General features: G+C 36.4%; 6 protein-coding genes and 1 pseudogene across 9 annotated transcripts in view; 5 read left to right on the top strand and 2 right to left on the bottom strand.

Annotated features, from left to right (window-relative positions):
- The window catches only part of atg12 (ATG12 autophagy related 12 homolog (S. cerevisiae)), a 6,748-nt gene extending 3,786 nt beyond the window's left edge, over positions 1-2,962 (top strand). Inside the window, exons 2-4 of the mRNA XM_016289757.1 lie at positions 705-841; positions 1,615-1,677; positions 2,738-2,962. Of these exons, the coding sequence (XP_016145243.1) occupies positions 705-841; positions 1,615-1,677; positions 2,738-2,797 (260 nt within the window). The 3' untranslated portion in view covers positions 2,798-2,962. The remainder of the gene's footprint in view (positions 1-704; positions 842-1,614; positions 1,678-2,737) is intronic.
- An 83-nt stretch (positions 2,963-3,045) lies between these two features.
- LOC107598426 (germ cell-specific gene 1-like protein) lies at positions 3,046-11,232 on the top strand. The gene is made up of 7 exons (XM_016289756.1): positions 3,046-3,581; positions 5,633-6,046; positions 7,094-7,282; positions 9,306-9,353; positions 9,509-9,661; positions 9,771-9,882; positions 10,793-11,232. The coding sequence occupies exons 2-7, from the start codon at positions 5,851-5,853 to the stop codon at positions 11,163-11,165; spliced, it is 1,071 nt and encodes a 356-aa protein (XP_016145242.1). The 5' UTR covers positions 3,046-3,581; positions 5,633-5,850; the 3' UTR covers positions 11,166-11,232.
- Positions 11,233-14,310: 3,078 nt separating this feature from the next.
- rcvrn2 (recoverin 2) lies at positions 14,311-18,866 on the bottom strand. Its single transcript, XM_016289758.1, has 3 exons — positions 18,186-18,866; positions 15,229-15,340; positions 14,311-14,967 (listed from the first exon to the last, which is right to left on the bottom strand). Exons 1-3 carry the CDS (start codon positions 18,564-18,566, stop codon positions 14,882-14,884), a joined length of 579 nt encoding a protein of 192 aa, XP_016145244.1. The 5' UTR covers positions 18,567-18,866; the 3' UTR covers positions 14,311-14,881.
- Positions 18,867-27,544: 8,678 nt separating this feature from the next.
- LOC107598458 (uncharacterized) lies at positions 27,545-29,628 on the top strand (annotated as a pseudogene).
- A 2,302-nt stretch (positions 29,629-31,930) lies between these two features.
- On the top strand, positions 31,931-37,032 carry fdps (farnesyl diphosphate synthase (farnesyl pyrophosphate synthetase, dimethylallyltranstransferase, geranyltranstransferase)). Of its 2 annotated transcripts, none has more exons than XM_016289800.1 (10): positions 31,931-32,040; positions 32,491-32,649; positions 32,847-32,987; positions 33,276-33,356; positions 33,842-33,964; positions 35,496-35,584; positions 35,679-35,751; positions 35,849-35,926; positions 36,043-36,177; positions 36,270-37,032. In XM_016289800.1, the coding sequence occupies exons 1-10, from the start codon at positions 32,017-32,019 to the stop codon at positions 36,468-36,470; spliced, it is 1,104 nt and encodes a 367-aa protein (XP_016145286.1). In that variant the 5' UTR covers positions 31,931-32,016; the 3' UTR covers positions 36,471-37,032. The 2 variants fall into 2 exon arrangements, with proteins under 2 accessions (XP_016145286.1, XP_016145287.1); XM_016289801.1 differs by having other exon boundaries at positions 32,497-32,649.
- A 1,090-nt stretch (positions 37,033-38,122) lies between these two features.
- LOC107598429 (uncharacterized) lies at positions 38,123-52,649 on the top strand. 3 transcript variants are annotated; one of them, XM_016289759.1, is made up of 12 exons: positions 38,123-38,296; positions 39,486-42,611; positions 44,708-45,703; positions 46,476-46,595; positions 46,695-46,771; positions 46,948-46,965; positions 47,210-47,384; positions 47,755-47,860; positions 47,973-48,019; positions 48,732-49,485; positions 49,579-49,743; positions 50,684-52,649. In XM_016289759.1, the coding sequence occupies exons 2-12, from the start codon at positions 39,578-39,580 to the stop codon at positions 50,847-50,849; spliced, it is 5,658 nt and encodes a 1,885-aa protein (XP_016145245.1). In that variant the 5' UTR covers positions 38,123-38,296; positions 39,486-39,577; the 3' UTR covers positions 50,850-52,649. The 3 variants fall into 3 exon arrangements, with proteins under 3 accessions (XP_016145245.1, XP_016145246.1, XP_016145247.1); XM_016289760.1 differs by lacking the exon at positions 46,948-46,965; XM_016289761.1 differs by lacking the exon at positions 44,708-45,703.
- Positions 52,650-57,628: 4,979 nt separating this feature from the next.
- The window catches only part of trim109 (tripartite motif containing 109), a 12,056-nt gene continuing 7,860 nt past the window's right edge, over positions 57,629-61,824 (bottom strand). Inside the window, exon 6 of the mRNA XM_016289783.1 lies at positions 57,629-58,428. Coding sequence (XP_016145269.1) covers positions 57,923-58,428 — 506 coding nt within the window. The 3' untranslated portion in view covers positions 57,629-57,922. The remainder of the gene's footprint in view (positions 58,429-61,824) is intronic.

The raw sequence follows: 61,824 nt of genomic DNA on the forward strand, positions 1-61,824 counted from the left end.
TTCAAACAGATGCCATTAATACAGGTAACCAGTGGAGGACAGAGGAGCCTCTTAAAGAAGAAGTTACAGGTCTGTGAGAGCCAGAAATCTTGCTTGTTTGTAGGTGACCAAATACTTATTTTACCAAGGAATTTACCAATTAATTCTTTAAAAATCCTACAATGGGATTTTCTGGATTTTTTTTTCTCATTTTGTCTCTCATAGTTGAGGTATACCTATGATGAAAATTACAGGCCTCTCATCTTTTTAAGTGGGAGAACTTGCACAATTGGTGGCTGACTAAATACTTTTTTGCCCCACTGTATATATATATATATATATATATATATGTATGTATGTATGTATGTATTTTTCTTTTTTGTTTTTTGTTTGCTAATTGTATCTGTAATGAATTTCAACTTCTTAAAGGGATAGTTCACCCAAAAAAAGAAGATTCTGTCGTCATTGTCACCCTCATGTCATTCCAAAGTTTCTTTCTTCTGCTGATCACAAAAGAAGATCTTTTGAAGAATGTGGGTAACCAAACAGTTGACAGTAGCCAGTGACTTCCATAGTATGGAAGAAAGAATCTCATACAGGTTTGGAATGAGGGTGAGTAAATGATGACAGATTTTTATATTTGAATGAACTATCCCTTTAATAAATATGGTATACAGATTTTCCAAATATGTTGTACATGATGTTTTTCTCATTATATATTTCAGTTGATGTGCTGTTGAAGGCGGTCGGTGATACGCCCATCATGAAGACCAAAAAATGGTCTGTGGAAAGCGGGAGGACAGTACAGTCACTCGCTCAGTTTATCTCACGCTTTCTCAAACTCGATCCTAGTGAACAACTGGTATGTTATTCACCTCCGTCATGGCACCTCATTACATTAAAGAGCATTAAAGTGCAATGTTAGACCGGGTGTGTTTTGTGTTCTATCAGGATTCAGCGTAACATACATATTTATGTAAAAATACAACAACATACTTATTCTGACCTGTGCTTATTAAAATATATAAACGAAAAGGTGATCATTCTACATTTTGTTATATTTTAAATGATTAAAAACTTCTTGCTGACAGATAGGTAAAACGTAGTGGCTTGAAGGATGGTGGGAAAGATTTAAAAATACAATTAATTAGATTTGGAGAGTCTTTTAATGTCATCTAATGATTCTTGTTCCAAATATGCCTTACAAGATTTTTTGGCATGAACTATTGTTATACTGAATGACATTTTAGTGGGTGTCTTCCATAAATCATGGTAAAAATGTATGATAGTTATTATTTTTGGCTCAGAAAAATAAAATGAAACAGGACACATTCTAACGTATGAAAATAAATCACCTTTTCGTCATTGACCCATATTTTTTAAATAATTGTTACATAAAATATATTTTAATTTTTCAATAATTATAACGTAAATATAACATATTTATATACATAAATATAATGTATGTAATGTTTTCATAAATATGTGTATTTGTGAACCCAATCAAAATAATATCACTCATGAAATCAAACAGAAAAAAAAAAAGAATTATGAGAGCTAAACTATTGTTGTTGTTTTTTCTTTTTGCTTTTCTGTACGGAATTCTTTATCTTTATCTTTCTGCTCTTCCATCAGTTCATTTATGTCAATCAGTCATTTGCTCCATCACCAGACCAGGAAGTGGGTGCGCTTTTTGAGGTATGTTTTTTGTGTTTGTGTGTGTCTCTGCCCCTTCTGGCTTTGTAAGAAAATCGCAAGTAGACTGAAATCATTCAGATTGCCATTTTGACAGTAGTGCAGCCACTGACAAATGCTGCTTAGCAAGTATTCCTCTTACAGTGTTTAAAGGGGTCCTATTATGCGTTTTCACTTTTTCAACTTTAGTTAGTCTGTAATGTTGCTGTTTGAGCATATAAAAGATCTGTGAAGTTACAAAGCTCAAAGTCCAATTCAAAAGGAGATATTTTATTGAACAGAAATCACTTTTCAAAAACTACAACGAACGACTCGTTTGGACTACAACGCATATTTTCTGGGATTTGTGACATCACAAATATCGACGAATGGGACGAGACCTGGTTGAGCTGCACTAGAGAAGGCACCGAGTGTTATCACTATGTCGGAGACACGCTAGCTTTCCCAAGGCAGACAAACGTAGAGTGGTTACAATCATCCGGGTTTAAATCGCGCTCAAATTGATTTGATATTAACGCAATATTTACACTGAAGCTCGCAAGCGGCTATGGTAAGAGGCGTGACATTTCCCAACCAGGCGCCGAGTGCTGCCAATCACAACACACACTGGCCCAGCTAACCAATCACAGCACATTTCGTATTTCAGAAGGCGGGCCTTCAATTGATACAGGAACTATTCGAGCCGTTCATGCCAGACTGGGGAGAGAGGTGTTGTAATAATGTATAACTTGTGAAAAACAATGTGTTTTTCAAACAACCTAGTATGAGAGCATGTTCTAGTACACCACCAAAACAAAATCAAGACTTTGTAAAAGAGCATAATAGGACCCCTTTAAAGATCTACCTGCTCATATTTTGACTATTTAGGAAACTCAAAGCTGGTCAAATCTAACAATCCTCTTTACAAGAGACCATTTCTGTTCTAACTTTAGCAGTGTAATTTATTATGTGTTTAATAGGTAATGCCATAATAAAACCATTTTAGTTGCCTTCATTTCTATGAAAAAACAGTGTGTTTTGCTGATTAGCTCAGTAAACCTTGTTGTTCTACTCTGTTTTACAGTGTTTTGGAAGTGATGGTAAACTAGTTCTCCATTACTGCAAGTCCCAGGCCTGGGGATGATCGTGCAACTTTTTTTCTCTCTCCCTTTCTCCCGTTTCATTTATACACCTGCACACATACAGTATCAAAAACATCACTCACACATCATGATTGTTTTTATAACTTATTGATTTTTCATGTGCCACTTTTTGTAAATAATAAAATGTAAATAATATTGTAAAACAATGCAATATCTCATGGGACTTTTTTTTTTTTTTTTTTAAAGTGGAGCGAAGATGGAAGGAATCAGTGGAAGTCATAAGAACCCCAAATACCTTTAGCAACAAATTTTGATGGATGTTTTTCATATTTAAGCTCATGTTGAAGTGATTTACAGGGACAAGGACAATATGTGATTCTCAGAAGTACAGAGTGATTACTTTTCACAGGAGGGGTGGGTAATGTCCCAGGACAGAGCAGGTCACATGTAAGGGGTGGTAGAGACGTACAGGGGTGTGAAGAATAGGTGGGACAGAGAGAGCAATGTGAAAGAAGACAGGATAGAAAGATGGAGATGGCACTAACAGATGGACTGAAGAGGGATTATGGATGCTCTTGGTAGAGTGTGACACCAATTTACAAGGAAAGGCAGGAAAAGGAGGAGATTTGGGCAGGATTGTACCAAAAAAGAGGAAAAGCAGAAATAATCGCGAAAGGATAAGGAGAGAAACTGCATGCTGAATCAAAGAGACAAGGACCTTCTGTATTTAACAACTGCACAGAAGGTGGAAAAGATCAAAATTAATGTATCGAATAGGGAGACATTATTACGATGGACATGATGTAAGAAGATTAATGTGCACAGGTAAAAATAAGCTTTTTTTAAATGCAGAATAATTGTTGATTTTCTTGTAAAACCACTCAATTTCATTCTCAATTCTGCATATATAATAATGTAACATGTAAAAGGTATTGCTTTCATATCATGATGCAGTTTAAATAAGAAACCTTTTAAACCTTTTGGTACTATTAACAAATAAATGATTGATTCAAGCATTTGTTCTGATTAGCAGACATTTTATCTTTCACATCGCTTACAAAAACATTAAAATAATTGTAAAATTTAGTGGAGATGTGCAGTTGTTGCCTTAAAAAGCTATTTCCAGTTGATCTAACCATTGACAATGAGTTTTGTTAATGTAACCTGCAGTAATGTAGTCAGGTTTATTCAGATATGTATATATATATATATATGTGTGTGTATATTTAATTGAATGTTCCATATTTTATGTAAAGGATAAATATCCTTAAAAGAGTAAAAAAAAAAAAAACACACACACATGCACACCTACAAAGCCCAAACAGATTAAAACAGATTATTAGAGGATTACAAGTAAAGTTAGACTTAATGCAAGAGCTTAACTAATAATTTCATCACGTAACTTCAAACGTAATCCTTCGTTTTCCCTCTTTCCTTTTCTCATTTTTAATCCCATTCAGGGCTGTACTGGATGATGCGTTAGGGAAAATAAAAAATAGTTCCACATCATTTATTCAGCATTACGTAAACGTGCTTGATTATACAGTTCTGCTCATAAGTTTACATACCCCTTGCAGAATATGCAAGATATGAATCATTTTAACAAAATAAGAGGGATCATAAAAATTGCATGTTATTTGTTTTTATTTTAGTACTGTCCTGAATAAGCATTTTAACATAACAGATGTTTGTCCTGAGCAGTTTGAAAAACTTGGTTTTCTAGCATCTTCAACATATCTGAACTTGTTTCAACAGTGACTGTACGCTTTTGAGATTTTTTCACTATGTACAGTAAATGAGGTTGTAAACATTTTGAATTGGATAATTGGGGCCGAGCTTATTTTATATTCTGGGAAACATATATCTCATGTAGCTTTTGAAGGGAAGTACCAAATATGTACCAAATACTAAATATATAGTGCTAAAAATATATTCTTTAAACAAAACAAGAAAAATGTACACATCATCCTATTCAAAGGATTACATCCCCAGCTTGTAATGCACCGTGTTTCCATCTTGAGCATCAGTGAACGTTTTCACCTTTTGTAATAGGTGTGTATAATTTCCTCAACTGTCCTCAGTGTGAAAAGATGGATCTCAATATCAGTCACTGTTGGAAAGGGTTAAAACATGCTAGAAAATTAAAGAATGTGCAGGACCTGAAGGATTTTTCTAAAGAACTGTGGGCATTTTAACTGCTCCAGACAAACAAGGGACTTGTGAACAACCATCACATAACAAACAAACAGTCATTGATCATTCAGCTAACAACACACATTATTAAGATAAATAAAATAAAAAAATAATAATCCCTCTTATTTTTGTTAAAATTCTTAACATTTTGAATATTCAGCAAGGAGTATGTAAACTTATGAGCAGAACTGATTATGACTGATATGAGAAGAAGCAATAGTAAATAATCGTAAGGGTCCTTAGTTTAATCTGATTTACAGTAAAGAAAGTTTTGGGAATTTATTGACCTATGCCTATGGTTTTCAAAGCTTCATAAATCAAAAATATAAACAACTCAAATAATTTCTAATAAAGCAATTGAATGAGATTAACGTGATTATTTGTGTTACAGCAATTGGTGATAGAAAAAAAATTATGACTCCATATAAAATATATAAAACAAATTAAAATTTCAAATATTAAAATAATCCATATAATGATATACTTATGCCAGGAAGCAACACACAAATGTCTGTCTGTTTAATGTAATATGCCTTTTAGAACTCTTAAAGGACATTTCCGTTTTCTTTAAGTTTTCTTTAATTTAATTTAATTTAATTTTTGTTTGGATAATAATCATCTGCCCAGAACAAGGTGTAGTGTATAAGCTTGTGACATATGTTGTTCTTTCCTCTCTTACTAAGGTTCTTCCCTGATCTGACCCTCTCCTTTAATAAATCCACATCTTCATTTATCCTACCATCTGTCACAGGGATCTCTTACTCATTTCTGCTTTATATAATTTTCTCAATTTCATTCTCATCCCCAAAGATTTCTTGTGCTTGGTTACTGATCCCTGTTTGCCCTTTAGAAAACCAGCTCTGGGTAGCTTTATAAAACCAGCTCCTTCCCTTTGGGTAGCATGTTGGACCACATGTCCAGGCGTTCTCGCTCCCTGGTCTCTCTTTTCCTGACCTCCCTTGCCCTCGCTTTATCTGTGCTGGCTTTCTGTACGTCTTACTGGTGTGAAGGAACGCACAAGGTTGTCAAACCTCTCTGCCTTTCACCTGTCAAGATGAAGAACTGTGGACAGAACAACAGTGAACCTTACACTACAGGTATGATATAGCCTTCTGGTTTGATATTACCTGTGATAAATCACAATCATGATGATATTCAAACCAACATCACGATTGCAAGTACGACTTTAAAGGACTAGTTCATCCAAAAATGAAAATTTGTTGAAAATGTACTTTGCCCTCAGGCCATCCAAGATGTAGATGAGTTTGTTTCCTCATCAGGACAGATCTGGAGAAATTTAGCATTACATCACTTGCTCCGCAATGGATCCAGTGCAGTGAATGGGTGCCATCAGAATGAAAATCCAAACAGCTGAGAAAAACATCACAATAATCCACACGACTCCAGTGAAGCAAAAAACTGTGCGTTTGTAATAAATAAGTATATCTTTATGCCGCTTTTAACTTAAAACCATAATATTGCTTTTTCCAGTGAAAAAGTTGCCTTATCTGAATCACAAGAGAAAAATGCACAAGATCAAGCACTGTTTACGAGTAAAATCCATCCAAAACTGTTCTAAAGAAATACTGCATGTTGGGTGTTTTTTCACTGGAGGAAATGTTAGAATAGATGATGGACTTGTGTTTTGGCTAGAAACAACAGTTTAAAGTTAAAATGTCTTAATCATGGATTTGTTTCTTACAACCATAAATATTTCCACTTCATAATACTTTAATTGATGGGGTTGTGTGGATTACTTGTGGATTATTGTGATGTTTTAACAGCTGTTTCGGCTCTCATTCTGACGGCACCCATTCACTGCAGAGGTTCCATTGGTGAGCAAGTGATGTAATGCCAAATTTCAACAAATCTGTTCTAATGAAGAAATAGACTCATCTACATCCTGGATGGCCTCAGTTTCATTTTTTTCAATTCCTTTAAGCATTGAGTAACTTAAATGTTAGAGACAATGATGCCATTTGTTTTGGCTAATGACCTGCCAACGGAAATAGTTTTAAACTAAACAAAAACACAATTAACCTACATTAGGTACTACAAATGCTACTAATGATACAAACAGTGACTGTAGCATATACTCATTCAGGTTACTCTCAGACTAATTGGTTGTCCTCTTTTCTATTCAGAAAGCCCCACCTCGGATCCTCAGAACCCATTACCAACATTATTACCAAAGCGAAGAGAGGAACTTGCCAGGATTCGACAAAGACAATTGGCTAATGCAGTGCACTACATTTGGGAGACAGGAGAAGACAAGTATACCTTTAGATATTTCCACACAGGATTTTGGGAGTCCTGTGAAAAACATGCTGATGGTAAGAAAATGCCTCATCAAGAGACATCAAAGCAATAGGTTACACTTTATTTCGATAGTCCACTTTAGACATTCTATTAACTATAAGTAACTTTATAACTACGTCAACTACATGTCAACTAATTCTCATTAATTTGCAACTACATGTCTACTAACGCTCAGAGTAGACTGTTAGGGTAGGTTTAGGGTTAGTAGAATAAGTTGACAAAGAAAGTATAAGAAGATATTAAGCAGACAGTCTACTAATACTCTACTAATTGCTAGTTGACATGTAGTTGACGTAGTTATAAAGTTACTTATAGTTAATAGAATGTTACTCATGGACTATCGAAATAAAGTGTTACCAAGCAATATAATTCGCCCCAAAATTAAAATTCTGTCATCCTGAGGTATCTACTTACCCTCATGCCACTTCCAATCAATCATGTACTTTTTATTTATGGACCACAAAAGGAGATGTTATGCTGGACTTTCATGCTGCTTATTCCCCTGTAATGAAACTGAAAGTTGTCCATTTTCATTCCACCAAATTCATTGTCAAATTTAGTGAATTGGTCACACTAAACCAGGGATTCTCAACTCTGGCCCTCAAGATCCACTTTCCTGCAGAGTTTAGCTCCAACCGTGATCAAACTCACCTGCCTATAACTTTATAGTAATCCCAAAGACCCTGACCACTGTTCAGGTGTGTTTGTTTAGAGTTGGAGCTAAACTCTGCAGGAAAATGAATCTTGAGGGCCAGAGTTGAGAACCCCTGCACTAAACAATAGCATTTGTGAATATTGACATCAGAACTGGTACACTCACCGTACTCTTTTATTTTATGGAAAAGAGCTGCATGAACATTCTGTGAAATATCTTATTTTGTACTTCATGAAAGTAAGAGTTTGAACTAACATGTCATGATAGTAAATGACACAAATGTCATTTTTGAGCAATTATTCCCATTTTCATTACATTACAGTTTTTACAATCCTTTTGGCACTAATTTTAGAACCTTGATGTCATTTTTCAAAACTCTAGACAAAACATCATCACTTGTAACAGATTTTCCAATGTTCAAAACATTGCATTGTGCATGCATATTTTTAAAGAAACCTTACACTTGCAGAATCATTGGTTCAAATAACTTAAAGGAACGTTAATTTAGATCACTGTGCATGGGGACCATAGAAACAGCGTCTCAAACAGAATGATGATGAAATAGTACATCCATAGTCAATGTAGTCCTGTTGGTTCATGTTCCACAGTAATTGACACTGGATCTCATTATCATGAAATTTTCCTGATCATAACATGGAATCTTGTTTGTCCGTTTCCACAAAGCTATACATTAAAGGGATAGTTCACCCAAAAATTTAAATTCTGTCATCATTTACTCACCCTCCACTTGTTCCAAACCTGTATTAGTTTCTTTCTTCTGTTGAACACAAAAGATATCTTGAAGAATGATGGTAACCAAACAGTTAACGGTAGCCATTGACATCCTTAGTATTTATTTTTTTCTCCATACTATGAAAGTCAATGACTACCATCAACTGACAAAATATCTTCTCTTGTGCTGAAGAACAGAAGAAAGAAATTCATACAGGTTAAGAACAAGTGGAAGGTGAGTGAATAATGTCAGAATTTTAATTTTTGAGTGAACTATGCCTTTAAGAGACATTTAGATCATTGTAATGAAATGAATAGACAGTCATCTCAGATGCAATGTGTGAATTGCTTTTTGAAATGGTGATACTTTGATGTTATGTTGTGTCATTTTTAATAGGTGAATATAGTCAAAGGAACAAATTAACTTAGGTTTATGTGTATTGTATCTACTCATTTGGAGAATGTCTTAAGAGTTTTGAAAATATGCATTTTGATCACTGGTTGTGAGTTTTGTGACTAGAATTTTGAAAAAATTATATCAAAGTTCTTGATATCAAATGATATTAAAATGCTTTTTAAAATAATCATATCATTGACTGTGTCAGACATTGGATTCCATTGGTATTCTTGTTCATTCTGCTAAATTACAGGAGAACGATGTCGTCGGTTCTTGGATCTTACTCCTGGAGAGACTCATGGTGAGAGTGCAGTGTGTGTGCATGAAATGATTTCTGCAGAATGATATAACCAATGATGTGTGTAGGTGTATCTGTGCCTGCAAGGCTTTCTGTATTTGTACAGTATGTGCTCATATAGTGAACTGTGTGCATGTGCTCCTCTCTGCCTGCTGCAGGTGTTCTGTGGTTGTCAATGATTGCTGAGTTCATGTACATCAGTTTGTTGGGCATGGGCTTTCTACTCATGTGGGTGGAAGTGCTGTGTGCTCATAAAGAAATGCATGCACTCAAAATCAACGCTTTCGCAGCCATATGTACAGTGCTCTCAGGTAAGATAGTGGTCCTTGGTTCTCTCTTGTGGCACATTTTGGTATTGCAGTCTTTGGTAATTATTGTTAATGTATAATATTTTGATTTCCCTCTACTTTTTTCTTTCAGGACTGTTAGGGATGGTGGCTCATATGATGTACACTACTGTATTTCAGCTAACTGTGATTGTGGGGCCCAAAGACTGGAGACCTCAGACGTGGGACTACGGCTGGTCATTTGCGTGAGTGCACTTACACTTACACAATATATTTTCGTCCAGTTTATGTGTAGTAAAGTTTGACTTGATTCTGATTGGATTAAAGTGGAGGTTTGTTCGTATGAACTATGTAGATGTTTACTAATATCGTAGAAATGTTAATGAATACTTCCAGGTCATTGAATCCATGGAATTAATAGGCTGTTTTTATGTATTTAAATGTGCTTAGTGCTTTCACATTCATTAAATGCATTTACCTACAGTAATTTTTCAAAAATGTTTCATTAAGTTCTGTGTGATTTTTTTGGGTGCCATATTCGACAGGTTTCTTTTCATCATTTACCAAAGCCTGAACTTTAAAATGTTAATAATGAAATCAAATTCTGTATTTAATAATCATTTAATTAGAAATATCCAAATAATAGTAGCTATAATATAATATAATATAGGATTGTAAAGATTTTTATATGTAAATACCTTTATGTCTTAGATCCTGTATACTACAGACATAAAACTATATGTGCAAACATTATGTATAAAAAATAACCCACAATTACTAATCAGGATGTGATATTGTAAGTCCTGAAAGCATACAATAATTTTGTGTGAGGAACAGACTTAAATTTAAAATCTATTATTCACTGAAAATCTTCCCCTTCGCCATAGCTCATTCAAGTTTGCAAATATAGAATGTTGAAGATATATGTAAATATATATTCAAATATGAAAGAGATGTTGTCTGAGGTTAGGCATCCATAATGCTAAATGCCAGTTTGAATATATCAAAATATTAGCAAAAAAACAAAACATATATTTCGGTGTGTTCAGAATTGAGAAATAGTTCACTGATTGTTGACAAAGTTCTCTCGACAAGTTCTCGTCTAATTTTCCTCTTTCTTTTGCATGGTTCTTTCACTCACTTCTCGACTCTAAGGCTGGCATGGGTGTCTTTCAGCTGCTGCATGTGTTCTGCAGTTATGACCCTTAATTCTTACACAAAAACAGTCATTGAGCAACGTCACCGCCAGAGGCTTCGATTAGAGGAGGCCCGTGCTACAAGCCACGCTCCGTCCTATGATGAGGTGGTCCCAGGTGGCGGGCTGTACTCCGTCAGCGGCCTATTACAGTGCCCAAATGGGATGATAGACTCTATGTGGGTATCCGATGGGAGCATGGGACTGGTGCAAGAGAGGGATGTGCCCACCCTGGTACTGTTTGGAGGATGCGGACAAGATTCGTGTGAGGACTGCGAGAGAGAGATGGATGAGATGAAGGAGGCCATGAATGGAATAGATTCTCCTTGTTAATCTTGGATGATGTGAGTTGAAGGGCTAGTTCACCCATAAATGAAAATTTTGTCATTATTTAGTCCTCATCATGTCATTCCAAACCTTTGTTACTTTCTTTAGTCTGTGGAACACAAAAGAAAATAACTTGAAGAATGTTAGTAATCAAACCGATTTGGTTACCTCAGATACCCAGTGGATGGAGAAAATGTTTTTTTTTTAAATGTTCCACAGAAGAAAAAAACTCATCCAGGTTTGGATTGACCTGTGAATGATGACAAAATTTTAATTTTGGGCGAAATATTCCTGTAGTTTTTATAACAATGGCTTTGTATGTTTTGTTTGCCTGATTAACTGACTGACGAGCAAAAACTGTCAATGCTAAATGTCTTTATAGATGATTTTTCAGGTATGTCTGTGGCTGAAATTCAGTCAGTATGAGATACTGTATGTAGACACTCAGTGGGTGTGAGAAAAGTGTCATCCTCTGTGTGTGAGTGGATTTCCAAGTGTGAGGATTTAGGAAAATTTCATTTATATTTTGAAAGGTATAAGAGAGTTTTGAGTGGATTATACTGAGATATTGTCAGATCACAAAGCCTGTATTATTTTCATGTTGTATTTTAACCAAAAGGTTTCTCTATTATATCTCATATTTTCTGCTGTATTGTATTTTTTCTTTTATTTGGTTTAGAATTGACACCCAAACCATAACGAATCATCAAAAATAAATTAATAAAAATAAAATAATAATGTAAATGTTAATGTAAATGTAAAAATTCTAAAGAATTGCTTGAAATATCAACTAAATGTGGAATTGTTGCAACCATCAAATGGTGTGATTATTTGTGCTATGGGGTTTTCTCTCACTTCTGAGAGTAGAGCAGAGTATATAGTCAATACTGTATGATATTGTAAGAATTATGCCATTTTTTGATTACTTATATTATATAGGTCTTTAACTAATACACTTATGTCAACAGTGTACCTGTTGTGTTTATGTCACATAGCAAAACAGTTTTGCTGCTACTGAGGTGGGATATGGTTAAGGTTAGGGGCAGGTTTGGTGGTATCGTTAGAAAGTGTAGAGGTAGGGTCAACGCTGTAATTATTGATGTGACTACAAAAATTAATTATAAATATAAGTACAATGTTAAAATATGCATGTACATAATAAGTGCATTGTATCAAATGATTAATTTAAATGTATGTTCATAGCAGTTAAAGACACTTACTATAAAGTGGGCTCCTTGCATTTACTGTTGTCCAATGTGCTATTCCAAGTGTCCCTTGTATCTTCATCTATTGTCTTTATTTCCTAGTGTTCCTTGTATTTCCATCTATTGTCTTTAATTTAAGTTATGACAAATATTCAATATGGCAAAACAAAGGAGAAGATGATATATTAAAGAGATTCAAAATGAGAAATGGACAGAGGGAAGTTGGAGATTTTGAAAAGTCTTCTTTGCGATGTTGGACAGGCGATTATGTCAGTAATCCTAACTTGACATTGAGGGAACGAACAGTTTTATCAAGATTTTACAGATATCTTAACAGACTTTCTCCGACAAAATATTGCTAACCTACTCATATACGGACTCACATTTACCTGTGTGCATAAAGTATATATCTGGCCCAACTTTGCCATTCATTGACACACACAAAGATAATCCAGGATTATGGATAAATATTGCCACAGGCCTGTTAAAGGGATAGATCACTCAAAAATGAACATTTGATGTTTATCTGCTTACCCCCAGGGCATCCAAGATGTAGGTGACTTTGTTTCTTCAGTAGAACACATATGATGATTTTTAACTCAAACCGTTGCAGTCTATCAGTCGTATAATGCATGGCAATGGTAACAAAATCTATGAGAGTAAAAAAAAACATGCACAGACAAATCCAAATGAAACCCTGCGGCTCGTGACAACACATTGATGTCCTAAGACACTAAACGATCGGTTTGTGCCAGAAACCGAACAGTATTTATATAATTTTTTACCTCTAATACACCACTATGTCCAACTGTCTTTGGGCGCGCACACAGCATCCGGTGCGTGAGGTGTGTACGCACTCTGGCGTAGTTTACGCAAGCGAGTGATCTCTCGCGCGTATACGTCACTCATTGTTTACACAGTGCAGTCATTGTAGGTACGACGGCTAATCAAAATGGTACTTACTTGCGCTTATCCGGATTGTTCAAACCGACTTAAAACTAAAAGATTACTTTCTCTCGCGCGAACTCATATGGGAGTGGTGACTTTCCGCGTATTCCCAACTTCTGAGCCTGCTCGCCTGAAGTTATGGTTGATTGCTCTTCGGCTGGATATCAACACATCCATTAACGTAAACTACGCCAGAGCGCGTACACATCGCACGCACCGGAGGCCGTGCGGGAGCCCAAAGACAGTTGGACATAGTGGTGTATTAGAGGTAAAAAATGATATAAATACTGTTCGATTTCTGGCACAAACCGATCGTTTCGTGTCTTAGGACATCAATGTGTTGTCACAAGCCGCAGGGTTTAATTTGGATATGTCTGTGCATGTTTTTTTTATTCTCATAGATTTTGTTATCAATGCCATGCATTATAAGACTGATAGACTGTAATGGTTGGACTTAAAAATCATCATATGTGTTCTACTGAAGAAACAAAGTCACCTACATCTTGGATGCCCTGGGGCTAAGCAGATAAACATCAAATTGAAATTTTTGGGTGAACTATCCCTTTAAAACTCTCGCCCGCTAGCAGACCGTTAGAGATTAAAGCAGCACTATGTAATTTTTGGCGCTCTAGCGGTTAATAAACAGAACTGCACACATCCCGCGGAAGAACATTCCAACCGGAGCTACTTCTCTAAGTTTATGTCAATAGCGATTCACGCAGGTATGTGTTACTCCGCAGCAGTGACAACCCGACCAGGTTACAATAGTCCAAATATAAGTACTTATTATAAGTGTACAAGACAAAAACGCGGTTTGGAAGATGAATTCACGATGTACTCGCTCATTATATACATTTTGCACATTTTGAACACAGAAAAAGTTACATAGTGCTGCTTTAAATGTGCTTGCCCATTCCAGCGGTTCACTTGAACTCTTCACCTCACCGAATCAATTACGCACAAATTCACACACAGACTCAAAAAAGTGAAACTCTTAGTAGCTTTTACAGTGTCAGTTTTATTCCACAGCAGTTGACATCAAAAACAGATTTGCATAATATAAATGGCAAACGTTATTGTACTATCAGATACATCTGAACGAAATTAGCCTATCTTTTTTGTTTTTCCACACAGCCTAGTGGCTTTATTGGCTTTCATCTGTATTTTACTGCTTTTACAAGAAAAACATGAATTATTTTGTTCTCGATTTGATTCATAAAGAAAATGTTTGCTTTCAGCTCAAGAGTATCATAATCTCATCTGCCAGAAACTCTTCTTCGGTCGACATAGCCTACATGTTCCCAGATGCGACATTTTACTAGGCTATCACTTTAATCTATCCTCATTCTGTCTATAACAACTCACTCGAAACATATTGAAGTTAATGGGCTTTCAAATATTTACAAAATGATTCATGTCGCACTAATACAAGAAACAGGACCGATCTGCAGGTTAAAGGGGTAAAAGTTAAAAACAAACAAAATGGGGAAAAAAGAAAAAGAGGGAAAGCACATGGCCAAAGGAAATGATATGACAGCAAAATACAGTGCTTTTGTTCTCATTTTGTTATTACTTTTTGGGCTCATATTGAATAAGGTGGATCGCGTCTTCATTCTCAAGAACGCCTTGAATAAACTCACCCTCAGCCAATCGCTCTGAAAGAAAAATAGAAAGAGTGACAACACTCAATGTTATTGGACAAACTCACTTATTCAGTCTTTTAACAGCAGCCTTTTGACATTACTTTACCATGGCGCCATCTTTGCTTTGCAAAGGTAGGAAATGCAACCATATATTCAAATAACACACTTAAATCTTTTATCGTTTGTCCATGGATGACAGATATTAGATAATACATATGATATATATGAACACTAAAAGGTTATATAAAAAAATATAAAAAAACATAACATTACCATTATCTTTTTTATTGAAGAACGACCACAGTTTGTCTGCTCTCTTCTCAGGAGTGTTCTCGTCTGCAGGAAGATTTTCCTGTGCATCTTTGGGGATCAGCTTAAAGATAGCCTGAGGTTCAACAAGATGGGAGAAAAGTGGACGTGAGGAGGGAGGAAAGACAAATTCTAAGAATAATTATCTGTGTAATAAACATCTCTCTTTCAATTTACATTCTGGGCTTGAAACTCTGGCCATTATGAAGCATATCCTAATGACAACTTAAATTATTGTAATTATATTTTAATATAATAAAATATGTTACTTAAATATTAATTATTTTGTTTTAATTTAAAAGCTGAAAATTAATTTCTTGCTATTTGCCATTTAATCTCTGTTATGTAATAACTCTGATAATACATTTGAATGTGTGTGTGTGTGTGTACAGGTTCATATGGTTTACAAGGACACAAGTGTGTATAATGACAGGTATTACAAAGTGAACATGGTTTATGAACCAAATGGCTTTAAACTTGGAAACCCAATGTGTGTGTGTGTGTGTAATTATTTTATATTAATAATATAGTCTAGCCACCATTTCCAATTGCCATAGCATTTTCCCCAAACACACCAAAACTAAACACCTCATCTCAATACAGGCAACCTAATGTTTTACCCAAATCCCTGTGACAGCCAGCCACATCCATTAGTTAATTGGAGTGCCAAATCTTCTGATAATGCTGGTCTGGAGGTTATCATCATAGATTAGGACCACTAACGCCAAGGGTCATCTACATAGACTTTAGTTTTTCCTTACCACAGCTGACCTGGATCTGAGTGGTCCAGTGAGCCGTGGAGATGTTTATCTCTAACAGGACACGTAAGAATAATACAGATTAGAGGCAGTGCCAAAGTTCCTGCCAAAACACACACTGCATGGCCTCAGCACAGCTCAGTCTTTAATGCTCTTTTGCATTCAGTCACTGGCATGATGACAGTGACATTTATACTTATAAACCACCAAACTAGTGATCACAAAGCCTGAGCATAAGGTCAAATGCTGATCTGACCTAGTGGTGTGTAGCTGTGTTAGGATAACCATTTTGATGCATCCACAAATGCCTTAAACTAGTAAACAATGCAATGAAAAGGAAACTGTATCCCCTGATTCTATATTGTATCTTAACTTCTCAACCTGATGTATGACTCTTTTCCTGCTCGATAAAAAACATAGAAGAAACATTTTTATTTCTTGTGTTTGTCTTGCTGGATATATAATGTGCAATTTAAGCCACGTTCCCACTGTTTACTGTGACTTATGCAACCCACTTATCCAGCATAAAAAAAAAAAAAGAAAGTATTTTACACTGTAATCCCCCCACCCACCTGTCTCTGTGCTAATGGCTGTCTGCATTTGAAAAAGCCTCTGCGTACATTTATTGTTCAAGCTAAACCATTTATCGGATGAATTATTCTAGGATTCAACCGATTGCATTAGCCATGCTCCAAGGCAATGACTCGTTAAGTCAAAGCTCATAAGACATTTGGCTTCTTTCTTTTTACCGAGGCCTTGTATTCTTTGTCTGTTCAGTTCTGCTGACTGAACAAAACTCAGAGAGAGAATAGAGGGAAAATTGGATGTCTGGTTCAGTGATTAAATGCAGAATATGTGATACGTGATCAAGAAAAAGATTAGAATGTATTAGCATGAGCACTATATAAGAGAGACTGGGGCAAGTTGTCACAAGGGCTGTATTTTAGTAACTATAAGAATTTGAGTCAAATGTCCCTACACAAATATGTGTTGGTATCAAACATCTTCTTCAAAACTGTCAGACTAATCAGACTAAATCAGACTAACTTCCTTTACAAAAAAGTATACTTCAAGTTAATTTTATTAAGTATACTTAAGTGAAGTTCAAGTATATTTTTACATATGCTTGTAATAATATTACTAGTACTAGTAGTATACTTGTAAGTGTATTATTTTGTATTATTATTTACTATTTGGGACTAAACTGGCCCACTTTTTAGTTTATAGAAGTATACTTTAAAGCATACTTTTAACATTTCCCACACCTGTTTTCTCTCACACACCTAGTCCAACATTTAACACTAAACTAATATATACTAATATACTTTTAATCACAGTAGTAAACTTTGAGTACACAACTAGTGTACAACTACAAAGTACATACAAATTAGAAAGTGAAAGTACACTTAGTTATTTTAAGGTTAAAAGTGACGTGACATGTGGCCAAGTATGGTGACCCATACTAGGAATTAGTGCTCTGCATTTATCCCATCCTAAGTGCACACACACAGCAGTGAGCACACACACACACACACACACACAGTGAACACACACCCGGAGCAGTGGGCAGCCATTTATGCTGCGGCGCCCAGGGAGCAGTTGAGGGTTCGGTGCCTTGCTCAAGGGCACCTCAGTCGTGGTATTGAAGGTGGGAGAGAGCGCTGTACATGCAACTACTTTTTTTAACGGTTTGTGAATTTGGTTTCTAAAACATTTGTAACAGCTTTTATGTTAAACCAAAATGTTTAACTGTGATTTTAGGGCCAAGTGTGTTTATCATAAATATCTGGTTGGGGTTAACTGTCAAACATGTGTTTATGTAATTTAATGATTTCTTTCTTTCTTTCTTTCTTGTCATTTGTCAATTGTTTTACTTAAATTTCGATGTCATAGGCTGTTCAATCAATGGCAGGTTCCATTGTGACTACTTGTCCTTGTGTGACAACATACAGTGCGACAGTATACCCTGCATATAGGGGCATGTTGTCACAAAAGATCAACATGCATTCAATAATATTTTTATCTTTTTATCTTTAGCAAAACTGACAACTAGCCCTGGTTTCCCTACATAAATATCAAACTCACTCATTTATGCTATGATTTTGAAGGGAAGCCACACAACAGTGCCACAAATGAAGACTTGTTCACCAACGTCTGACCAACCTGACAGATTTCTGCCACTTCTGACTTGGTGATGTAGCCGTTCTTGTCAACATCAAAGAGTGAAAAGGCCCACTCCAGCTTCTGCTCCGTCTTTCCAGTTGATGTCATATGTAGAGCAATAATGTATTCCTTGAAATCCAACGTTCCATCGTCATTCGTGTCAAAGGAGCGGAAGACATGCTGGGCATATGATGCGGCATCACTGTCTGGGAAAAAGCGTTCGTAGATCTTTTTAAACTCCTCTGGTGAGATCCGGCCAGACGGACACTGCTTCTGGAAGTTCTCGTACCACTGTGACAGTTCATCCTCTGAGAATTTGGTATTGAGTTTGAGATCCTCCAGGATCTGCTTGGACATAGCGCTGCTTTTGGCATTCCCCATTTTTGGCTGCTGGTGGAGAGCACAGGCAGGGCTTCAGGAAATGTTGTTCGTCAGGTCCTCCTTTCCCAACCAGAGATACACTATATTATGTAGCTGCTCTTGCTGAGATGTTCCCAGAGAATGTCTCTTTTGTTGGGTGCCTGTAATTAATGTCCCATTAAAATCTTGGTGCTCAGTTCTCCTTTTGAGAGATGATAGACAGACGGATTGATAGACGTTGTATTGAAGTTCTCAAATGTAAAGGGAAGAATGACCGCTGATCAATGACGTTGGATGCTGATGGGTGGGTGAGTGAGTGAGGGTGGGGCAGGTGAACTTAGGCTGTTACCTTTGAATGCAGGTTTAAGTCGTTAAAGAGGGATTTGACGTGGCTGAGCCTCTGTGCCCCAAATCAACAGCTTGGGACTGTCCCCTTTCATAAATGATTACAATAATAACCCAGAACACAGAACAGAACATTTAACAAATGAAGCATATATTTGAGCTTTACCAGGCAAATGACCAGTTGTCACTACATCTTAAGCTTGTTGATCATATCTATGCTATGTCTTATGAATTAAGCATTTAGTTTGGGTGACGTATCAAGCATTATTTTGAATTTTGTTAATTTAAATGTCATTGTGACATTACTGTACATTGTAACTATTGTAACATTGCTGTATTTAGCTATCTAACATATTTTATTTAATATTTTAGGTTTTGTTGAAATTGCAAAATGGATTTGAGATGATCAAGAAAACGTTGCACAAATCAGTATGGTTTTGCACTGCATAATATTGTTTTTCTTAGCAAAAGGTGTGTCTATGAATTTATATATCGCATGGAGTTACATAATAGTGTAATTTCCAGCTATTGTTACGAATAGCATATTTTAAAAAAAAGATCAAATTTATCAGATAAAGATGTAATTGTACTGTTTTTTCACTCAATTAATTAACTTTTTAGCTTAACTCCAGAGATCCTTGGGTGCAAATTTTTCATTTAATTTCATCAAAAATCATATTTTGTTTAGATCACACAGCTGACTGATATCACTAATTATAAGCAATAGAAACTATGCTTATCCTTAAATGAAAAGCGCAGTAATGTCAGTAACAAAAAGTCCTTAACATACAGTCATGTCCTCAACTGCTTGACAGTCTTAGTCCTCTTTAATGTGACATCAGAGCATTTTGGCACAGACAGCGGCATCCAGACAAACAAACTGACCTTTTGTGATGTTTAAATAGAGGCCTTGATGTAGAGATGTACTTATTTTTCCTCAGCTTGACACATTGTTTCTTACTAAAGTTTACAAATGGCAACATCAGATAGGTTGAATGGATGACTTAAAAAATAAGGTTTATTTGTTTTATGTTCTGTTGAATTCATCCCACAAACTGTCAACACTTTCACTGAATGTTAATCTGATGTCTGATGTCAAGTTCACTGAGGTTAATTCAAGACACCTCTGGGGTGTGTTTGATTTTATTTCAATTGCATATGGTAATTGGGATTAGTTAAGCCTGGACCTGACATCTGCCATATACCCTCTTTTCCAGGAAGCATATCCCTCTTTTAATCTTATTCCTGTACTTCTCACCTCTCTACAACTTTTCATGCCATCTGTCTTTTATTAGTTCTATTGCCCTCTCTCTTTCTCTCTCTCTCTCTGGTGCATGCTTTCTAATTTACTGTATTATGCATCTTTTTCAGTTCAGTGTCAAACTTAAGCATCATGACTTTATCCTGCTCACTGAGTGGATGTTGCCCATAATGGTATGTGTCTGGGTTTTAGGCCTCAACTTTTACACTTGCACATAAACTGTTGTGGGTAATCCAATAAATTCATCAGATCATGTTTGGTTCAGTTACTAATGGCTGTTAGTAGCAGCTTAGGTTAATTATATCATTATATGTAAATATCATTGACATATATGTCGTAATATCAATGACAGTATACTTATGTTGGGTCTACTTCTCTAACTCCGTGCACACCACTTCTCAATTAATATCACCAGCCACATTGCATTGTTACAGTGCATTTACACTGACACGGTCATGTAGAGCAGAGCGGGCATTTTCAACAAATTCCCGTGAGAGCCTAAAACACACTTGCATGGCTTGGGGATTGACAGCGGACTGGAGAATGCATTGAGAGCATCTGAGAGCACTGAAAATATATTGCATATATTTTGAATATTGCAGTTTGGACACTTTCATTTAGGTATTCCGAAGCACCATCACACTGTGTTTTCACTGCAGCGGCAAAACTCTGCTACAACATTACAATGCCTTCACTTTGGGGTGTGTTGGTAGCAAGTGTGTTTAATATTTGTTGCTTACACTTGATTTCAGTAGTCCATTTTAAACATTCCACTAACTATTTGCAACTACGTCAACTAACTTTTATTAATTTGCTGCGGCATTTGAACTAACTCTCATTAGAGTATTAGTAGGCTGTTAGGTTAGGTTTATGGTTAGGGTCAGTTGAATAAGTTGACATGTACTTGCAAAGTTACTTATAGTCAGTACAGTAGAACGTCTGTTGGGGGACCATCAAAATAATGTGTATTATTAATATAATAAATATTAAGCAATAAGCTGACAATCTATAATAACTGCTAGTTGACCTGTAGTTGCAAAATTACTTATAGTTAGTATAATGCCTATTGTGGATTATCGAAATAAAGTGTTACCTCTGTGTTTTTTCTGTATACTGCCAATGCAGTTGTCATCGAGTCCATCGAGATCACTCAGATCTACTAATTCTGCTATGTTGCAAGTGCCTAGGACAAGACTAAAAACCAGAGGTGACCGTGCTTTTTCTGTTGTTGGCCCAAAACTATGGAATAGTCTCCCGTCTCACATTAGAACTGCCCTGACCTTGTTTGTTTTTAAGTCCACTCTTAAGACCTATTTATTTTCTATGGCGTTTAATATTCCTTGATCTGTTGTTTTATGATTCTGTTCTTAGGAACTTCGCCCACGTTTACAGCTTGTGCTTTATTGTGTTGTATAGTTGCATTTATTGTTTGTATGCTTCAAAATTGGTCATTGTTTGTTTGTGTAGTGTTGTAAAGCACTTTGGTCAACTTGGGTTGTTTTTAAATTGTGCTATATAAATACAATTGTATTGTATTTTATTGTATAATCATCATACATACACATGATGATTTAAGGTATCTTGTAATGTGCATTTGTGTTTATTAACTAAACCTAAAAAAGAAAGAGATGCTTTTTTTTTTTTTTTTTTAGCTTTGTGCCGTCATGCCACATTCAAGAGTGTCAAATCATTTAGCCTCCTGTTTGAATTTATGTTAACATAAGTTAGAAAATGGACCACACAACAGTCAAAATTCAAGTTTAATATCTGGGACAGTTATTTACTAATGTGCGACATTTACAACATACAGACATTTAAACGATAATGCTAATAGGGCTCATCATCTAATAGAAAAAAATAGGTAACCTTTTACATTTCTTCTGGACCTTTTCCCTGTCCCTATAAGTGTCTTCGCATCAGGTCACACAATGAGATCTTAAGCTGCATTTGAAACTTTCCAAAACATTCACTCGATACAGGTCTGCCCTACCTGTAATCGCCCTGGATTTATTTAACTCCCTTGGAAACACCAGACATACCTCAGTCTTCCCTCTTTTAGCACAGGGATTTTCTCTGTGCTATTCCAGGAATTCCAAGAGCAGGATTAATGACAAGGATTACCTGTCAGAGCTAATTACAATGTGCCCACCTTAAGAGCAAATTGTGACATGCAGTGTACACGAATTGCTGGGACTAGCATAGAGATTTATAGTTGTTGTTGTTGTGGTGGTGGCTCTGTGAGTGTGGTTTTGGGTCAGTGGGGTAAATCTGGAAAAATTGCAAATGACAATTTATTACACAATTTGTAAAAAAATACTTTATTCCCCCTTCTGAAGATGGATAACATCAAACAGGCTGACTCGTCACTCATTTGACACAATTGTGTCACAAGATTTGGAAAGAAACCCCCTCTTATGCAAGTGTTTACTGACCTCATAGTGTTTTCAGATGTGTAATGGACATCTTATGAACAAACAGGGTTGAACAGATCAACTTGTGCTTTGAATGAGTAGAGCTTTAGAAATACCTAAACAAGAACAGGTTTCACTGATAAATAAATTAAGTGTTCAATCACTCAGAAGACACAAAGCCAAATGGCATCCAATAATTCTTGAGCGTGGAAATGATTATGAGAAATGACAACAAAATGAACCATTTCTCAATCAAAAAACGAGGCACGTAGACAGGATAGCGATTGAAATGTCAAAAGGGCAGGGGAGTGCAAAGAGGAAATTTCTTTCAAAAGAAAAAAACAAACGTTGTGCTCAGAAAACAATACCTCTTTTAAAAATCCAGCCGATTCTTAGGCAAAGGCAGCAGTGAGGGTGGGAGCAGAGGAAGGGAGGGAGTCTTAGATAAATACAAGTTAATGGGTCATAATGATGTCTCATGACAGACATCGCTTTCCTTTGGGACACAAAGGACGATGGAAACAAACAAATGATAAGGCAAATAAAAACAACAGTCCACCGGTTCTGTGGTGGGTACAGGCTGGTCTGCATGCACTGAAGCACTGTGTAAATGATTGTAGAGCACTGCGCTGCCATTCAACGTGTTCTTGCCTGAGAGAAAACGTAGAGAACATTTTTACACTGATGAATTTTAGGAAAAAGACTGGATTAAAAATAGGTTACATTAAACATTTTTATTTGCAAAAGAAGTGTTTTTTCTTCATGTTTTGGAATGAAGATTTGTTGGTCTGACTCTTTACAAGCAGGAAAATAGGTGAGAAATTTATACATTTAACTAAATATTCATTTATGCATTTATATGTTTTATATGTTTGTATGCGATTTACACATTTATATACAACACACTTTTGAGGTAATTTTGATGCCACTTAAAGGAATAGCTCACCCAAAAACTCTGTCATTTTATACTCACCCTCATGCCATTCCAAACCTGTATTTTGAAAAATGTTGCTAACCAGTTTTGGTTACCATAGAAAGTAAACATCTGTCAAAATATCTGTTTGACAGAACTTCCATTTTTGGGTGAACTACCCCATATTAATGACCACAAAATTTAACCTTTCAAGATAGTGATAGATAATATTAATTTTGACAATTAACAACATAGAAAAACAACATCATCATCAGTTTTATTGTTACAATGAGAACTTTATTTATAAACTGATGGTCTATATTTTCATACATGGATATTGGTTGACTTAACAGTAGTCGTTCTATAATTTATAACACAATTTGTTTTCATCACAGTGGCATTTGCTGTGCATAATATGCTGATGTGTATTCTGTGCTTTTGTATATTTGATAGGAGTTTAGAAATGACTGACACATCCATATGAGAAGAGACTAGAAGGACAGTTACAGAAGAAGCACAACCTGGAGGGACAACTGCTTTCTAAGTTCTTTATTTTGTTAAAATCATCAATATTTAAGGAGTTCATAAAAATCATACATCAACAGGAAGGACAGGCAATTTTGGAAAGATCTTACTTTCGTGAAGCTCATTAATGATGGCAACACCTGCTGACCTTCAAGCTGATTCTAACCCAACCCAAACCGTGAGATATGATCCAAAGTCGGAAACAGTGACGTTACCAAATGGGTTGGTTTCTGTGGCAGGTGTCACGGTGGTGACGGGGGGAGCAGAGCTGTCCTGTGGCTCCTGTATGTTGGCCTTTGGTGTTTGGGGCACTCTGGTTGGTTTGAGTGTTGTGTCAGTAGGTTTGTGGGATCATTTGGAGTACATGAAGAGTGGTCTGTCACACCTTCTGGCTCTTGGATTGGTCCTGCTGCTTTCCAGTTTGAGTCTTGTAGCCATGATCTTCGTCCTCCGTTTCTTAATGAAAAAGAGAAGAATGATGTACAGAAGAGAGAGGGCAGAAGCGAATATAGTGCTGGTTAATGAGTATGCAGAAGTTGTTTTAAAAAGGGTCACGGTGTAAAAGAATATGTCAGACTCCCTGCTGCCTCATCTTTGTTTTTCTTCATCACTCTTTGTTAAATCATGAAAGAATGTCACAGGAAATTCATTGGATTCAGTGCTACAGGAAACACTTAGCTATTTCCTTTGTGATTTCAGAATACACAAGAGACATATTTGCTTCTGCATTCGTGTCTTTATTAGACTTATATTGTATATCTAACTTTAAATGAATATTATTCCAGAGGTTTTTAGCTCTTAAGTTGATGCAGTGACTCTGAATAATTGCATATCTCTTCTTAAATATGTGTACGTATCATTGTGTAATTTTGTCTATAATCCAAGTGCAGCCAAAGTATATTTTTGTAGTTATGTATTTTTGAGTTAAACATATTTTCTTCATTGCCGTATACACAGAAAAACACATGAACACATGACGTCAGGTCCAATTACATCACAGCTGCACAGCAAATAACGATGCATTATATAAAATGGTTAAAGTTTGTGTGCTTAAGAAAACCCGCTGCATTTCTAAATATACATAAGCATTCATTTCTGTGTAACTGAATGTGTTATCTGCCTTTACAAAACAAGGTATTTGGAAATATATTGGAGAATGTAATATTTGAAAAATACTTATATAGCAATGAATACAATTTTACATGTAATAGCTTTAGTGAAACACTCAATTAATTTCTCAAGAATTGTTTTTTTTTTCAAGAGTTAATGCTGGGTTTACATAAAGCTGGACATTATCTAACTTTATTGTTTGCATAGTTACACATCTGATATATGAAAATATATGTGATAAAAGTATGTGCTAAATATGTGATCAAATAAATCAAATGTGATAATATATGTGATAAAAGTTTTGGATTTTTGGACAATTGTTTTGATGTAGTAGGTCTATATATAATGTGCAGAGAAATCTTTAAGTTATATCCTTTCATTTTTGATGTCCAGGAATTTATAGTGTTAACTCGTCCTTTAACTAAAATGCATGTTTTTGCATTCCAGATTTCTGAGAGCTAATGATGCAGGGTCTAGGCATGCTGCCCACCCCTATATCAAAACATATACAGTGGGTACGGAAAGTATTCAGACCCCCTTAAATTTTTCACTCTTTGTTATATTGCAGCCATTTGCTAAAATCATTTAAGTACATTTTTTTTCCTCATTCCCAAATATTCCTTCTGACTTTCAATTACACTCTTTTTAAAACCTAAACATCCAGTACCTGAGTAAGGGATGACCTAAAATGCAAATCCTCCTCTTTCTAAAAGTTTGTCAGGTTTATAACAACAGCTCTTTAGTACTTTAAACAAATCATTCCTTTGTCTACATTGTAAAAACAAACAAAAAAACAAATCAAATTATTATGGTGCGAGTTAACGCAAAACATAACAAACATATAAGATGTGATATGATATGAAATAACATGACAATGACATGACAGTTGGATTAGAACATTTCTAGAGTAAGATAAATTTTCATAATTGTAAACGTACCTGAAAGAGATACACATGCTTTATCTCTCTGTTTCTTTCTTGTCCAACGTAGACTATGCTTCGTCATTCATGAGGATGGGGTATTTGTGCGATGGAGTATTAGATGCCTTTATAGCTTACCACCATAGAAATCCCCTATAGTTTTAATGGGACCAACTGCTTTTGTGGCTTACTGTAAACCACGTGTTTTGCTATTATTTGGATATTCACCAGCGGAGCACTTTAATTAATTTGATGCTGTGTAATGCAACAACCACACTGGTGCAAAGGATTTGGGGAAAACTAGGGGGTTTCTCCTTGTACGGCTATAAAAGCATCTGCAGCTTCATCCATTCCATCAGACCGTTAACGGACCTGAACTTAAAGCATCTGAGATTTCGACAGGGTAAGGCAACTACTTTGGTTATTTTGCTGTTTTATAATGGATTATAATGAATATAAATTTTATAATGAAAGCAGTTAAGTTGAAGTGTAGGTAGCTTGTTATAATTAGATTCAAATGATTATAACCTTATAGTTTTTAGAGTTTAAATATTTAGCATAAAAGCGAAGAATTAGACCCACAACTAATTTGGAAATGCACATTTGCACTTTTGAAAGGAAAGGTAGGGATCTTTATGTCTATTTCTATTTTTCCTGCCTGAGCTAATAATCAGATGCTGCAGATTTAAAGTATTTACTGTCATTTGTTTTTTGAATGAGTGTTTCTGCCCTAGTGTTATTCTAAAGTTAACTGATTTATTGTTAATTAATAAATAAATGAATAAAATCATGCCAAATTATCTATACTGTTATTGTTCTGCTGGCAAAAGTTGACACCATTTCCGGACAACATTTTTCATTGCTCATATTAATTGCATATTCTGATTGCAAACTAATCTAATGTGATTATGTGATCTCTCTAGGATTACTGAAAACAGCATACTGCAGTAATTGTCTGGTTATTTCACTCTTATAATTTCCCCCTTACCATTCCTTAAAATGGTAAAAATGGACCTATCTAAAATAAAGGAGATAAAAGCCTATTAGATCTATGCACACTTCTTTAAATTTGTATTACTTTTTTATATATATAAAGTAGGACCTCTCCATAGAGCACATTGAATTGTCTCCACCATTATAACATTATCTACTCATTGATGTTTTTTAATCATAAACTATCTTTTTCTCTAGCCAAGAGCAGTCATTGAAAAATGTGCGGTTGTTTTCAGATCTAGATTACTGAAAATCACAAAAAAAGCTAAATATTTTATGTTTTCTCAAGCAAAGCAAGTTTTGAAAGACCACTGAAAACACGTATTCTTATATTTTTGGCGTAGACAAAGTAGACCTATTTTGAAAGTGCACATTATTTGGCAAAATGTTTGAGCAGACTGATAAAAGTGAACATTTCTGAAGATTTTATTGCTCAGGTTTTATAGAAATAGAAATAAATTGAGATTTGTATAATTCTTTTCAAATTTTGTCTTGGCTTTGAGCACGCAGGAACAGGAAAATCATGGATTCTGCCATTTCAAAATCTACTCAAAGCCTTACCACTGCTGAGGACATGAGGAATGAAACCAAACTTATGATGCAGCCTTATGCCAACTGGGAAGAGTATCTGACTCCAGCACCTCTGTCCATAGCCATCCTGGGAGAGCTGGTTTTCATCTCTTCCTCAACAGATTTCTCTATCAATAAAAATCCCCCTAAAGATGGTTATAAATTCATCAGATACCCTGATTCCTTTCGCGCTTGCCTCATGCAAGTGTGTAACTCGGGTTGGTGGGCGTTTAATGAGGCCCATACAAGCATGGATCAGATTCGCCTCCATACTGGCCAAGTTCCAGATTACATGAAGACAGCTGTGAAGATTCTGTTTCAAGGCAATGATGAAGTTGTCAAAGCACATCTTCCTGATCAGCTAGACAATATCAGAGTCATTGCAGATGATTGTCTTGAGTTGTCTGATGTTGCTAAAAGGCGTTTCACTGATGTCATTAATATCATCCAAGAGCTGCTAGAAGCGTGTGTGAATGCAGAGCACTTTTATGGGGAAGAGTTGGCAGCAATCAAGAAGAAATTAGAAGAGAGCAAACTGAGGGAGCAGTCAGCTAATGAGATCAAGAAAAGGACTGAGAAGGCAGTGAGTGCCATTGAGAAGGAACTGAATCAGGCTCATGAGAGCTACACGGAAGCTCTGGATTCTCTCCCTAGTGGATGGGAAATGATTGGCATGGATTTTGTGAGTGGAATAACACAGAGCATTACAGGCCTGATTAATGGAGTGGCATCTGTTATTACTCACCCAGTGAGAAACATGTGTTCTGCAACAACAAATATGGCTGATACTTTGAACTACATTAGAGATCAGGAAAGCACAAGAGATGTGATTGCTGAAATAAATGCATATAGTAAGTCTGCTGAAATTTTAGCATGTGTCCAGAATATCCAGCAGGTGATAAATGTGGATAGTGAGGATGATGATATTGACTGGAGAGATCTGTATGATCAGAAGAACAAATGTACAAAAAGTGATTGCATAAAAGGATATTTCGAAAGAATCACTGATAATTTAAAGGAAATCCCTAGCTGCCCCGCAAAGAAGCAAGCTAAGACGTTATGCAAAGATGGCATGGAAATATGCAGCCAGCTGGCAAAATATGCACCAGATGGCAAATGTGACAAAGACAAAAGTACTAAAATAATACAAGAGGTCTTGGATCTGATCAAGTCAGCTCACAGTTTTGATAGCAAAAGCAAAGATATCACAAATTCTCCAGCCATTTCTCCTACACCACCAATGATGTTTAAAGAACAAAACAAGTCAGAGAACATGAGTGCTTCTCAGAAGGCCACGGAGAATGCACGGTACAAGATAGAGCAGAGCCGAGCTCAGCTGAACAAGTCAAGAGAGACCTATGAGAAGTGTGTGGAGAACCTAGAGAAGAACCAGAAGGAACTAACTGAAATCCTGGTTACTATGAGAAATTGTGATCCGAAAGAGATCGACTTCAATACTACCACAGAGATGCTGGTCAAAGGAATGGATGCCATGGGGAGAGTGAAGGAGCAGTGGGAGAAGATGGTTCACTTCTTTCAGATGGTTTCCAACATTGTGAAAACCAGCCTGAGCAAAACTCTCAAAAACTTTGTCTCCACATCATAGAAAACACAAGCCCTCTCCTACAACGCAAAACTCTTCTTAAAAGATCTGCTCTACACTCAAGCTTCCCAAGCCTGTAACATCGCTAGTCTGGTCCATATGATCTCTGGAACATACACAGATGTTTCCAGCAAGTACCTGATGGACCGTGTCAGTTCACTGGGCAAACTTTTAACCATGGATAAAAGTAAACCAGAATTTGAGCATGAGCGAATACTGCTCCAGAACAGCTGTGACGAGGCACAGAAAGGCATTTTAATGCTTGTCCTGCAGAATAAAGAGGAGTATGACCGGAAGAGCACTGCAAGACTAGAAAGGATTGATCGAGAATTGCTTGCCATTCTACCTGCTGCTCCTCCAGAACAAATCAAGAGAATTCAAGAGGTTGTTAAAGCTGGATTCACTGAAGAAGAAGAAGCATCATACTTCTGAGAGATTTTACCAATATGTATTTTACAACCTTGCTACGTACAAAAATACTACCATAGTTAAGATTTAATCTTTGCTGTCCAGCATGTAATAGTCATGAGAGCTCAATTTAGATTATAATATTGCTAGTATCCAAAGCATAAAATGTATTATTGTTTTAATCAACAAACAAAGCATGTTCACTGAAACAAACATCAACTGAACAAGAAACATTATGGATAAAGGCAGTGTTTGCAGGATTATCTGCATTAACAGAAGACAACTGATACTGAGATTTTGAAAAACCCTGTCAATCCAAAACAGACCAAGTGTATGATTTATGGGAGTTAGAAAAAGTGTTGACTTTGTTCCTGTATTTAGATTTTAATATCATATTATAAGATCGTAATCATATTATATTTTCAGCTTGCAAATCATTCACAATTAGAAACGCACTCTGCATGATTATGCATGATCTTTATGTAAAGTGGAAGTGGCAGGAAATAAATGTTTTTTTAATTTGCTTTTAAATTTAAGTATGTAGAATATATTTTGAAAGTTTTTGCTTTCTCTCTCCTTCCTTAATATTTAGTTAATAAAGCATTTCAGTTGGCTGTGCATGATCAATTTGTCCTTGAATGCAGATAAATAAATGTCCTTGAATGAAGTTAAATAAATGTTTCCATGTATTGATGTTACAAAAAGCCTCCTTACTAAAAATAATAATAAATGCTATACTACTCTACTGTTTACTGTTGCTTTTTTTTTACCTATTACTACTCTACTGTTTACTGTTGTTTTGTTGCACCATACTGTATCTCCTACTGCTTTTACTTTTCTAAGCCAACTTTTTGGACTTTACTGTATCTCACTAATGAATCACTTGTGTTCATTATATTGTATTCATCATTTGCAAGTCAAAATGAGTCTACTGAATGAAAAATACACATTATTCTAAAAGTCATCAAGTACTTAAGTACCCTTTGGAACAAATAATATCACATTTACATTTAGACATTTAGCAGACGCTTTTATCCAAAGCGACTTACAAGTGAGGACAATGGAAGCAATCAAAATCAAACAGAGAGCAATGATATACAAGTGCTATAACTAGTCTCAGTTAGCTTAACACAGTACACGTAGCAAGTTTTTTTTTAAATCATATAATAAATAAAAAGAAAACAGATAGAATAGAAAAAGAATAGAGCAAGCTAGTGTTAGAGGCCTTTTTTGCTTTTGTTAATCAGAAGAAGTCAGAAAGTCAGAATTATAATTGTATAATAAATAAAAAGAAAACAGATAGAATGCAAAAAAGATTAGAGAAGCAAGTGTTAGTTTTTTTTTTAAAGAAAACAAGCAGTTAGTAAATAAATAGAGTGCAAGTCTAAAAGAGGCAAGTTTTTTTTAAATAATAAAGAATATAATTAGAATAGAGAGTGCTAGAGTTAGAGGGTCAAATAAAGATGGAACAGATGTGTTTTTAGCCGATTCTTGAAGATGGCTAAGGACTCAGCTGCTCGGATTGAGTTGGGCAGGTCATTCCACCAGGAGGGAACGTTTAATTTAAAAGTCCAAGAAAGTGATTTTGTGCCTCTTTGGGATGGCACACTAAAGCGACGTTCACTTGAAGAACGCAAGCTTCTAGAGGCACATAAGTCTGAAGAAATTAATTTAGGTAAATGGGTGCATAGCCAGTGGTTTTGTAGGCAAACATTAATGCCTTGAATTTTATGCGAGCAGCTACTGGTAGCCACAGATCACAGTTCTACAATAATATTAGGATAAGCCCAACTACAATTATAACTAATTTATAAAAGCCATTAAACATATTCCATAATATTTGGAATTGATAAATATTAAGATTAGGCTGTTTTTAAAGCTGGGGCTATATAGCAACAGTTTTATTATTATTATTATTATTATTATCTTGAGGTATATATATATATATATATATATATATATATATATATATATACACACACACAGCTAGCCATGCGAAGTAACTAACATTTGGGGTCTAACAGTGAATAAATAAATATTTATTGTCACTCTATCGTAGGCTATATCATGCTACGAGAGTTTACCAAACCTGATACCAAACCCTTGCATTCACTCCACCCTTTGCGTCGTGGATAGTCTCTTCTCATTGGCTGATTTCTCTGGAGCCCATCCTCGTTCGATTACTGGAACCAATGGACGTTCGTGATGTCATATGAGCTTTTGCGTACACGCCCCAACAGAGCATGCGCAAAGCACTTCGGTACTTGAAGTTTAAAATGAAGCCTTCAGACTGAAACAAATAAACGAAAAAACTACAATATGAGGTACGCCTTCACTCTTATGGGCCGTCTTGACTTTTCATACGGCAGGTGAAATAAAAGCACAGCACAGACAAATGTGTGTGATAGTAGTATGAGCAAGGACAGATTCGTAATGGTAAGTTAAAGTAAACCTTTAAAGTAAACCAATAAAAGTGTACCATGAATCGTTTAATCTCAAAAACTAATGTTAATGCTGCTTAGCTAAGCTTAAGCTTATGCGATCATGTTTACATTGTTAATGTGTGATCGTGGTAAGTAATATTCCTCCTGTTATTTCCTAAAATGGGATATAATGAATTTAGCAGTGTTCCTTAACAAGCTGTCACATACTGGAATAGCAGGCATGCTAAATCAGGCTTGTACTACTGATTAAACTCAATGCATTAGCACTGTTACGTTAAGCGGTCTGCAGATTTTTATGCATGTACAGTATGTATTTTCAATTTAGGACAATACTTTATTTCCATATTTTCCAAGGGATACACTAATCCCAATCAAAATGTCAAATGTTTGCCTGTTTCTGATTTATGTCTCTGTCATCGCACTGTATTTGTGTGCTTCTTAACTTAAGGGCGACAGCAGTAGTAACGGTGTCCTGCAGAAAGGCAAGATGTTGTTAGATGTGCAGCTCTTTGATTTGGAGTTTGAAAAGCTGGTGTCTGAACTTACAGAGCAGGACTTCACTGATCCATTTCTCACTGATGCACTCAACAGACTCAGAGAGGTAGAGCAAACCTCTCACAGCCTGTTTGGGGGGATGAAATCCACATTAAGACAAATAGTGAAGATGGCACACAGATCATTTGCAGTTTAAAACTCTAGAACCAATCTGAAACCATTCTGAAACAACACTCTATTGAATTAATTTTATTATTTGTCAGTTTGGCTTTTCTTTTGTATTCAAGTATAATTCTTTTTTAGGTGCTTCGGTACAATGCTCCTGGAGGCAAGAGAAACCGAGGCTTGTCTGTGATTGGTTCGCTACGGGAGCTGGTCTCTCCTTCTGAACTGCCACCTGATGAAGTTCACAGAGCCCTTTTGGTTGGATGGTGCATTGAACTGGTGTGTGAAATTAATACTTTTAATTGACCTTCAACGGTTACTGACAATGCAAGTAGGCTCGCTCACTTGTGTACAAGATGATTTTTGAATAAATTACTTCAAATGCAGTTTGTCATAGTTTATCATCGCACAAAAATCAGAAATAAATATGAAATAATCCACACATAAAATGAAGTCAACATATTATCTTGGATGAAGCCCATTTGCTTTTAGTAGCCTATACATTTACTCTAACTTTACATAGAGATTGACAGAGGAAATAAACCAAACGTTTTGTTTCCTCCCCAGCTTCAGGCATTTTTCTTGGTGGCTGATGACATTATGGATGCATCCCAGACAAGGAGGGGTCAACCCTGTTGGTATAAGAAGGTAATTGATTGATTAATTTATGCTTGTTTTGAGATATGTGCTGATGATGCATGATGATGAGTGTGTATTGGTAAACAAATGTGTATATTGACTGGATATGTTATAATTATAGTAGTCAATTTAGTTCCATCCATTGAAGAAGAAACTTTTTTAAAGCCAGTTATCTATTCATCCTATTACACGTTATGAAAATATATCGATTTTATAGCAATGTAACATTTTGTTCTCTTGATATTAAGCTTGGGTGAGTCTACTAATAAAAAAAATAATAATAGTTGCTGTTGTTGTTTATTATTATATTTTTACTGTTAATATTTAAGTTTGTAGAGATTCAGGGATGGACAATTATTTTAATTTAAAATAGTTGTATATGAGGAATAAGTATTATATCATTAAGTTTATCTTTATTATATTATATTAGTTTATATCAGTTGTGTGGAATGTTTAATATCTGCGTGAATCTATGTTCTTTTTCTATTTGTCAGGAAGGCATTGGTCTGGATGCCATTAATGATGCTTTTCTCCTGGAGGGGGCGATCTACCGCCTACTTCGCAGAAATTGCAGAGGACAGCACTACTATGTCCATCTGCTCGAGCTTTTTACCGAGGTAGTAACACACCCAAAAGCGTCATTACTCTGTTACAGCACAGTACCACATGTGGGCACATTTTGACGACTTATTGCTCACTGGCAGCCTGTTCATAAAAATGTACAGACTGTTAGGCAGTTTCTATTGTTTAATAGCAGTGTTTCCCCTGCCATTATATTAGGGGGGCGGCCCACACACACACGTGCGCGCACACACAAGTGAGCACACTCCCGCTAGTATCTGTAAATATTAAGCCACAAAACGACTATTTAAATATAAATTCTGCGTGTCTCTGTGTTAATAAATGGCGCAGACGTGCGGTTTTGTTTACCACTCGTACTGAAGCGCGCGTGATGCTTGCGGTGATTTTAAAGTCTGCCGTCTCACTAACGAGGACATAAATACATGAACAACATCTCCAGAACTGCTCTGAGAGTCACTTCATGAGCATTTGACCGTTTCATTTGAGTAAAACTATCCTCATATCATATACACACAGAAATGTAAAGGTATTCACGGCAACCCGTCAAAATAAAAGTTTGGTTTAACTTGAAGGCATTGTGGCAGAAATATATTACTATTGTTGAGTAGAATATACGTAATAGGCTGCTACTACTACTACTAAAATGATTAAAACCTTATTTTTAAGGAATAATCACACAATATTTCTTCAATGTTTTAATTGTAATATTAAATTACCTCTATTTTCTCCCCAAAAATAAAATTTGTTTAATTTTCATTACTTAACCCTTTAACTGTCTCCCGTCCCCTCTGTGGGACGCCTAAGTTTACTTCACTATATTACAAATAAATGTTTTTGTTAAAAACTATTTAGGAAAAGTAATAGATTAATTTTTGTCAAGAGTGCACCTCAAAAATCTACATCATAACAGGAGTTCTGACCTTTGTCAAAAGAAAAAGTCTTCTTTGTTGCCTTTTCTCTATCACACTTTAGAAATCATCAGAAATTATATATCAATTGAATACATTAAATCTCAAAATTCATCCTTTGAAACCCATTTTAAAATCAAACATTGCATTACCATGAAAATGGTACATCAATATCATGTTACAAAATGTTTTCGTTCATGAATTATAAAAATGTAAGTTTGGATCGTGCACTTTCACGTCTATGTTCAAAAATGTTAAGGGGTTAAAAGATAGATTAAATGTTTAATTATTTTATGCCTTAAATGTAAATACACAACAGAAATTCTGAGCAAAAAATCATAAGGCTATTGTAAGAATAAATTAAACTTGTTTTTATGCTTTCAAATAATTAGACATGCTAAATCAGAATTTGGTAACAATAAAACATAAGGTTGGAAAAAAATAAAACATTTCATAGGGCCCTAAACTTGCAATTTTTGTTAAACTTTTAATAAATTGATGTTAAATTGTTTAAGTTTCATAATTTTAATTAATTAGACAATTAATTAAATTGTCTAATTAACCCCCCCCCACAAAAAAAAAGCTGTAAACCTAGGGGAAACACTAAATAGATACTGATGTATGTGCACTTCTTAAACCTGAATCTTTTTTCTTCAAGACCTCTTTCCAGACAGAGCTGGGTCAAGCTCTAGATCTGATGACGGCACCTCCACACAAAATTGACCTTGATCGCTTCACCATGGAGAGGTGAGATGGTGTCTCAACTTAAACAAAATGAAACCTTTCAAAAGAAAATGCTATTTGCCCAATCGCTGACTGATTTACAGTGTATTTGCCATAGGTACAAAGCCATTGTGAAATACAAGACTGCATTCTACTCCTTTTATCTCCCTGTGGCTGCAGCTATGTACATGGTGAGTTTTGTACACAGTACGTGTCTTTTATGGTTTTTTGAATTTTTTTTATAAAATCTAAAGAATTATTTTTGCAATCATTTTTTATTGATTACAGGCAGGGATTGAAAATGAGACTGAACACAACAATGCTAAAACTATTTTACTTGAGATGGGAGAGTTCTTTCAGATACAGGTATAATAATATTATAATAAAGCAACACTTTTGAAGCCTGGTATCCTTAATGCTATCAGATCTTCTCTGGTTGTAATTTTGTACCAAAGCATTCAGAACATGTTTGTCATTGACAGGATGACTACTTGGATTGTTATGGTGACCCTGCAGTTACTGGAAAGATTGGCACAGATATCCAGGACAACAAATGCAGCTGGCTGGTGGTGACCGCACTGGGCATCATGACAGCTGAACAGAGGGCAGAACTCGAGGTGAGAAAATGTGGGACAGTTTCTAAAGGGAAATAACAGCAGAAAGCAACACAAACGTGGTAGAGTTAACAGATTTTCCCTCTTTCTCTCAGGCATGTTATGGACGTAGTGATGCTGAAAGTGTTGAACGGGTCAAAGCTTTGTATGATAGTCTGGAAATGCCTATTCGATACCATCAGCATGAGGAGGAGAGCTATCGCCGCCTTCAAAAACTCATCCAGCTTCATGCCAAGAATCTGCCTCATGCTGTTTTTCTTAATTTTGCCAAGAAAATATATAAGAGAAACAAATAAGGTGTGGTTCAGAGAAATGAAAGGACACGAATGGAGTTCAGTCATTTTAGGCACGCAGACTTTTGTCAAATAAATATGCAGTGAGGGATTTTAGTGGTTGAATAAATATGGAAACGGTAGGTTTTATCTGCACTTTAAATATACTGTCAAGAGTTTAGTTATTTGTCATAATTATTTTTGTTTTCCCTCTGATATTCTTGCAGAAAAAATTACAATATGCTAATCAGAGGTCTACCACAAATAGCACACATAAACAACGCCTGGCAGTGTTTCACTTGGGGTATATACAGTATGTAAAAACCATATATTTTCATCAGGTTTTTGGATTGCATTTTCAATGTCTTTGGGTAAATGAGAGAAAAATGGAAAAAAGAAGAAGGTGTATTGAATAAAATCAATATTTACAAAAGAAAATTAATATTTCTGAGAATGAGAACCAACAAACTGCTGATCAGATGCAATCCCAGTGAATAGATGCACATATTCCTTAAAAACCTGATTCCTTAAGTATTTAATAATAAGACCAGTGTTGGGGAAAGTTACTTTTAAAAGTAATGCATTACAATATCGTGTTACTCCATAAAAAAGTAACTAATTACGTTACTTTTTATGGAAAGTAATGTGTTGCTTTACTTTTTAAATCTGGACAGGGCTTGCTTGTTCGTTTTTAAAATAAAAAAGTTATATTTTTGGCAAATATAAAAGCCTTTTCACACCAAAAGTGAAATGAATAAGCCTCAGGCTGAAGGGAAAGTACATTTACGTCCGTACAGTAGAATGCAGAAGAAGAAATTTCAACACACTTCAGCAATAAAAAAAGACACAAATGTTTGTCTAGAGTAATTTTTGCTTATTAGTATGGTTGAATGGAATCATCGAAGGTCAGAAGCAAAGACATTGGTTAATAGAATGGGATTAAATACATAAAGGATATTTGTGTTGTTTAACATTTAATTATTGCAGGTTTGCGTCATATTCTGAGTTGCATTATTTTTATTCATTTTGAGGAATACTGAATCTGTGTTTTTTTTTGTTTCTTGAGTGAGATGAATGAATGCATATTCATATTTATTTTGAACTACAGTAACATCTGATTTCTCAACATGGGGACAGGAGAGCCGTCAATCAATAAATTAAAAAAAAAAAGTAACTTGCTTTACTTAGTTGAAAAAGTAACTCAGATATTCTCTTGTAACTTAAAAAGTAATGCGTTACTTTACTAGTTACTTGAAAAAAGTAATCTGATTATGTAACTCGCGTTACTTGTAATGCGTTATACCCCCAACACTGAATAAGACAAATAAGCAAAGAAAACCTAGATAAAATATCTGCCCATGCAGAACACAGTGACACTTTCAGGATCCTTTTTTGTGAAACCTGTCACGTTAGGTTGTACTGTACATTATACACTATACCAGAATGTCTGTCTCACCTATCCGGTTATTCATCAATCGCCATAATTGCTGTAAATTTGGATTATAGAAAGACGAGCAATGTGCTTTTAATAAAGAAATCTGATCAACATTCTTTTACCATGCACTTTTTGTGTGAGGAGGTGTTTGAATGAGTGTGTGCAAGGGCAGTTTTGCAGGCTCGCTGCTCTCGGTTTGGTCCGGGCAGAGGAGAGATGCTGCTGAGGGGTGTGGTCTCGAGGATGGGATGAGAGCAGAGCAGAGAGGAGGGGAAGGGAAGGGTGGATGACGGAGCGATACACAGGAGGAAAGAGAAGAACGGCGTATAATAATTTCAGAGTCATGGCTTGTGCGATCATGGAATAGAGATCGAGATCAAGACGAACGCGTCCTTTATATCCTTCTGGAAATTAGGTAATTTTGCTCGTATTACATTTTGTCTGCTGGATTTTGTGTGCGTTTTGTTTTATTGCCGGATTTTGCTGATGAATCTGTTGTTTTGTTTATAAGGTAAGTTAGTCGAAGATATATCAAAAACCGATACGTTCTTAATGTGAAATTATTGATACAGATCCATTAAAGTCTACAGAGGAGGCGTAATCACATCTTATTAGATCATTTAAATACTCTATATACATATTTAATATATTAGCCACCAAATAAATAATACACAACGGCGTCTTAGATTACGTGATGTTCAAATATTATATTTATATCAATCATGAGTTTATTTACTAAACGCGCGCTAGGCCTAGATTTACATCCTCTGTATCCAAGGACATTGGGCGCGAGCAGTGCATTGCCCACGGTGTTGTTCATGAAGAGCAAAAACAGCGTTAGTCATTGCTATGATTTTCTGCTCCACTTGCCTCTTGCAGAGAAAAGGCACAGAGTTTGTATAGTGGAATATAGAGATTTCTGGATATGTTAAGGACGTGTTGATTTGCTCATATGTAGGCTATAATAATTTTGTTCTCTCTCTTATGGGTGTGAGAATATTTTTACGTAGAGTATTGTCTAAATAATGTACAAATTTCCCAAGTAAATACAAATGTGTTCTTATCTGAGGTCATCATGGCTTGGTTAAATGCATTAAAAGACTTAAAAAGACTGAGAAGATGCCAAGCTCTGAATATAACTGTTAGTTGGCAAATATTAAGTAGCCATTTTTTCTTTACCCTTACAAGTAATATTTTAATAATACTGAAATAATATGCCTAAATGAAATACTGTTATATATAGCATTATTATTGAAATTATTATTAATATAATTATTATTAAAATTGTATATTGTTTATTAGAAAAACAATTGAATAGTAGTACTGAGCGTCCAAGCAGTTTCTTTATAAAAGCTGGTATGTACAATAGGTACACATGTTTCAGTAATGTAGTGCATACATTTAGTGTATACAGTGAATAGTGTATACATTGTTATGCGCTGAGAAACTGGAAATACTTTTGATGTTCAATATCAGTCCAGGAGCAGCAGAGAAGTGCTACTTTATGCAATTTACCAAGTGATGCTAACATTTGTTTTGTCCAATTTCTCAAGGTGGTAAAATGTTGTGTTTCTAAACAAAATCTGTCTTTCTTAATATTTCAGGTACTAACTAGATACAAGATGTGACCCCATATGTTTACAAACCCCTTAGAAAAACACCAGAATAATAATAAGGACATAAAAACTATTCCACCATGCACCCCTCCTCTCGTCCCTCTGTGCCCCCACGGTCCCGCAGGTTTGACAGTAGGCGCACAGAGGTAAAACCAAGCCAAGGGGCTAAGAAGGAGGACAAAATCATGAACATGGCATCTTCATCCCCTCGTCGTGGCACTCGAGGACCACCTGAATCTTCCAGGTTAAAGGGCCCTGGTCAAGGTGCACGAGCCCCTGTGGTTCAATCCAAACTGGTGCGGCCACAGAAGAATGGTGCTCACGCAATACCAGCAATCTCAAAACCAAAAAGTGGACACACTGTTTCAAACCTAGTCCCAGCTGTGGATCCAAACTGTAATGAGCCCAGCCTACCTTGTCTGTGTTGTGATGGCCATTCACCTCAGGATATCAACAGCCTTTTTAATCACAACCATAACAACAATAACACTGTAAACATTAGGCAACAAATGAAGCAGCCACCTCCACCTCCACAGAAGGAATTGGCAGTTCCAAAACAAGACATCAAAGAAGATGAGTGTAAGCCAGAAGTAAAACAACCTCATGTCATCCCAGTGGAGGAGAGAGAGGAGGAAAATGGCAGTGTGGATGAAAAAGAGGGTGGTCAGCGCAAAAACGATGACTGTAGTGTAAATGTGATTGCTAATGTTGATGAGAATGGCAACGGCAATTGTAATGGTGAAGATGGTGAAGATGATGACGATGAAGATGATGATACTCTTGTCCCTTCTTGCTGCAACTGTCCAGAATCCATGCTGGACTTCTCCCTCACATCTTCTACCTCATCTTCATCCACATCCATCAGCAGCTGCTCAGATCTGGAGTGTGACTGCCCTGATACATTTTCATTGTCATCACAGGACCAAGAGGCAACTGAATGCTATCCATCGTCTAAAGGCCCTGCCTTTCAGTCCAGTGTCTTACCATTGGATCTCAACACTTCTGCAAGATCGCCTTGCTCTTCTGATGAAGGCTTTCCCTCAGCCCCGTGCTCTCCGTCCTCTGACTATATAGACAGCAAGGGATCAGAAGAAGGAAAATGTCTTAAAGTGGATCTCCTCCATTTTTTAGACTCCATAGAAGAGTTGGGAAAAATGGATCTGTTCTACCGCATTGTTAGGCTGGCACGCTGGAAACTGGATGGTGAGCTGATTGTCAGAGATAGATTGGATCACCAGCAGAAGCTTCAGAGGGTTAACAAAGAGGTAAAGTTGGCTTATCTTGTGAAGCTTCAGGAGGAAGGGTTAGACTTTGACGATGAGGATATCACTGGAGTTTTGGATGAAATGGGCAACATTGAAATTCCATGGAAGTTGTATAAAAGCAACAAATCAAGTGAATCCCAGGAATTTTCTGATGCAGGGGTAGATCTGACAGCTCCTTCTGACCTTGATGAAACTCCTGCCTCTGATTCACTTGCTTCATCACCATTGGATCCTCCTCCTCGGCCCCCGAAACCTCCAACGAGGCATGTGAGTGCCCATCCAGAATCACACACTTACGAGAACATCAGCGGACAACATGTCTTCTCAGTCTCATCCACCAATGATGTAACAAGTATCCCTGTCCCTGCCTTACCTGTGCTGTCATCCTCACCCCCACCCCTGAAACCTCCTGCCCTTCCTCCACCTCCATCACAGCCTGTGCCCTACTTCACCCTAAATACAGACAGACCTGCTCTCACCTCCCCCACACCACCAATTCCTCCTCCAAGAAGACGTCATAAAGCCCGTCTAGAGGCTCAGAGACTTGCTGAGCTTAAAAGAGAAAAGACACCTCTGTCCCTTCCACCGCCAACATCCAGACCTCCTCCATTGCCACCTCCACCTGCGATGTCCTCTCCTCCAGCTATTCCACCTCCACCATCACTCCCGCCACCTCCATCTTTTCATGCTCTGGATGTGGAAATCCGAAAGTTGCTTGCACTAGCAGGCCTCACCCAAGCTGAATTGCTCAAATTTAGTCCCGAGTTGGGTGTCTGTGTAGATGTTGTCCTGGAGAATGAGCAACAGCTGATGTCTGATGTCTCTCAGATTGGAGAAATCAGTGTAAACAGGACACACAAGGAAGAAGGTGTAGATAAGGGGTATTCCAGATTGAGAGGAGAATTTGGGAAAGACAGGTCTACAGGTGTAAAGGAATTAGATACTCTCAGTGAAAAGGAGGTTTCTAAAGATGAACAGAAGGAAGCAAACAGGACAACATCCTTCACAGAAATGGCAAGACGACGTAAGAGAAATGGTGGACACTGTAATCATAGCTGCAGCTGTGGTTTAGGATCCAATGTCAGCTTATCTCCCAACTCATATTACAGCACTGATCGTAGCAGTACAAACATCCCAAATGTTAGCTTTGGGAGTTTTGATTATTCTTCAATGATTTTAGATACCCCTCCTCCTCCACCTCCACGACCATTGCCCCCTTGTCCACCAATTGCCTCCAGTCCTTCTGAACTTCCTCCTCTCAAGCCATGCACTCTACCTACCAATGCATCTCGCCCTGACAGATTTGACTGGCTGATAGCCTTCACCCCAGATACAGAGTCACCACCTCTTGAGATGCGAAAATCGTCGAATGATGCCATGTTGCAAAAAGGCCCAACTTCAACGTCAGGCTCAAAAGTCACAACTTTTAAAGAGTTACGCAACAGAAGTAAACAGAGCTACCCACCAGCTCATATTGAACCAGAACCTGATCCAACTGTTATCACCCCAGAGCCTGATTTCCTGTACAACCTCAAATGGAGAAGAGAAAAGATTGACGGGGATGGCTGGGAATATACTTCCCAAGCACAAGCCTCATTTCTTCTGCCACCACCCACTCCTGCCTCATTGTCCCTCTTTAGGGAAATGTGCCGCCTGAATAAACAAGAAGATTGCCCAGCAGAACCCAAAGTGTCCCAACAAATTGGCTGTTCAGTAAGTGAAGGCAGTCTAAGGACTATTTGGGATGAAAGAGATAAAGCTGTTCACACCAAGAATATGGATGATGAAGATAAAGTGGAAGTTAGGGGAATGGCAGATGGAGCATGGACTTTGGAAACCAGGACAGCAGGTAAAGTTGTATTTCATAAATATAGTTGTTTCTCTGACCTGTTTTGTCTTAGAGAGTTCATCCACACAATAAAACAGTGCCAATTCAGTGGAATAGGAGAAAGTAAAAGAACAGCAGTCTGATGACATGGAAAGTGGTGAGCCAAGATGAGAGTCACGCAGGCAGATGGGCAGATGAATCAGCAGAGCAAGACTGGAGGGAATTTCAGAATGCAGCAGGCTTAATGTTGTGTTGTTTCTCATGATGTCACAAAGCTTTTTAATTATTCATCCTCTCAGGCTAAGCAGGCTAATTCCCTTTTTCTCTCACCCTCTCTTCCTTTGCCCTGGCTGGCACACATTATATATCATACTTTTCACTGTCAACCTTCCTATTTTTCAGTCAGTAGTATTAAAGTCTCGTTTTAAATTGACTTTTGAAGTTAAGTCAAATGCACTGACATTTCAAAACTTTAAAATTATATTACTATCACAAATATTGTCTCATACAAAAGTCATGATGCACACCCCACACCTCTCTCCCTCACCTTGCTTTGCCATTTTTCTGACATGCCTTGTTGTCTCCTATTATTAAATTGATACTCCTATGCTTGTTATTCTCTCATCTCATTATTTTCAATTTGCCATTTCTCTTTTGCTCTGCTCCTTTCTGCACTATATCTGCCAAATGGAAAAGGCAAATTTGCTTGGATCAGGTTACTTCACTTTTGACTTCAGATATAAATGGCCTCTAATGTGCCTGTAAATTGCAAATACATTTGAGGGAGTCCTCATTTCTGTTTACAAGTTGAACACATCATTCAACTCTACTAACCCATGCTTTGGCAATATAAGTACTATTCATCGTATTCATGGATATTCGTATTCATGAATTTAACTTTGGTGTTTAGATCTTCAAGTTGTGTATATCTGTTTAGTGAATCTTTACACCCTTCATCGCTCACATTTCTGGCTGTGTCAGTTAGCTCAAGAACATGACCTTAGGCCTTTAAGTGTAAAAAAGGTGTGACTCAGACCTTTACACCAATCACAATACAGCAACAGGGAAACAGGAAGTGCTGAGTCAAACTGACTTCGTTTGAGAGAGGGAGATATCTGGCAAGCTAAGGTAAAGTAGAATGGTTTTTATGTGTGTAAATCATAATGATCTAGAGATATGTACTGTATGATGAAAATGTACACTTTTTGACTGAATGGGATTCAATTGGATGGTTCAATTTTATAACACTTGATCAGCATAATCCATTGAAATGCAACATGCAATCTATTATATCAGAAGGTGCATGCCAGTGTTCTAGATCCAAAAGACTTGAAAAAGACAGTTAGGCCTTGTAGCTTGTCTTTCAAGGCAAAGTTGCCATTGTAGGTGAAACGTGATCCTAGAGAGAAATTGCTTTCCTGCAAACGGTCGAATTTTGAGGGATCATCAGATAAAGTGCTATTAGGTTCTGCACACTATATACTGAAAATTGTGTGTGTGTGTGTGTGTGTGTGTGTGTGTGTGTGTGTTAGTAATTAAAAAAACAGCACAGAAAAGTTACAAAGGTGTGGCACTCCGTACAGTTATAAGAAGGAAATTTGAGTACTTGACTGATTAGTTTTTATGGATTTGTATTTACTATTATGTTATTTACTATTAACCTATTTAGGCAAAAATAGTTAGGCTTTCACTTTTTCAAAATGTTTTGAATGTTCTGACCTGTGAAACACCATGAGCGTCATAAAATGTGCTGTCCAGATAAAATGTATTATTATGATCTAAATTCACATCTTTAGACAATGAATTATATACATATTTTCCCCATGCACTGTGGCATGTTGTGCTGTGTTCTAGTGTTTGTATGATTATTGTAACAGAAAATGCTCTTTACATACAGCATATTGAATGTTTGAAGGAGTTCTCTATCATTTGTTTCATCATATCTAAGTGCATTCTCTCTTCTTCTAAATGACACTAACATTTTTCCATTCTCTCTTTTTCTCCCTCTTTCTTCACTGTTTGCTGTTTTACCATTCTGCCCATCCTTTCAATTCTGAATCTCCTCCATTGTTATAATCTCATAATTATTCACCCCGTACCCATAATAACTGTAAAAGTGTCCTCACCTCCCTTGTCCCTCTCCTCGACTTCACCTTATTACCTGCACTCTGCTCCCCTGTCACAAGCCTCACAGTTTTACCACACTGACACTAACAGGGATCGTGCCGTGACCCGTTGTGAGGGTTCCATAAACATCTCAAACCCGTTATGCATAAATTCCACTTTTGACTGCATCAAAGATGACTATACTGACTCCCTGTACTGTGCTGGCCCAGAAAACAATACGTTTTTGTTCTGTAAACAAGAGAATGATCTCAATGGTAACATGGATTCTCTGTACCACCGCTGTAATCATGCTGACAGCTTCCTAGACTGTGGGCATGATCCTGACAGCACAAGAAACAGCTTCTGTCTACATAACAGTGGAGTAGATTCAATCAGAAATGATGATTCACTTTACAGTGATGCCAGATACACAAGAAGTAGCCTGAAGCTGTTAACTGACCCTGAACCACCAACTGACATTAACACTCTCACTGAGGGCGACATAACGCCATACAAAAATATTGATATGCAAACTTACATAACTATGCGAAACCTCAAAAATCGGAGCTATGTGAACAAAAACAGTTATAAAGATGCCAACTTGCTGTTTGATTTGAACTCCGACAACATTGATGACTCAAAACCACCAATCAACCCATTTTTGGACCAAAACAGCAATGAAAACACAACACAGAACAAACAGCATCTTGTATCTTTCCCTGCTTACTACCTTTATCACCCCAAAAACTGCCCCTTGCATAAAGGCGCCCCCCCACGGCTGTCCCCTGTTGGAGCGATCTCACCTCCCCATAGGTCCGGGCCTCCAGTTCCAGGCACAGATGTTGCCCGTCTCTGTTCACCCCTGTTCCCTCGCTGTCACACCCTTCCTGCCCTTGCCGCCCCCCTTTACTACCCTTATCTGTACACTCCCCCTGATCAAGCCCCTCTGCGGGAGCCGTCGGTCCCCATACTTCACTCTCAGCAGAGTCCACCACCGCTCACTTTGAGTAAGAGATCAGTGCATTCTCATTTCTCTCACTTTCCTCCACTTCTTTCCACTTTCTTCGATTGTAAAGCACCATGTCTGTTTGTCGTTGTGTCTCCTCCATTCATATCCTGTGGATATTGTTGCACTGTCTGTGTCTGTGACAGTGTGAAATATGTGGATGTCTCTGTTGCATGATGGCATCAGACCTGTTTCTTAAAAATGATAATATGTGGTTTATTTTATTTTTTTGCTGTTCAACTGTTAGTTCATTTTTGTTTGCTTGAAATTTTTGATTATAAATTATGTAAGTTAATTATTTTTCTATAAATATACCTATTGCTCTTTTAAACTTTTTGAAAATGTCTTTGTGTTTATGAGTGTACAATATTTAAAAATTTTAATTTGAATTGATTATTTTATATAAATATGCTTATTGCTCTTATTTAACCTTTTTTTTTGTTTATGGCTATGCTTTTTTATTTTATTTTATTTTATTTTATTTTTCACCCCGACACTTACAATATATTTTTGTTGATTTTAAAGGCATTAGTGTTTCTTTTTTATGCTGCTCAGCATGTTTTGCTTTTGCATGTGATGTGACAAACCCAAATATGACTGAAATGAATAAATATATTTCATAATTTATTCATTAATATTTGTATCGGATCTTTACACGTTCCTCACGAGCTGCTGTCATGTACTGCACTGGATTGGCTCAAGATCAACTGTAATACATTATCTTCTGTTAATCGAGTTTCTATCCCCACCCTGCTGTCTTTCCCTCCTAATAGCTGTTCGTAGCTTCTCATTTGCTGGCTCTGAGCAGAAGAACGTCGCCTGGATGGGAGAAGATGTGAGGCCCTCACTGAGTGCTGAAGGGCTGTCTTCTGCCTGCCTGCAAGAAAAGAAAAGTAATACAGAATAGTATACCTCCCAAATTGTTGGTTCACATTTGTTTTTATTTTGCTTTTGTAAATAATTGTCGACATTTTATGTGTTTCGTCTCACAGCTCTTGTCAATTCAGTAAGTGTGGCAGTGGAAGCCATTTTGGCTCAGTTCGGTTTGTCCAGGACTGTTGTACAGAAGGTCAGTTTTGTTTGTTCTCAAACTTGGCATTTTAACTCCACTTTAGTTTAATATAAACATTCCCACAGAAAAGAAAAATTTAACATTAATAGAATTAGTAAATCATACCTGTTTTTCCCTCTCTCTTCATGCCACTTCCATGCACTTGGCTTATCTCTTCCTTTTTCTTTCTCCAGTTTCACTCAGTAGATAAGGTACTTCAGTGTTCATAAACATGAACTTTGCGAATAACTTATTTTCACCTCTTTTTCATATTCCACCTATTTTCACCTATTTTCATATTCCCTCTTTTCTACCTCTTTTATTTATTTTAAACACTTATATACCCTATATCTTTTTCTCCATTGCTTTGCACATTTTTATTTTTTTTCCTCTCCGTCTCTCTCCCCCTCTCGTCTGCCTATCTCCCATTGCCCTTTTTTTGACCTCTGTTGACAGACTCTTTCTGGAGACAGCCGTGTAAATCCCTCTCTGGGTCGTCTGGTACTGCAGTGCCTTTGCCCAGCCCTGAGCAACCTGCTTTCTGATGGATTCAAGCCCCACCAGAGTGACCTCATTGCAGGCAGAAGGCCAAATTCACCCTGGGGATTGGTTCAGGCCTCCACCAAACCAGGTATAATACATCTGGACCTGGCATACAAGACAATTAACTTCATTAAATATCTCATTTTATATTCTACCTCTCTTTTTCTATCTCTCATCCTCACACTTGTTTCGGTCTTTTATTTTCTGGCACCGTGAATCCCTGCAGAATTGACTCACCCATCTCTGTCATACTTCCAATCTTTAAATATTCCTGGGATTTCTCTCTGAGTAGCATTTCCATTGTCTCATGTTTCCTGTAGCATTATCACGATTTCAATACTTTGTTCACCATGGTACACATTCATTCTGTTGCCTTTCCTAGCATTTTAAAATAATCAATCATTTGCTTGTGACTTACGTGGATCTTTTAAAAATGGTCATTTATTGTGGTCCTTTAGGCCCGAGCACACAGGCTTTGCACAGCCTCCAGACTAAAGTAGCAGGGCTTCCTCAGCTTAGGCAGAGCAGACACAAGTTCAACGCATTCCTGTTTGGCCTTCTCAAGTAAGCCAGAACTTTCCTCAGTCCAAAAGATGGTTTTATTGACGATATATTGATTGTCCCTATTTTTATTCTCCATTGATTTATTCTTTTCTTCTACTAATCTGTCATGCAGTGTCAAGCTCCTGGATTACTGGCTTTCACATCTGCTGTCCTGCAGTGGTAAGTGTTCATATTTACTGTTGTTCTCCAATGGTCCTTGCTGGAAGCTAGTTTTTGGAACAATGGCAGCTAGTGGACCATCTTGAACTGGCAACAAACCAGTTAACAAGTAGTATAACCAGCTTCAGGTGATCGAGCAATTTTTTTCAAACATGGTGGGTGGTTGATCATCTTAAACTCTCTAATGACCAGGTTAGATCAGCTACCATGTTGCAAAACACATTTATCAGCCCAAGCTGGATTTTACAACATAGATTGAGCAATATCAAACTCAACTTTCCCATGACTGCTTTCAATCTTAAATTGAATAATAACAAACAAAATAGTAACAAAATTTGTATGTATAATACATGTAAAAGGCATGCGATCCTTTGAACCCAAGTAGTTTTTTTTTTTTGGTGAAGATTTTAGCATCAATCAAAATGGGCTCTAAAAAACAGCAAGACTCCTGAATGACCTGTTGAGATGAAACTAAATGACTAAAATGCCCTTTTCCATTACGCAATAAAATGTAATTATATAGGTTTATTTGATAACAAATAATTGATAGAATGTATCAAGCATCACAGTGGTAGATCTATTTTAACCAGTGATGCTGTTTAATTTTTATATTTGATTAATTTAAAAAAAATCGATCAATATAAATGGCCTCATTTATTTTTCTTTATCGTAATTTTTACCTTTTGTCTTTTCATTTTCCTCACTCCCGTAGATGTGTTGGAGACATATTACCGGCCCACTTCCTTCATGCGTCTGTCACTTACTTCTTGCCAGCCTCTTTTTGAGGAGCTTCTCCTCCTACTGCAGCCTCTCTCTCTTCTGACCTTTAACCTCGACCTGCTGTTTCAGCATCACCACCTTGACCCCTCCTCCCCAACTCTCACCCCAGCCAGTCACACATCTGAGATATATAGCCCACCAAAGGAAGACTTCAGCTTCCACTTATCACCCAAGGGGCTTTTCCAAGGAGGTCGTCTTGGAAGCGTGTTAGAACAAGACCATGGCAGTTTGGGTTTAGACACCAATCCTAATTCAGGTCTCACGAGTCATGTTCTTGATGTGTCAGCCTATCGCAATCCAATTTCGCTGTCATCAGACGTCACCAAGGAGGAAGCCAATCCGCCATTATCATGGTTTAAAGGGAATGACATCTCCATACCTCTTAATGCGGGAAGCATTTCCCAGCAGGCAGGCCAGGCTCTTCAGCAAGGCTGGGGGGCAGTAATGCGTTTAGGGGAGCGTTTAGGGCAGAACTTTGGATTGGCCACCACCACAGAGGTTGTTAAAGGTCCAAACTCACCAGACGACTTCAAGACTGGCTTCTCACTGAACCTAAAAAATCCAGATGAAAACAGGCAGCAACCAAGAGACGACCTTTTCTTGAGGGATAGTGAAGCTGCTGTTCCCTGGGATCTGGGACGGCTATTTGGAGCTTCTAAGAGCCCCAACAACCCACCAACAAGCAGGTTTGATTGTTTTTTTTAATGTCAGTTTAGTATATTTCAGATTTGTCAGGTTTATTTATGTGAAGTATCTTTTTATCCTCTTTCATACTGTAGGCGCCCATCTCAGTGGCTCTCGCCAGGCGTATCCGTCCTTTCCCGCTTAGTTAATCTTGGCCAGGGTTCTCCGCCTGAGAAGAGAGAGCCCCAGAGAAGCAAAGATAAGGAGGAAGATGAAAACGAAAAGATTAACGAAACCAGAGATCAGCCAAAGCCCCTGAGGTAAAGTTTCTGTTAGATTATTCATATTCTTAACAGATTTACATTTATCTATTTTATGAGAATAATGTTCAGACCTTTTCCTGAAAAAATAAATTGCTTTTTTAAGGGCTTGTGGTTATTTAGGTCAATGACACAATGTTAGTTTTTGTCTATTAATTTATTCAGAAAAAAAATTTAAATAAATTTTTTTTAAATAAAAATTGATTCAAACATGCAATGGCTTGAATACATTTCTTAAATTTTTTTATTTTAAATTTATTTGTTTATTTATGTATTTATTTATTTATTTGCAAAACACACATTTCTGAAATAAAATCCATAAATATTCATTAGGGTATAAAGTAGAAAATGTCAGGCTAAAGCAGCTGTCCTTATGTCAAATTGAAGTAAAAAAAAAAAGCCTCATTAAAAGAATTATATTATTGAAAAAAAAATCTTATTCAGAAGTTTGGCGATCTTTATTATTTCGTAGAAAAAAGATTTTAGCAAAACCACTTTATGGCTTATAATATTTGAAAACAGTTTTGTAAACTTAAAGTCATAAAAACCAACAAGCATCCCGAAAAATGCAAAAAAAGAAATAATATCATAGACTGGACCCTGCTGTGTGTTCAACTTTTTATGACAAGCCAAGGTTAGTTAACATTGTAAAATGTGGTGCCAAAAATTTAATAATATTTATACATTAATAATCATGATATTACAAAAAAAAACTTCTTACTTGTAATATTTAAATTATTTTAAAGTAATGTTTTAAGTGTTTATAATTATGTGTGCACCCACAAGTATACAATATGTGAGCAAAATATGCTATTAACTTTTACCACTGTTACATTCATCTTGACAGTTTAATATGTTGACCCATAAAGCAGTCTCTGAAAAGAGTCTCTGAAGCTTTTACTATCAGCAGTGTGCTGAGTCTTGTGTTCTGATTCATCAGGATGGTCAGAACTCTGTGTGACCACACAGGCACTGGAGCAGAGCTGAGCTTCAATAAGGGGGAGGAGCTTGTTCTGTTGGGAGGCGTGGACTACGATTGGATTCGATGTCGTCAAGGTCACAAGGAAGGCCTTGTTCCCATTGGTTATGCTTCACTTATCATGTGACTTATCTTTAATTCTGCCTGTGTGTTTGTGTGAAAGAATATCAGGGGTGTATAATGTATAAGGAAAAAGACCATATATAGATGTAGTTATTAGTAGCTGTGTTACGTGTTTATCTGTTTATCTCTGACCCTCGTTGCCTGGTTTGTGATGTCTGGAATATTTTCTGTGATTATATTGGAAACAAAATTACTGTATAAATCATAAATATATATATTTCGATTTTACAAAGATAGATAGACAGATAAACAAGAAATCGAAATGGGTAACGAATAAGAATCGAGTTTAACATTATTAGGTGTTGCCATAACAAACCGGAATCTTACTTAAAAAGCTCATTGTAAAATGTAAAACAGCATTTCATTATCATTTTAAGTCTACTAAACAACCAATATGCTTATGCGACTTAATTTCATCCGCAACTGTGTGTAAAACCCCTTCATATCATATCATCAGCCCAGCCATGTGTTGTAAAGTCGAGGAAGACTTCATGACTGCAAAGGCATGAGTTTTGGTTATTTTGGGGCTGCATTAGTGAATAAATGACATATTTACTCCAGTTAACTCTTTCATTTATTATACAATTAATGTTTTTGGTATTTTGTTTTATTATTATTGAGCTATTTAATAAGGAATTACTGGCTAATCAGTCTAAAAACGAACTGCTTGACAATTCAAAATAATTTATTCCTCATAATATTAATACTTTGTTGTACTAAATTGTACACCAACAATTAACTCTTGGTTAACTCATAATTAAATGAACTCTTGGTATTGCCTGAAAATGTCCTTATATACACACTTTTATCTCACCAGAAAAAAAACTAACATTTTGTTTGAAGATCGACATTCTTCTTCTTCTTCTTCTTCTTATTGTAACTGTCAATGGTAACAGTCAAATATATTAGAGTGGTAGTGTGTAGATGATTCTTTTCTATTTCTTACAGTGTGATGGCTACTGTGGTAAGATCTGTATCACCATGAGCTTGATAGTGACTATGCATACTCTGTACTGTACTGTTTATGAGGCTTGTTGCTGGGGAAACCGTATATGATTGATAGCATTCATGATTTTCGTTGAATGGATATTCTGCATCCGAATAAAGCTTTGAATCAGGGGTTTACATACTACACCTGCATGAATGTGTATGAATGTGTGTAGCAAATGTCAGGTAATCATCAATACAACTTCTTTGTGAGCACGGATACATTCGCTCAAACTACAAACGCTTCATGCTGAAGGAATGGGCCAGGATTTTAGTGGCTGTAGTGGGAAAGGGGGTTTGAAATAGAGCTTGCTTATTCTCGTTCATTAATTGGCCCTCTGTGTTTCTCACAGTTGAATGCTCGTGTGTAGTATGAATTTTTGTCAAGCCTCTTGACTTGGCACTGCTCAAAAATATATTCAGACAAATGAAAGATTACTCTTGTGACGTTAGTGTGCCAGTCCGCATGGAGCACAGCTTTGCCCATCACACCACGTAATGATATGCCTTCTGGATTATTCCAACCAATAGCAAAACATCAGTGGGCTACAGTAGCAGTAACTAGTTCACACTGATACATATATAAGTATGAATCTTACAACTGAAAATTAATGTATAGGATTTATGTATGTATGAGTATGTCAAGAGACAGCTGGTATAGTTTTTAGAATATAGTTTAGGAGAAAACACAATCTGAGATATAACTGCTTGAGAAGTCAGCTTTGTAATTGGCTTGAGCTTTAATGTCCCTGTTTTAAAAACGAAGAAAATATAATAAAATCTTATGGTTTGAGAAGCAAGCAGCAGGGGTTCGGTATGGAAAAAAAATCATATTTAGTGTCATAGTCTTACCTCACAGGGCAAACTGCAATGATGCATGACTTTTTATTTTATTTTATTTATTATCATTATTATTAGTTCTGTTCTTGTAGTTGTCATTTTCAGTATGACTGTGCATTAATAATTGTGACATTTGAATTACACTAGTATGTTCTGGAGAAAGAAACCGCTATGTTGCATTATAAAAATAGTGTACTTATTGTTTGTGGTTAATATACCATAATATTGATCTGCTTTTTATCTGTTCTTTTTGTCTATCTCTCTATCTATCTCTTGTGTGGTAATGAGTTGCGTAGCTCTGTGGTATTGCCCATCGCTGGTAGCACACTTAAAGCATATTATGTACTGTACCAACTCTTGAGTTCTGTAATTCCCTGTGAATCAGCTCTATGCATGTTGGTGTTTGTAAATATACCCAATAAAATATTAAAAGAAGCAATGTGCAAGTAGAGTGTGTGGTGCTGAAAAGGTATGTTGTGGTGGCCACAAATATACAGTGTTTATACATGTCAGCTGCAATACCACAGATCACATTAAGATGTCACTAGATGAACAGAAGCTCCAAAGAGACAACTTCTGCAGAGATAAGGCTGAAGTGATCTGTTTAATGTGATGTCAACAACAGAACAAACAACTTATATATAAAAACAAAAACAAATTAAAAGCTAAAATTAGTCACTACCAATCCTCAAGACCATATAGCTGTCCAGATAATATTCCTAAACTACACATACAGTGATGCATTTGCACATGCCTTAAGTGCATTCACTTCTTACACACACTTTGGGATATAATATCAAACCCACCTTATGCAAGTTTGTAATTAATAGAGACAGATCTAATATCCATTATTAAGATATTTTGATCCCACATCGTGATTTCTAGAGCTAATCCATGTGTTCTCAATGTAAATTTTTCCCAATTAAAATGAGACTTTAAATATTTCTCAATACCAATTGATAACACTGCCCTCTTGTGGCACATACAGAAACATTTGTAAAATTATTAGACAATTATAGTCTAATATTTTACATCATTTCGAATATCACAAAAAAAAAACAATAGTCAATAACATATATGTATGAACTAATATTTTCTGTAATTATTATTTTTACTATATAATGTTGAAAGAATAAAGGTGACTTTATAATCATGGTTTCTGCATCTAGACTATTTCCAATGAAGGCTGGTTTCCACCAAAAAAAAAAAGTCACATAAAAGGTCATTATGAGACAAAAAACAAAAATTATGACAATCATACAAAGTCAAGATTATTTATATTATAAAAATTGACAAAATTTGAAAACTAGGGAGTCATAGTTATGACAAACAGTCATTATGACATAGTTACAGTTTTTATGACATAACATAATTATGACAAAAAAAGTCATAATTATGACAAAGTCATTATGACATTGTTACAGTCATTATGACATGATACAATCATTATGATATTGTTAGTCTTTATGACATAACACAATTATGACAGTTACAGTCATTTGACATAACATGATTATGACAAACAGTCTTAGTTATGACATAAATACATCGTAATTATGGCATAAAAAGTGATAATTATGACAGGTGGAATTAGAACAAAAAGTTGAAATTATGAGATAAAAAAGTCATAATTATTACATTAAAATTACGACTTTTACTTATAATTATGGCTTAGTATATCATCATTTTGACATAATTTTGTCATCAATTTGACTTTCTATGTTATAATATATAATTATGACTTAGTAACAAAAATTTGTGGCATTATGTTATAATTATGGCTCACCAAAGAATTATTTTTTTCTAATGTTTTAGAAATGGCTCTAAAAGGACGACAAAAAAATCTTGTGATCTTTTGTGTTCTCAGAATTTAGTGCTTAAAGTGCCTGTCACAAATACTTTTTAAAAAGTAAAGCAAACCACCCACTAACAAACTGAGCAAGCAAATACACCAGCCAATACATTTTCTCTCAAGCACTATTATATCACCTCAAAAACCATAAATGGACCAGTTCTTACAACCATCTTACTAAAGTGTCCAATTATTTCCCAGATGGATCAGTTCCAGGTGACTGTGAGCGGATCAGCATTCTTCCCTGCCAGATAAGCTCCTGGAGAGAGGCTGAGGGAGTAAGGGATGGATGAAGGGTATGTGGAGGTGTGCAGCAGAGTCATGTCATCCGCATTATAGAAGCACACCTGACACCTGTCGCAGTCCAGGTACAGCCCTATCCTGCGTGGTTTCATTGTCAGATCTATCTCTGTCACTGTCTCATACTCTTTGATGTAGTAGCCTTGCTCATGCTTAAGGTGGAGCCCAATGTCCTTGTTTAAGTTGCTTATACACCCACCACCGAAGCCTACACTCCAGTCTATCTTTGCTCCTACATCCACCTCCCAGTAGTGCTGTCCTGACTGGAAGGTCTTGTGGGTCCGGGCCAGAGGCCTGTAGTCTTTGTGGCGTAAGAAAATCCCCTTTTTGGATGTGCGGATGACGCTGCGTCCATCAGAGGAGACCCTCAGGTATGGATCATGACAGTCATGAATGACATTACGATCCGGGACTAAGACAAACAGAGAAAGACAAACGCAGCTTGGTTTATCATACACTGCTAGTCAAAAGTTGGAAATAATTATTATTTCTGAAATGTTTTAGAAAGAAGTGCTTGCTTATTCTCGTTCATTAATTGGCCCTCTGTGTTTCTCACAGTTGAATGCTCGTGTGTAGTATGAATTTTTGTCAAGCCTCTTGACTTGGCACTGCTCAAAAATATATTCAGACAAATGAAAGATTACTCTTGTGACGTTAGTGTGCCAGTCCGCATGGAGCACAGCTTTGCCCATCACACCACGTAATGATATGCCTTCTGGATTATTCCAACCAATAGCAAAACATCAGTGGGCTACAGTAGCAGTAACTAGTTCACACTGATACATATATAAGTATGAATCTTACAACTGAAAATTAATGTATAGGATTTATGTATGTATGAGTATGTCAAGAGACAGCTGGTATAGTTTTTAGAATATAGTTTAGGAGAAAACACAATCTGAGATATAACTGCTTGAGAAGTCAGCTTTGTAATTGGCTTGAGCTTTAATGTCCCTGTTTTAAAAACGAAGAAAATATAATAAAATCTTATGGTTTGAGAAGCAAGCAGCAGGGGTTCGTTATGGAAAAAATCATATTTAGTGTCATAGTCTTACCTCACAGGGCAAACTGCAATGATGCATGACTTTTTATTTTATTTTATTTATTATCATTATTATTAGTTCTGTTCTTGTAGTTGTCATTTTCAGTATGACTGTGCATTAATAATTGTGACATTTGAATTACACTAGTATGTTCTGGAGAAAGAAACCGCTATGTTGCATTATAAAAATAGTGTACTTATTGTTTGTGGTTAATATACCATAATATTGATCTGCTTTTTATCTGTTCTTTTTGTCTATCTCTCTATCTATCTCTTGTGTGGTAATGAGTTGCGTAGCTCTGTGGTATTGCCCATCGCTGGTAGCACACTTAAAGCATATTATGTACTGTACCAACTCTTGAGTTCTGTAATTCCCTGTGAATCAGCTCTATGCATGTTGGTGTTTGTAAATATACCCAATAAAATATTAAAAGAAGCAATGTGCAAGTAGAGTGTGTGGTGCTGAAAAGGTATGTTGTGGTGGCCACAAATATACAGTGTTTATACATGTCAGCTGCAATACCACAGATCACATTAAGATGTCACTAGATGAACAGAAGCTCCAAAGAGACAACTTCTGCAGAGATAAGGCTGAAGTGATCTGTTTAATGTGATGTCAACAACAGAACAAACAACTTATATATAAAAACAAAAACAAATTAAAAGCTAAAATTAGTCACTACCAATCCTCAAGACCATATAGCTGTCCAGATAATATTCCTAAACTACACATACAGTGATGCATTTGCACATGCCTTAAGTGCATTCACTTCTTACACACACTTTGGGATATAATATCAAACCCACCTTATGCAAGTTTGTAATTAATAGAGACAGATCTAATATCCATTATTAAGATATTTTGATCCCACATCGTGATTTCTAGAGCTAATCCATGTGTTCTCAATGTAAATTTTTCCCAATTAAAATGAGACTTTAAATATTTCTCAATACCAATTGATAACACTGCCCTCTTGTGGCACATACAGAAACATTTGTAAAATTATTAGACAATTATAGTCTAATATTTTACATCATTTCGAATATCACAAAAAAAAAAACAATAGTCCATAACATATATGTATGAACTAATATTTTCTGTAATTATTATTTTTACTATATAATGTTGAAAGAATAAAGGTGACTTTATAATCATGGTTTCTGCATCTAGACTATTTCCAATGAAGGCTGGTTTCCACCAAAAAAAAAAAGTCAAATAAAGGTCATTATGAGACAAAAAACAAAAATGATGACAATCATACAAAGTCAAGATTATTTATATTATAAAAATTGACAAAATTTGAAAACTAGGGAGTCATAGTTATGACAAACAGTCATTATGACATAGTTACAGTTTTTATGACATAACATAATTATGACAAAAAAAGTCATAATTATGACAAAGTCATTATGACATTGTTACAGTCATTATGACATGATACAATCATTATGATATTGTTAGTCTTTATGACAACAATTATGACAGTTACAGTCATTTGACATAACATGATTATGACAAACAGTCTTAGTTATGACATAAATACGTCATAATTATGGCATAAAAAGTGATAATTATGACAGGTGGAATTAGAACAAAAAGTTGAAATTATGAGATAAAAAAAGTCATAATTATTACATTAAAATTACGACTTTTACTTATAATTATGGCTTAGTATATCATCATTTTGACATAATTTTGTCTACAATTTGACTTTCTATGTTATAATATATAATTATGACTTAGTAACAAAAATTTGTGGCATTATGTTATAATTATGGCTCACCAAAGAATTATTTTTTTCTAATGTTTTAGAAATGGCTCTAAAAGGACGACAAAAAAATCTTGTGATCTTTTGTGTTCTCAGAATTTAGTGCTTAAAGTGCCTGTCACAAATACTTTTTAAAAAGTAAAGCAAACCACCCACTAACAAACTGAGCAAGCAAATACACCAGCCAATACATTTTCTCTCAAGCACTATTATATCACCTCAAAAACCATAAATGGACCAGTTCTTACAACCATCTTACTAAAGTGTCCAATTATTTCCCAGATGGATCAGTTCCAGGTGACTGTGAGCGGATCAGCATTCTTCCCTGCCAGATAAGCTCCTGGAGAGAGGCTGAGGGAGTAAGGGATGGATGAAGGGTATGTGGAGGTGTGCAGCAGAGTCATGTCATCCGCATTATAGAAGCACACCTGACACCTGTCGCAGTCCAGGTACAGCCCTATCCTGCGTGGTTTCATTGTCAGATCTATCTCTGTCACTGTCTCATACTCTTTGATGTAGTAGCCTTGCTCATGCTTAAGGTGGAGCCCAATGTCCTTGTTTAAGTTGCTTATACACCCACCACCGAAGCCTACACTCCAGTCTATCTTTGCTCCTACATCCACCTCCCAGTAGTGCTGTCCTGACTGGAAGGTCTTGTGGGTCCGGGCCAGAGGCCTGTAGTCTTTGTGGCGTAAGAAAATCCCCTTTTTGGATGTGCGGATGACGCTGCGTCCATCAGAGGAGACCCTCAGGTATGGATCATGACAGTCATGAATGACATTACGATCCGGGACTAAGACAAACAGAGAAAGACAAACGCAGCTTGGTTTATCATACACTGCTAGTCAAAAGTTGGAAATAATTATTATTTCTGAAATGTTTTAGAAAGAAGTCTCTCCAATATTGCATTTATTTGATCAAAAATATAGTGAAAACTTTCATATTGTGTAATATTATTAAAATTTAAAATAACTGTTTTCTAATGTAATATTAATATTAAAGGAGACATATTATGCCCCTTTTTACAATATGTAATATAAGTCTCTGGTGTTCCCAGAATGTGTCTGAGAAGTTTCTGCTCAAAATACTCCACAGATCCTTTATTATATCATTTTGAAAATGCCTATTTTGAGTGGAAGCAGAAACACGCTGTTTTTCGGCTCTGTCTCTTTAAATCCAAATGAGCTGCTGCTCCCCGCCCCCTTTTCCAGAATAGAGCTGCGCCTTTACAGCTGGTACCTGCTAAAAAACATCTGTTTTGGTTCTGATTATCATGTTTATCGCGCTGAAATCATGCGTTTTAAACCATATTAGTTTAAACTTCTGATATACGGTTTTCTGAGTGCACACACCCGAAGCACACAGACAGAAAGCGGCTGTCACAGCATGCGAATACTAAACTAAGTTCTCATTCACACACAAGTTTACGTTAAAAACACACACGAGTTACAAAAAAACAGTCGGTTATGTCTGTGAAGGTAAACAGCTGGGAAATAAATTGCATGTTTATTTTAGATCTGTGTGGCAGCAGCAATATACAGTAAATAAATCAATAAATCAGTGTTGAAACTAGTTGTGCTGCATAATATTTTGAGCTGCATAACATAATGTGGGAACTGTAATACATTTTTAAAAAGCAAAGATGCATTACATTTATCAAAAGTGACAATGAAGACATTTCTAACGTTACAAAGTTAAAACATATTCAAACAGAAAATTTCACAATGTCAAAAATATGTTTTTACTGTATTTACAATCAAATAATGCAGTCTTGGTGAGCATAAGAAACCAGTAGTGTACAAATACCAATACTGTGAATTTGCTAAATGTTTATTTGCCTAATAAACATTTATACACTTTTACATATTGTCCACATTTGTATATCTGATGTCCTCACCTTGTTTAATAAAGCCCAGCATCTCCTTCCATACAATAAACTGCAAGTGAGTCTCATGGAGGCCAAGGAACAGAGAATTAGGTGTCAAATTCACGCTTTTCACTGCTGATTTGAACCTAAAATGCAGGAGATGAATGTAACTGATGAGATATTTACAGCACTGGTAATGGTTATCTGAAGCATTGCAGTATATTGTACTACTTGGTTGTTTGAGAAGCAATGTCATTATTTTCACAGCAGCTTTCTTTTTCTTTCATCTCTTCGACAAATTCCAGCCCTTTCTCAGTCCACCACTATAAGAGAAGTAGAACCAGACAAAGAAAATAGTTATCATTTAGAGAACAGCAGCTATGAATAACCTAGTGTTAGTTTTATATGCAACAATTATGTACTTTTTTTTCCTACTCCCAAAAATCACATTCTTAAAACTGCTTTTTCACTCTCAATATTCAATGTTCATAGTAGTAAATATTCTTTGAAGATACTAATATACACCTTTAAGAGTACAAATTAAGGTACAAAGGTGCCCCTTTAAGGGTACTTGCAAGTTGTTGTACCCCTAAAGATACATTTAAAAAAAAAAATGTCTTACTGTGTTGAGGTTACTGCATGCAATGACTAAAGATTGAATTGGATTGAATACATAATATATTTTTTAATATCCAATATTCCATATTTTAAATGTTCCATATGCTGGGGATTAAATATGTAGTAATTTTTTAATATACAGTGGGTACGGAAAGTATTCAGACCCCATTAAATTTTTCACTCTTTGTTATATTGCAGCCATTTGCTAAAATCATTTAAGTTAATTTTTTTTCCTCATTAATGTACACACAGCACACCATATTGACAGAAAAACACAGAATTGCTGACATTTTTGCAGATTTATTAAAAAAGAAAAACTGAAATATCACATGGTCCTAAGTATTCAGACCCTTTGCTGTGACACTCATATATTTAACTCAGGGGCTGTCCATTTCTTCTGATCATCCTTGAGATGGTTCTACACCTTCATTTGAGTCCAGCTGTGTTTGATTATACTGATTGGACTTGATTAGGAAAGCCACACACCTGTCTATATAAGACCTTACAGCTCACAGTGCATGTCAGAGCAAATGAGAATCATGAGGTCAAAGGAACTGCCTGAAGAGCTCAGAGACAGAATTGTGGCAAAGCACAGATCTGGCCAAGGTTACAAAAAAATTTCTGCTGCACTTAAGGTTCCCAAGAGCACAGTGGCCTCCATAATCCTTAAATGGAAGACGTTTGGGACGACCAGAACCCTTCCTAGAGCTGGCCGTCCGGCCAAACTGAGCTATCGGGGGAGAAGAGCCTTGGTGAGAGAGGTAAAGAAGAACCCAAAGATCACTGTGGCTGAGCTCAGAGATGCAGTCGGGAGATGGGAGAAAGTTGTAGAAAGTCAACCATCACTGCAGCCCTCCACCAGTCGGGGCTTTATGGCAGAGTGGCCCAACGGAAGCCTCTCCTCAGTGCAAGACACATGAAAAAACACCTGAAGGACTCCAAGATGGTGAGAAATAAGATTATCTGGTCTGATGAGACCAAGATAGAACTTTTTGGCCTTAATTCTAAGCGGTATGTATGGAGAAAACCAGGCACTGCTCATCACCTGTCCAATACAGTCCCAACAGTGAAGCATGGTGGTGGCAGCATCATGCTGTGGGGGTGTTTTTCAGCTGCAGGGACAGGACAACTGGTTGCAATCGAGGGAAAGATGAATGCAGCCAAGTACAGGGATATCCTGGACGAAAACCTTCTCCAGAGTGCTCAGGACATCAGACTGGGCCGAAGGTTTACCTTCCAACAAGACAATGACCCTAAGCACACAGCTAAAATAACGAAGGAGTGGCTTCACAACAACTCTGTGACTGCTCTTGAATGGCCCAGCCAGAGCCCTGACTTAAACCAAATTGAGCATCTCTGGAGAGACCTAAAAATGGCTGTCCACCAACGTTTACCATCCAACCTGACAGAACTGGAGAGGATCTGCAAGGAGGAATGACAGAGGATCCCCAAATCCAGGTGTGAAAAACTTATTGCATCTTTCCCAAAAAGACTCATGGCTATATTAGATCAAAAGGGTGCTTCTACTAAATACTGAGCAAAGGGTCTGAATACTTAGGACCATCTGATATTTCAGTTTTTCTTTTTTAATAAATCTGCAAAAATGTCAACAATGCTGTGTTTTTCTGTCAATATGGGGTGCTGTGCGTACATTAATGAGGAAAAAAAAAGAACTTGAATGATTTTAGCAAATGGCTGCAATAT

The sequence above is a fragment of the Sinocyclocheilus grahami genome, unplaced genomic scaffold (genome assembly GCF_001515645.1).
Source record: "Sinocyclocheilus grahami isolate Dianchi unplaced genomic scaffold, SAMN03320097.WGS_v1.1 scaffold251.1, whole genome shotgun sequence".
In the NCBI taxonomy this organism is placed as follows: domain Eukaryota; kingdom Metazoa; phylum Chordata; class Actinopteri; order Cypriniformes; family Cyprinidae; genus Sinocyclocheilus; species Sinocyclocheilus grahami.

What these genes read in the sequence shown, in the direction of transcription:
- LOC107598426 (XM_016289756.1), top strand. Translation starts at nt 5,851, where the DNA reads ATGTTGGACCACATGTCCAGGCGTTCTCGCTCCCTGGTCTCTCTTTTC. An exon ending in CATATGTACAGTGCTCTCAG is followed by an intron (nt 9,662 to 9,770) that starts GTAAGATAGTGG and finishes TTTTTCTTTCAG; the next exon opens with GACTGTTAGGGATGGTGGCT. An exon ending in GACTACGGCTGGTCATTTGC is followed by an intron (nt 9,883 to 10,792) that starts GTGAGTGCACTT and finishes CTCGACTCTAAG; the next exon opens with GCTGGCATGGGTGTCTTTCA.
- rcvrn2 (XM_016289758.1), bottom strand. Translation starts at nt 18,566, where the DNA reads ATGGGGAATGCCAAAAGCAGCGCTATGTCCAAGCAGATCCTGGAGGAT. An exon ending in AAGTGGCAGAAATCTGTCAG is followed by an intron (nt 15,341 to 18,185) that starts GTTGGTCAGACG and finishes GTTGAACCTCAG; the next exon opens with GCTATCTTTAAGCTGATCCC. An exon ending in CTTCAATAAAAAAGATAATG is followed by an intron (nt 14,968 to 15,228) that starts GTAATGTTATGT and finishes TTTTTCTTTCAG; the next exon opens with AGCGATTGGCTGAGGGTGAG.
- fdps (XM_016289800.1), top strand. Translation starts at nt 32,017, where the DNA reads ATGAGCAAGGACAGATTCGTAATG. An exon ending in CACTCAACAGACTCAGAGAG is followed by an intron (nt 32,650 to 32,846) that starts GTAGAGCAAACC and finishes ATTCTTTTTTAG; the next exon opens with GTGCTTCGGTACAATGCTCC. An exon ending in TGGCTGCAGCTATGTACATG is followed by an intron (nt 35,752 to 35,848) that starts GTGAGTTTTGTA and finishes TATTGATTACAG; the next exon opens with GCAGGGATTGAAAATGAGAC.
- LOC107598429 (XM_016289759.1), top strand. Translation starts at nt 39,578, where the DNA reads ATGCACCCCTCCTCTCGTCCCTCTGTGCCCCCACGGTCCCGCAGGTTT. An exon ending in TTCCTGTTTGGCCTTCTCAA is followed by an intron (nt 47,861 to 47,972) that starts GTAAGCCAGAAC and finishes TCTGTCATGCAG; the next exon opens with TGTCAAGCTCCTGGATTACT. An exon ending in AACAACCCACCAACAAGCAG is followed by an intron (nt 49,486 to 49,578) that starts GTTTGATTGTTT and finishes TTCATACTGTAG; the next exon opens with GCGCCCATCTCAGTGGCTCT.